Below are 72,089 nucleotides of genomic sequence, written 5' to 3'. Positions count from 1 at the left end.
AGGAGGAATTTCTTTACCAGAGGGTGGTGAATCTGTGGAATACTTTGCCCAGGCAGTTGTGAAGGCCACATCTTTATGTATATTTAAGGCAGAGGTTGATAAGATTCTTGATTGGTCATGCTATGAAGGGATACGTGGAGAAGGCTGGAGATTGGGATTGAGAGGAAAATTGGATCAGCCTGATAAAATGATGGGGCAAACTTGATGGGCCAACTGGCCTACTTCTGCTCCTATATCTTATGGTCTTGTGGTCTTATAAGACAACAGTAGACTTTGACGACTACCTCCAATGTATCCAAAATGCCTTTGTCAAGGCAAATAAGGCCCTGGGTCTTGTTGTAAATATAATAAAGACATTGGTCCTGTTATCAGTCAGCCATTTATCCCGCCCTCCATAAAGTTTGATGATATCACCCTGGAAAATGTAAGCCACTTTCCCTACCTTGGCACCATTCTCTCCTCAAAAGCGGACATCGACTGAGAAATCAACACCTGCCTGAGTAGGGCTAGTGGAGCCTATGCAAGATTGAAGAAAAGGGTCTTTGAAGACCACAACCTACAGGCCCCGACAAAACTTATAGTCTATAGAGCAGTCACCCTTCCTACATAATGTATGAAGCTGAATCATAGACCACCTACAGTAGGCACCTGAAACCTTGGCGCCTGATACCATCAAAAATCCTTACGAATGGCTTTGCGAATCAGCTGGGCAGATAGCCGCACTAACCCCAGTGTACTGGAGAAGGCCAACATGAACAGCATCTCCACCGCAATAAAGCAACACCAACTCTAATGGATACGTCATGTCATTGGATGCCTAGCTCACGGCTCCCCAAGTTGAAGGAAGGTCAGTGAACCCTTGGTGGGCAAACAAAAAACTTCGATGTCAGCTTGAAGGAATCGAGCCTGAAGGAAACACCCTTTCAGTATCTGGTAGGTTTCAATGAGATCTCCCCTCATCTAACTGAACTCCAGCAAGTAAATGCACAGAGACATCAAATGTTCCTCATCTGTTAAGTCTTTCATTCCTGGATTGATCTTAATCTCCTCTGGACCTTCTCTGGAACAAGCACATCCTTCCTTAGATCCGAGGTCCAAAATTGCTCATTTGCATTCCCAGACAGCCATTTTGATGGTTCCTCGTTAAACATTGCATCAAGTTAAACATCTGAGAGGATATTACACAGGGTCTTGTCTTCATGCACTCATCCAATTTTGCCTGATGCTCCTTGCCACTATTTACCTCAGCTTGAGGGAGTGAGGTGAGTTCCACATGCTCACTGCTCTTTGGATGAAGAAGTTTCTGGTGAGTTCCGTTTTGGGGGTATACCGGTTACTTTATTGAAGGTTCTTAATACAAAACAAAGAAAAATTTTATTTTAATCTTGATTATACTTGACGTTATGCAAATTACTTAAAAATCGCTCAGAAACAAATCGCACTGCATGCATATCTAAATATGCAAATGACCTGTTTTAATTATCATACCTCAAAGCATTAATCCAGCAGAATTCTGAGGCATTCACCCAGAGATGCGAGTTTGAACCCCATCACAGAGCTGGAGAATTTAAATTCAAGTAGTGAAATAAAACCAAAATTTAAACTTGTCTCATTAAGAATGAATATAAAACTACCAGACTGCTGAAAAAGAAAAGGCTAGTTCACTGCTCAATGCACCCTGCCCTCGGGCTGGCAGTCACACTTCAATTATTGTAGTAGTGTACCTCTGCGGGGGGGGGGGGGGGGGCACATGAGTGGCAATGGTGTTATTGGCTTTAAGAAAAGTCATTGAATACGTAACACATTGTAAAAGTGAAAGCCCATTGCTCAGTTCATTCTTGTCAATTTTTAAAATTATGAATAAAGTTTAATTTTTCTTATCAATTTAACCTCGTTGCAGACAGTGGATTTGCCAATAGAGTATGGAGAAGGATGCAAGGGTCCTTCTGGCGCATTGCAGGGTGCAGAGGGCTGCACTGAAGCTTGGAGTATTGATATAAAGTCTTTGTGAGGAAGGACCACAGACGAGCTCCTTCTTCTACCGCATGCGGAGGGGCTGAGTCAGGTGGGGAAGCCCGTTGAATGTTGAAATTGTGTATTACTCCAGGGAGCGACATGAATGACATGCTATGACATATTGTTTAGAACAGAGAACGTAGAGCAGTACAGCTCAGTACAGGCCCTTTGGTCTGCAGTGTTGGGCTGACCTTTTTAACTAGTCCGTTATCAGTCTAATTCCTCTCTCCCATGTAGACCCCATTTTTCTTTCACCTGTCTAAGTCTCTGAAATATCGCTAACATATCTGCCCTTACAACCAACAGCAGTAGCATGTTCCATTCACCTGCCACTGTCTGTGTAAAAAACCTACCTCTGACATTCCTCCACACCTTCCTCCAATCACATTATGGTTTGAAAAAAAGTAAGCTGACATTACTGAATGTATTGATCATGACTGTAAATAGTTTTCCTCTGTTTACAGACAGACAGACAGACATACTTTATTGATCCCGAGGGAAATTGGGTTCGTTACTGCCGCACCAACCAAGAATAGTGAAGAAATATAGCAATATAAAACCATAAATAATTAAATAAAAATAAGTTAATCATGCCAAGTGGAAATAAGTCCAGGACCAGCCTATTGGCTCAGGGTGTCTGACACTCCGAGGGAGGAGTTGTAAAGTTTGATGGCCACAGGTAGGAATGACTTCCTATGACGCTCAGTGTTGCATCTCGGTGGAATGAATCTCTGGCTGAATGTACTCCTGTGCCTAACCAGTACATTACGGAGTGGATGGGAGACATTGTCCAAGATGGCATGCAACTTGGACAGCATCCTCTTTTCAGACACCACCGTCAGAGAGTCCAGTTCCACTCCCACAACATCACTGGCCTTAACGAATGAGTTTGTTGATTCTGTTGGTGTCTGCTACCCTCAGCCTGCTGCCCCAGCACACAACAGCAAACATGATAGCACTGGCCACCACAGACTCGTAGAACATCCTCAGCATCGTCCAGCAGATGGTAAAGGACCTCAGTCTCCTCAGGAAATAGAGACGGCTCTGACCCTTCTTGTAGACAGCCTCAGTGTTCTTTGACCAGTCCAGTTTATTGTCCATTCGTATCCCCAGGTATTTGTAATCCTCCACTATGTCTACACTGACCCCTTCGATGGAAACAGGGGTCACCGGTGCCTTAGCCCTCCTCAGGTCCACCACCAGCTCCTTAGTCTTTTTCACATTAAGCTGCAGATGATTCTGCTCACACCATGTGACATATTATTTTATATGTATTTTTATTATATATAAAAAATCTTTGTGACTTCAGGTTTACTAATGTGGTTGGCATTTGGCTTTCCTTGTTTCGTGGTAATTCAGGGTGAACAATAATACATATTGGTTTAGCTAGTAACGCTCACATCCTAGAAATACATAGTTATTTTTATACACAGCCTTTATTGTTCATGTTGTTTGCTTTCAATCTATAACACTTTTTCCTGTCTTAAAATTGTGCTTCCTTCATGTGAGTGACATTTCCTGATCCGAAAAGCTGACTAATACCTTGGTTTCTAGGTGTCAACATTTATGGGAAGTTCTTGGCCATTTTTCCATGGAAAAGTTCTGGTGAGGCTGGAGAGCTGGAGAGAAAAATGCTGTGCTTTCAAACATCGACCACTCATGCTAGCTTTAATGCGGAGGGGGTTGCTCAGGAGGTCAAGCTGATATGCTGTAGTGATTGTTGAATATCATGAAAAGTTTTGATAGAGTAAGTGAGCTGAAAGGTTGGGGAGCAGAGAACACAGAACAAAGGTAAACAAACCGGAATTGACACGTGGAACAGAAAAAGCTACAGAAATTGGTGGATGCTGCCCAGTCCATCACAGGCAAAACCCTCCCCACCATTGAGCACATTTACAGAGGACTGGCACAAGAAAGCGCCGTCCATTATCATGGACCCCCACCACCCAGGCCACGCTCTCACACCATCAGGCTCCTGAACCAGTAAGGATAATTTCATTCACTGGTATTCTGAACTGATTCTATGACTTACACACTCACTTTCAAGGACTCTTTACAATTCTTGTTCTCAGCAATATTTTTATTTGCCCAGTTTGTCGTCTTTTGCAAGTTGGTTGTTTGTCCATCTTTGTTTGTGTGCAGTTTTACATTGATATTGTTGTGCTTCTGTGTACTACAGTGACTGCAAAAGGAAATGAATTTCTGGGTAGTATATGATGACAAACATGTCCTCCGATAATAAATTTACTTTGAACTTTGAAGTCACTTGCTCTGCTAGTCCTGTTTGCTCATATTTCATCCTTGAAGTTTAGAAGGATGAGTTTCAAAAATGTATAAAGATCTCAAGGGGCTTTGGCAGGAGAGATATTGAAATGATTTCACCAGCTGAACTGTTATGAACAAGTTATGAACTGTTATGAACAATAGCTGCATAATTAGAGGGTCAGTCACTTAAAAGTGTGTTGCGCAGAACTTTCTTCTCTCAGATGGAGGAGAACCTCTGGAATTCTCTCCCTTGAGGGTGGTGGGCTACGCCATTTATCTAGAAACAGATAAATATTTGAAAGACTGGGGAATAGGGGGTTTTGGGGAGCTGGCACAGAAGATAATTTGAAGCCATCATCATATTGAATGGTGGAGCTAGAGGGGCTGAGTGGCCTACTCCTACTCCTATTTTCATGTGTTCTTGCATTCAGCAGAGTATCAGGCTAATTCTGCAACTCATCTTCTCAGTATTGTTTGTTTATTTACCCAGTTTGTCTTCTTATCCACGTTGGTTGCTTGTCAGCCAGTCTTTTCCTGACTTCATCTTCCTTCCCTTTCAGTCCTGAAGGAGGGTCTCAGCCCGGAACATCAACTGTTCATACTGCTTGACCTGCTGAGTCACTCCATCAGTCTGTGTGTTGACAGCCTTTGTCTGTGGTTTTTCATCGACTCTATTTTATTTCTTTGTTCTTCTGTGAATGTCTGCAATAAATGAACCTGAGGGTAGTATATAGTGACATATATGTACTTTGAATGTGAACTTTGCTGCTGTGCTCATTCACTGGAGCAGGACCTGGACTACAACTTTCTGACTCAAAGACAAGATTTGCATCTCCCAAGCCGCAGGTGATGGTGATGTCATGAGAAATGTTGATGAGTGAAGCTTTGATGACATTTATGAGAGCTGGTGGTAATATTCATGTTTTTTGCATGAATCTGCCTCAGCCATCGATAAACATCGGTGCCAAATGTTACAGGAAATCTCAGTATTGTTTTGCTGAGCATGTGAGCAGTCAAAAAGAAATACAGACTTTTCTTCCTGTCTTTTCTTCCAAAACAATTATAACAATCCAGTCCCAGAAAGGAGTTTAATAAAATATTTGAATATATTAAAATTGTCAACCAATGTGTGATATGATTCACTTTGGAAGATCAACATGGAGGCAAAGTACAAGGTCAAAGAGAGGACTCTCAGCAGTGTGGAGGAACAGAGGGATCTCGGGACCTATGCCCATAGATCCCTCAAAGTTGCTGTGTAAGTTGATAGAGTGGGGAAGGTGGCGTATAGTGTGTTAGTTAGGGGATTGAGTTCAAGGGCCTTGAGATAATGTCACAGCTTTATAAAATCCTGCTTCGACCACACTTGGAGTATTGTGTTCACTTCTGGTCAGCTCGCTAGAGGAAGGATGTGGAAGCTTTAGAGAAGGTGCAGAGGGGATTCTGTCTGGATTAGAGAGCGTGTCCTGTGAGGACGTTGAGCGAGCAAGGGCTTTTCTCTTTGGTGTGAAGGAGAGTGAGAGGTGACTTGACAGAGCTGTAGAAGATGATAAGAGGCTTAAATAGAATGGGCAGCCAGAGACGTCTTTCCCAGAGTGGCAATGGCTAATACAGGAGGGCATATTGGAAAAAAGTACAGGGGGAGATTTCAGAGGTAGGCTTTTACGTAGAGTGGTAAGTGCATGGAACACCTTGCCAGAGATGGTGAAAAGAGGCAAATACATTAGGGGCATTTAAGAATCTCTTAGACAGGATGAAAGGAAAATGGAGGGCTATGTGGGAGGGAGGTGCTGGATTGATCTTGGACTAGGTTAAAAGATGGGCACGGCACTGGGACGTCGCAGTAATGTAGTGGTCAGTGTGACGCTATTACCATTCAGGGCAATGGAGTTCGAAGTTCAATTCTGATGCCATCTGTAAGAGGTTTGTATGCCTTTACTGTGAGCGAGTAGGTTTCCTCCCACTGTCCAAAGGTGTACCCATTAGTAGGATAATTGGACATTGGAAATTGTCCTGTGATTAGGCTAGGGATAAATAATTGGGTTACTGGGAGGTGCGACTGATTGGCCGGGAATGACTTGTTTTGTACTGTACCTTTAAATAAATAAGTAATTAAAATAAATAAATATTGTGGGCCAAAGGGCCTGTCCTGTGCTGTTCAGTTCCATGTTCTATAAAATGCAGAGAAGTTCTGATCAGGACCTTCATCAGAACCTGATTCTATTCTGACTATCGACTTCTCTCTGAAAAGTGTTTCTGTTTGTACGGATGCTGCCTGACCTGCTGAGTGTTTCCAGCCTTTTTTATTTTGAAATTTGGCAGAGGGTCCTTTCAGAAAGCTAAGATTAACAATGCACCCATTGGAGTTAAGTCTAGGAAATGGCTCCTGAAGAAGGAGTCGTTATCTGGGAGTGGTTGAGTGTTCAAATTGAGCTTATTGGTAACTGATACACATGCTTGTGATGTGATAATGAGTTTTGTACCATCACTCTATGATAGGTTATACAAAGAGGAGTCTGATCGTTGTTGATACTTTGCATGTGAAGACTACTTCCACTGCACCTGCCTAACCCACATCCTCTCACAGCTAGATGGTTCATTAACAACATGGGAATCACCACAGAAACCAGCCTCTTCTCCATGGCTTCTGTACGTATATACTTCTCGCTGTCTTGGTAAAACTGCCAGCCTAATCAAAGTCTCCACCTACCACTGACATTCTTTCTCCCCTCCCTAATGAGCAGAAGACACATAACCCTGAAAGCATGTACCAACGGGCTCAAGGATAATTTCTATCCTGCCATTTTCAGACTTTAAAATGGACCTTTTGTAAGATCAGATGGACTCTCAGCCTCAAAATCTATCCTGTTATGACCTTTCAGTTTACTGATTGCTTGAACTGCACTCTTTCCTGTGGCTTTTACACTTTATTCTGCATTGTTATTGTTTTACTTTGATCTACCTCAATGCACTGTGTAATTATCGCCAGTATGCAGCACAAGATTATCAAAGTTGTTTGGTTTGTGTAACAATACCAAAACCACCTGAAAAGTTACCTTTCTAGCTACACACCCTCCTGACTTGAAAATACATCCCAGATCCTTCACCGTCACTGGGCCAGAAACCTGGAGCTCCTGCCTTCACAGCATTGGAGGTAATTGCACACCTCAAAGACAGTGGCAGTTTGAGAAGGCTGCTCACCACTATCTTCTCAGGAATATCTAGGTATAGCTCAGCTGCAAACCCATGTCCCTTGAATGAATAAGATTAAAATTGGGGATTGTTGATATTTGCTCATTGGCTACATGGATCAGATGCTGCATCATTTTGTCCAGATGCATAATTTCACAATCCTAGAATCACGAGGGACTGTTGGAATATGGAGCACAACATATACTGTTGAAGGAACTCTGTGAGTCAGGCAGCATCTGTAAAGGGAAATGGACTGTTAGCATTTCAGATTGAGACCTTTCATCCAGACTGAAAGAATAGACAGGAGAAGAGGAGGTATCCAGGGCAGGCCCTACCATCGGAAAGCCTGAAGATGGACAATTAATGTTTTAGGAACAGTTTCTTCCCTTCCACCGCCAGATTTCCGAACAGCCCAGGTACACTACCTCACTATTTTGCTCTTTTTTTCATTAATTATTTTTTATATTTCTTATTGTAAGTTATAGTAAAATTTTATGTACTACACTTACTGCTGCAACAAAGCAACAAATTTCATGACTTATGTCACCTGGAAGGACTGTTTGGGGCCCTGAATGGTAGTGAGGGAGGAGGTGTAGGGCAGATATGATACCTGTTCCGCTTGCAAGGGTAAGTACCAGGAGGGAGATCAGTGGGGAGGATGAATGGACAAGGGAGTCATGTAGGGAGTTATCCCGGTGGAAGCAGAAAGTGGGGAGGGAGGGAAAGATGTGCTTGGTAGTGGGTGGGGAGGATGCAGTGAAGGCAGACGTGTGAAATGGAAGAGATGCAGGGTGAGGACAACCATGATGGTGGAGGAAGGAAAGCCCCTTTCTTTGAAGAAGGAGGTAATCTCATTAGCTCTGGAATGAAAAGCCTCAGCCTGAGAGCAGACACAGCAAAGATGGAGGAACTGAGAGAAGGATGGAAGTTGGAATAATATTACTGTCTTGTTCTTAGTTCTTGACTCCCCAACCCTGGGAAGAAGGCTGAGCTCTACCTATGTTCACCATAGACCTCTATCAGAGCCTGTATAACATCGTGGGTGGTGGGGTGTAGATGCATTTCCACCAAAGGGGGTGTAAGGTGCTCCTTCCCTCTGCTAGCCTGTAGGTCAACCTTGGGCAAGGTGTAGCACCTGCTTCGCCCCCTGATCAGGGTCATGTAAAGCCATGGGAGCGGGTGGTGGATGGTCGTATGAGCAGCTGGTGCAGGTCACAAGTCCTGTTTATGTGACCACTGATGCCAGGCAGACAATCACTGAAGAGAAGTGATAATGACCGGGGTCACCCGTCTTGTAAAGACACTGTACAGAAGGTATCAATGGTCACCTTCTGTAGATAAGTTTGCCAAGAACAATCGTGGTCATGGAAAGACCATGATCACCCATGTCATGCAACATGACACATAACGAATGAATGACATATTCTCAGCACTCCAGTGAAAAATGTCCCAACCTGCTCAGTCATAATTCATTCCCTCGAGCCCTGACTAATCCTCATAAATCTCCTCTGCATTATTTCCAGCTTAATGGAATCTTTCCTATAGAGTGACCAGTTACAAAAAATGGTGGACACAGTCCAATCCATCACAGGCAAAGCCCTCCCCAGCATCGAGCACATCTACAAGAAAGCCTCATCCATCATCGCGGACCTCCACCATCTACACAACGTTCTCTTCTTGTTGCTGCCATGGGGCAGGAGTTACAGGAGCCTTCCGTCCCACACCGCCAGGTTCAGGAAGAGTTGTTGTCCTTCAACCATCAAGCTCCTAAATCAGCATGGATAACTTCACTCACCTCAACTCTGAGCTGATCCACAACCCCCAGACTCATTTCCAAGGAGGGTTTACTACTCATGTCCTCAGTTGTCGGCATCCACGTGTCTCCGGAGACAATTGTGTGAAACTCTTCTTGATGGTTCTTGGGGTTGTAGACTTGGGGCTCTTTGCACATTCTGGAGTGGCTGTCCAGCCCCACTCCAGAGCGGCGGTTTCTTTCACAGCGGCTGCAGGTGACGGAGGAAGCTGCTCCATGTGGTGTGGCTCTGGCCTTTCTTCTGGCTCTCTTGTTGATGAGCATGTTGGTCCTTGCTATCTCAGCACTTTGCACACTGCTTCTGACTGCGGTGCTCCACGCTGTCCGGTCTTCAGCTGCTTCCTCCCACGTGTTGAGGTCGAAGTCTGCCAGCTTCACGTCGCGCTCGCAGACATCCCTGAGGCGGTGGCACGGTCCTCCTTGTGGGCGGTAACCCTCACTCAGCTCGCCTTGCAGCATGTCCTTGGGAATGTGTCCCTGGTCAATCCGTCTGACCTGGCCCAAACGCCTGAGCTGTGTGTGCACGCTGGAGGCCCCAGCCCACTGCAGAACCTCAGCGTTGGTGATTCTGTCCTGCCAGGAGATGTGCCTGAGGCAGCGTGGCTGGAATGAGTTTAGCCTCATCCCTTGGCTGATGTATGCCGTCCAAGCCTTGCTGCTGTAGAGCAGGCTGCTGAGCACACATTCCTGGTACACACACAGCTACGTCTTCTTTGTCAGCTGTATGTTGTTGAACACTTTCTTGTTCAGTCTGGCCATGACTGCTGCAACTGTGGCAATCCTGCTGCTCACCTCTGCTTATTTAGTTAATTAAATCTTGAATTATTATTATAATCATTACCAACATCTATTTATTTAATTATTATTATTTTGAAAGATTATTATTGTCATTATCATTATTTATTATTTTTAAAAGTGTACATAGCTTGTCTTCATTTGCACACTGATTGTCAGTGTTTGCTTGTGTGTAGTTTTTCAGGGATTCTATTGTATTTCTCTGTTTTACTGTGAATGCCTGCAAGAAATTGAATCTCAAGGTATTGTTGACATATATGTAATTTGATAATAAGTTTACTTTGGACTTTGAACTTTGAAATAGTCTCAATGTGGATTCGCCAACACCCTGTACAGCTGCAACATAATATTCCAACTCGTATATTCATAAATGCCAAAAGCACAGAAGCACAGCGGCATTGAGTCTTGCCGAAGGGTTTCAGCCCTAAATGTTGACTGTACTCTTTTCCATAGCTGCTGCCTGGCCTGCTGAGTTCCTCCAGCATTTTGTGTGTGTTGCTTGGATTTCCAGCATCTGCAGATTTTCTCTTGTTTGTGTAGCGTTGGGCTTGTGTCAGCGACACGGGTTCAATTCCTGCTGGCGTCTGTAAGGAGTTTGTACGTTCCCCCTGTGACCACATGCGATTTTTCCATGTGCTCCAGTTTCCTTCCACATTCCAAAGACGTACGGTCAGGGTTAGGGTTAGTGAGTTGTGGGCATCCTACACTGGCACTGGAAGCATGGCAACATTTGCAGGCTGTCGCCAGCGCATTCTCGGACTGTGTTTGACATTGATGCATAGTGACACATTTCACTCTATGTTTCGACATGTAAGTGATAAATCCAGCCAATCTCTTTTTAACATTAATGATGTTTACATCAATGATCACAAATTTACTGTCAAGAGTGTGAAGCTTAACTCTGAACCTATGCTGCTCCCGGTTCTAATAACAATAACGGAGGAGTTAAGTTGAAGAGATGTGCAATAAAAAAACAAAAGCAATTATGCTGTCAACACAGAATTTACTACTAATCCTTGGGTGATTGAGTATCAGAGGCTTTGAGTGTGCTACCTAGTTACAGGAATTCTTATTGCACTATGGCAGCTGGGAATTTAAATTGATTTATCTGAAGAAACTGGGATTTTTAAAAAAAGCTTTTATCTTTAAAACCCTTGCCTCTTACTATAAGCCTATGTCCTTTTGTTTTTGAAACTCCTACCATGTTCATGGGGATTAAAATGATAAGGTAGTGCAATTCAATTACAACACCAGCAACCTGGGTCCAATTCCCATTGCTGTTTGTAAGGAGTTTGTACGTTCTCGTGTCCGCAAGGGTTTCCTCCCAGTACCCTGGTTTCCTCCCAGATTCAAAAGACATATGGATTGGTTGATTGTGGTCACATGACTGTAATTGGGTGACTAGAGTTCATTGGGCTGCAAGGGCTCTGTTGCTGTGCCGTATCTCCAAATAATTTTTAAAAAATCCTGGAACACTCTCCCCCAAAAAATAAATTTACAAGGATGTTGTCAGAACTGGGGTGTTTGAGTTAAAAGGAGGGATTGGATAAATAGGGCCTTTTTGTCTGGCAGCAAAGGAGGCTGAAGGGTGACCTAACAGGGGTTTATAAATTTCTGAGAAGTACAGATAAAGTGGTTTGTTACCACCTGTTTCTAATGCTAGTCAAGTTTGAAGCTGGAGGATGCAGGTTTAAAGTCAGAAAGGAAAGATTTAAGGAGGACCAGAGAGGCAAGTTTTTCACACAGAGGGTGATGGGTATGTTATAGAATCATAGAGTCATAGAGCAATACAGCACAGCAACAGGCCATTTGGTCCATCTAGTCAGTGCCAAACTGTTATTCTGCCTACTCCAGTCGACCCACAACTGGATCATAGCCCTCCCTACCCTCTCACCCACGTACTCATCCAAACTTCTCTTAAATGTTGCAATCAAACCTATTCAACCATTCCCTGTAACTCAGGTCCTCAGTTCTCAGCAGCTTACTTGTAAATTTTCTTTTTTTTAATTGATACCTTTTCTATAGGTAGGTGACCAAAACTGCAGACAATGCTCCTCACAACATCTTATACAATTTCACCATAGCATCCCAATGCTTGTTCTCGGTATTCTGATTCACAAAGGCCAATATGCCCAATACTGTCCTTGTGATGGTATTCACTTTCCAGAGTCCAAGAGGCTTATTGCTGACCTCAGCTTTCTGGCACAACAGCATGGCCTTTCCAAAGGGTCAGGGTTGTTGGTGACAAAGTTAAACTTCTAATCAATATTCCTTACTCAGCTAATTGTTGTAAGCAAGTAACCAGTAAGGTTTTGTAGGCCCATGTTTAATCGATGCAAGACAATGGGGTTACGTTAACTGGCATCAAACCAAACCATCCTGGTAAGCTACAAACACAAAAGATTCTGCAGATGCTGGAAATCCAGAGCAACTCACACAAAATTCTGGAGGAACTCAGCTGGTCAGGCAAAATCTATGAAGAGGAATATTTTGGGTCAACATCCTTCATTGGGATTGGAAAGGATGGGGGAAGAAGCCAGAATAAGTACATGGGGACAGGGGAAGGAAATAGAAGGTGATAGATGAAGCTAGGTGGGTGGAGGAGGGGGATGAAGTAAGAAGCTGGGAAGTGATAGGTGGGAAATGTAAAGGGCTGGAGAAAAAGGAATCTAATTGGAGAGTGGACCACGGGAGAAAGGGAAGGAGAGGAGGCACCAGAGGGAGATGATGGGTAGGTGAGGAGAAGAGTAAGATGGGGCCAGAGTGGGGAAATGAAGAAAAGGGGAACAAGAGAAGGAAAATCACTGGAAGTTCCATAAATTTATGTATTGGGTTGGAGGCTACTCAGATGGAATATGAGATGTTTCTCCTCCAACTTGATAGTGGCCTTACTGTGGCAGAAGGGGAGGCCATGGACCAATATGTTGGAATGGGAATGGGGATTAGAATTAAAATGGTTGGCCATTGGGAAATCCTGCTCTTTGCTGATGGAGCAAAGGTACTTGACAACGTGGCTCCCCAGTTTCCATCAGGTCTCACCAATGTAGAGGAGGAAGCATAGGGAGCACCAGATACAACCCTGGCAGATTCCCAGGTGCAGTATTGCCTCACCTGGAAGGTCTGTTTAGGGTCCTGAATGGAGGTGATAGAGGAGGTAAATGATCAGGTGTAGCCCACATGCAGAGATAAATGGTAGGAGGAAGATTAGTGGGGAGGGATGAACAGACAAGGGAATTACGGGGTGGAGTGATCCCTGCAGAAAAATGGAGAGTTGGGGAAGCGGAGGTAAGGATGTATTTGGTGGTAGGGTCCCTTTGAAGATGGTGGAAATTGTGGAGAATGAGATGCTGGAAGCGGAAGCTCATGGGGTGGTAGGGAAGGCCAAGTGAGGACTAGCTAAGTTATTTGCACCATTCTGAGTGAGTTCGGGGAAGTTTACAGTTAGACTGATTTTGTCACTTAGCGAATCAAACAAAGTAACAGGTAGAGTTGATCAATCAGTAGCTGGGATATCTGGGTTCTCAGAGAGTCAGCCCTCACAGCAACCCAGCACCAGTGCATCTTTTTGACCCTATCTGCCATGCCACTTTCAAGGAATTATGGACCTTTTGTTCTACCACACTCCTCAGTGCTCTACCGTTCATTGCGCAAGTCCTACTTTGTGTGTCCTCCTAAAGTGCAACTTCTCACACTTGTCTGCATTAAATTCCATCTGCCATTTTTCCGCCTATTTTTCCAGCTGCTCCATATCTCACTACAAGCTTTGATAGCCTCCCTCATATTCCACTACATCCCCAGTCTTGGTGGCATGGTTGTGTAGTGGTCACTGCAATGGTTAGCGGTGGGAATCGAACCCTGATTGGTAATCGTTGGCACTGTAAAGTGATGGCACTAATTATCTATAGGGAAGTGCAGAGTTGTAGATATAATTGGACTAGTTAACACCGCATTATCGTGTAAAGTAACATCATGAAGGATTCCACTCACTCTGCTCATGGATTGTTTGTCCCACTTCCAGCAAGGGGGAGGCTTTGTAGCATCGACACCAGGACCACCAGGCTCAAACACAGTTACTTTCCCCAAGCAGTAAGGCTGATTAACTCCTCCACCCACTAACTCAACCTTCCACACCCCCAACCACCACTACTTTTTTATTTCCTGCAGTCACCTTATGTACATACAATCAGTCTATATATATATAAGCCATGTTATGCATTTATATTTACTGCATTTTTTTTATTATTGTGTTCTTTATCTTATTGTGTTTATTTTGCATTGCATCAGATCCAGAGTAACAATTATTTTCTTCTTCTTTACACTTGTGTACTGGAAATGACATTAAACAATCTTAATTCTTGAATTGAATGGTGAAGTGGTTTGAGGCATTGAGGAACCTGCTGCTGCTCCCAATTCCTCCCTGTGACTAATATGCGAGATGTTTTAAATCATTACTAACTTCAAAGGTTTCACCTCCATTTGGCCAGAGGCCATATTGCTTGTGGTTAAAATGAGACGTAAATCATATACATCTGGCAATGTTTGGATGATGAAAAAATTCAACTGCTGATTAGAAAATCGAAGGCCTTGAAATATTTTAATATGTTAATAATTCTACATAATTACAAGGTGTGTTGGTACGTGCCAAGACGTGTTCAGCCATTATCCTTGTGTTTGTGAACCAGGAGGCCTTTTGGTCTGGATTGCAACCCAGTTTTAAAATCCTCACCCTGGTTTTCAAACCCAGTTGTCCCTCTGGAATCTTCTCCAGCCTTGTATCCCATCGAGATCTCTGATCTCTTCTAGCCCTGGATGTTTGTGCATCCCTGAATTTAATCACTCCCCCAGCAGTTGTGATTCAGTTACCAATGCTCTGATCTGTGGGGTTCCTTCACTAAAATCTTCCATTTCACCCTAAGCCTCTCCACTCCTCTCCTCCATTAAGCCTTTTTTTAAAACCATAGTTCATAAGACATAGAGGCAGAATTAGGCCATTCAGCCCATAGAGCCTTCTCCTGCTAATTTATTATCCTTCTCAGCCCCATTCTCTTGCCTTCTCTCCTTACTAATCAATAGCCTATCAACTTCCACTTTAAATTTACCCAATCATTGAGCTTCCACAGCCATCTGTGGTAATAAATTCTGCAGATTTACCACCCTCTAGCTAAGGAAATTCCTCCTTATCTCTATTCTAAAGGTAGGTCCTTGTATTCTGACACTGTGTCCTCTGGTCCTAGACTTCTCAACTATACAAAACATCCTCACCAGGTCCAGTCTATCCAGACCCGCCAATATTTGGTAAGACCTACCTCTTTAAGTAAGTGGAGACACAAGAGGCTAGAACCAGGAGCTCTGTGAGTTAGGCAGCAACCGTGAAGGTGCAGTAGAGGATCGCGGAATAGCTCTGTATTAATGGAATAGAGAACAAGAGGGGTGGGGGTGGAGATGGTCTTGTAGCAGAGAGGTAAAAGAGGTTTCTGCAGGGTTGGTACTAGACAGGGATAGCTGGAACTGGTTCAAGACAACTCAAAGTGGACAGCCAGAGAGCTTTTCCCAGTGCAAAAGGCTAATATAACGGGCACTACTTTACGGCCTGTGGAGGAAGGTATAGGGGGCGATGTCAGAGGTACTGTAGGTTTTTTTACACACACACAATGGTAAGTGCTGCCGGAGATGGTGGTCTCATTAGGGGCATTTAAGAAACTCTTAGACAGGCACAGAGCACATGGATGATAGAGAAATGGAGGGCCATATGGGAGGAAAGGGTTAGATTGATCTTAGAGTAGGTTAAAACACAAGATCATGGGCCAAAGGGCCTGTACTGTGCTGTAACGTTCTATGTTGTAAACACAGATTAGAGGAACAGTACCTAACTGACAGGTTATTCTGCTTGGGCCACCTCGAATCTGATGGCATCATTGGCAAATTCTCAAACTTCTGGTAACCGTTCCCCTGTCCCATTTCCCCTCTTTTACCTTCCCTTCTCTCCTTCCTGATCCACACAACCTCCATTGTCCTCTTTCCCTGCCCTTACTCTCTCCATCTTCCCATCACCTAGACATTCCAGCTGCAGATTCCCCTCCCCACCTCCCTCCCTTTACTCTGTGCTCCTCCATCCTCTCCTCAGATTCCCTTGGTCACTTCCCAGCTTCTCTCATTGTTCCCACTCTTTCCCCCCAAAGGCCTATCATTCCCTCACCCGGTTACACCCATCAGCCTCCACCTCTTTATACTGATTATCTCCTCTGCCTCTTGCAGTCCAGATGCAGGGTGTTGGACTGGCCATTTCCCTCCATAGATACTGTCTGACCCATTGAGTTTCTTCACTGCCTTTGTGTGTTGCCCTCCATTTTACTTTCATTCATTTTGCCCTAACCTGGCAATAAAGGAGGCTATCTTGGTTTGGGAATGGGAACTGGAGTTAAATGGCTGGATACTGGGAGATCCGACTGGCAAGGTGGGTGGAGTGAGAGTGTTTGGCAAAGTGGTCCCCAAGTCTGTGTGGCCTCCCCAGCGTGAAGGAAGCTGCATGAAGTGTACTGAATGCAATAAATAAGACTGAGGTATTCACTTGTGCAAGAGCAATCCCATGCTCGGATACCAGCCCAGCAACTATCCCATGCTCGGATACCAGTCTAGCAACTATCCCATAAACTCCAGAGTGGAGTTATCATTGCATATGGAAGGTAAAGAAGGAACTGAACACAGCTCTTGTAGCACATGATGCGCTGAAGCTTAACATAACAAAAGGCTCTCCTCACTCTAGGTAGTCACTGCTGCTGTGGGGTAGAGACAAAGGGAACAACATTTTGGATCAAGGCCCTTCATCAGGACCGGAAAGGAAGAGGGAAGAAGCCCGAATAAAAAGATTGGGGGAGCAAGGAAGGAGTGCAACCTGGAAGGTGATAGATGAAGCCAGGTGAAGGGAGAAGTAGGTGGATAGGAGTATGTTTCTGTAAGAAGGAGAGTCTGGGAAATGGGGCACAGCCTCAGAATTATGAAGTTTCCCTTTACAATTGAGATGACACAGATTTCTTAAGGTAATGGATGATTAATCTGTGGTATTTTGTTGCCACAGGTTATGGTGGAGGGTGTCATTGGTCTATGTATATATAGGTTCTTGATTGGTAAGGAGCTTGAGGTTTATAAGGAGAATGAGGTTGGAAAACTTATCAGCCATGATTGAATGGTGGAGCAGACTAGATGAGCCAAATGGCCTAATTTTACTCCTACATATATCTTATGGGCTTATGGGAGAAAAGAAGATGAGAGTTAGTTTAAGAATAATGGAAACCTTGGATTTGGAATATTCGCTCCAGGACAGGTGACACCTCGTTGATATCAGCTTCCAGTAAGGAATTTGTACTGAAGGTAAATGCCAGACCCCGTGAGAATTCTATCCATCTACAGAGGGAAGCGGGCAGTCAACGTTTCAGCATTGTAGAACCTTCATCAGGGCTTGACCCAAAGCATTGACCGTCCAAATCCGTCTACAGATGCCGTGTGACCCAATGAGTCGTAGAGTGACTTGGCATGGGAGCAGGCCCTTGGGCCCAACTTGTTCAAGCTGCTAATCCCCTTTCCTCACATTTGGCCTATTTCCCTCAAAACTGTCCTGATGCATGTATTTATCCAAATGACTTTTAAATGTTCTTATAGCAGCCGTGACTACTTTCCCTGACAGCTTGTTCCTCCGGAAAGTTTGTTTATTGTTCCTTAAACAACCAATCCTCTGCACTCCTTGTTGCTCAATGTTAAATTCCATTTCACTACATCAAAGGCATTTGTTGTATAAACTTTATAAGTAATCTCCCATGTTTACGTGTTAGGGCAAACGTCAAGTGTAGGTACATCTGGCTTCATCTATCACCTTCCAGGTTGCACTCCTTGCTTCCTGTGCCCAGAAGTGACTCATTTTAAGACTCACCTTAATCATTCCTAATGTGAAACTATGGAATTAAGGAATAGCTTACTCTAACCTTTTAAATTGCTCTATGGAATCGGGAAAGAACTTACAAGGAGAGGGTGGGGAGTGGGACTTGCTAAGTTGCTTTTCTGTAAAGCATGAATGGACTAGATGGGCCAAGTGGCTTTCTTCCTTGCTGTGAGCATTTTGTGAATATATTTTATTCTTATGAAGAGCTCTAGATGCTGTTGTTCAGTGGGTGGAATGCTCACCTCTGACTCATGTTATTTACTGCTTTACTGCATTAGAGGGAGTGCTACTTTGTCCTTCAAAGATGATGGTAAAGCAATGGTCCATCCTCCTGGAAGCAACTTTCCCTCCATAGAGTCTGTCTACACTCCTCACTGCCTTGGTAAAGAAGCCAGCAATCAAAGACCTCGTCCACCCCGGACATTTCATCTTCTCCTTTCTCCCACTGGGCCGAAGATACAGAAGCCCGAAAGCACTTACCATCTGCCTCATGGACAGTATCCATCCCACTTCTATCAAACTCTTGAACAGACCTCCTGTATGATGAGATGGACTCTTGACCTCGTAATCTACCTCATTATGATCTTGCACTTATTGTTCACCTACACTTTATTCTGTATTATTATTATTTTACCTTGTTCTCCCTCAATATCCTGTTTTAATTGTGTTTAATAACAAAGGTCAAAGTAAACTTATTACCAAAGTACATGAATGTCACCACATACTAGCCTGAAATTCACAGCACATACAAAGGAATACAATCGATGAAAACCTACACATAAAGACTAACAAGTAACCATTGTGCAAAAGAAGACAAACTGTGAAAGTAGAAAAACACCTCAATATTAATAGTAACAATAAGTAAACAAATAAGAAAATAAATAATATTGAGAACGTGAGTTTTCATTCTTGATGTCTTCGCCATCCTTGAGAGTGAGTTCACAGCTTGTGGAACCAGTCAGCGTTGTGGTGAGTGGAATTATCCACGCTGTTTCAGGAGCCTGATGGTTGCAGGGAAGAAGCCATTTCAGAACCTGGTGGTGTGGTATCTAAGGCTCCTACCCCTCCTTCCTGATGGCAGCAACAAAAAGAGTGCATGGCCGGGATGGAAGGTGGTGGGGTGCTTGATAATCGGTGGGGCTTTCTTGTGGCAATGGTGGGGAGAACTTTGCCTGTGATGGACTGGGCTGTAACCACTACTTTTTGTAGAATATTTTGATGAGATTCAATATTCAATACTTGGCACTTCTATTCAATGATTTTCCTAAGTATTTGCATCATTTTGGGTAGACTTTGAATATTTCTTCAACTATTTTTTGAATGAAGCATTTTCTACTCCAGAGACATGTAGGTTGGTTGCTTAATTGCCCACAGTGAATTTCCCCTCATGTGGAAGTGGAAGTTGGGGAAAGATGATGGGAATATAGAGAGAGGGAATGTAGAACATACAACATAGAACATTACAGCACAACACTGACCCTTTGGTTAACGATGTTGTACCAAGCTTATAACCTACTCCGGGATTAATCTAACACTTCTCTCCTATATTGCCCTCAATTTATTTATCATCCATGTGCCTATCTCAGAGACTCTTAAATGTCCCTAATGTATCTCCCACCACCAGCATCCCTGGAGGCCTACACCACACACCCACCACTCTCAGTATAAAAAACCTATCTTAGACATCCCCCTATACTTCCCACCAATCAGCTTAAAACGATCCCCTCTCATATTAGGCATTTTTGTCCTTGGAAAATGGAGCTGGCTACCCACTAGGTCTATGCTTTTTTTGTCTCATACACCTCTATCAAGTCATCTCTCATCGATCTTCGCTCCAAAGTAAAATGCCCTCACTCACTCAATCTATCCTCGTAAGACATGCTCTGTAATCCAGGCAACTCCACTGCACCGTCTCTAAAGCTCCTACATCCTTGCTGTAATGGGGTGAAGATTAATAGTGGAGAAGGATTGCTCCTTGAAGCAAGATAAGCACAATAGGCTGAAAAGGCCTTCATCTATGTCGCATGGAGATGGCAGCAGGCAAAGTCCTATTGCCATTCAGGACCCTGCTGTTGTTGATCAGGAAGTTACATCACTAAATGGTGTGTCACGAGGTCAGTGGCAGGACGTCTGTGACTCTGTGAGTCTGGGTCGTGGACTGTGGGTTGGAGGCTTGAGGAGGGCCTGTTCTGGGATTGGAGGCCTGCCTTTGAGTGGGAGGGAGGGAGGAAAGGGCCTGGTTTGCTGTTGTTTTGTTTTGTTGACGTTGTTGTATTATTGTTTGAGTCGTTCTGCTGGACATTGTAGGCATGTTATGTTGAGGCAGGAATGTGTAGTGACATCTGTGGGCTGACCCCAGCACATCCTTAAGTCGTGCTGGTTGTTAATGCAAACGTGTATTTCACTGTATGTTTCAATGTACATGTGGTAAATAAATCTAAAAATCAGCATTTGTCTGTTTTATTTTCTGTTGAGTGTAAACACAGGCCACAACACAGGCTTCCTTTCTAGAGCACTAGAATATAAGAACAAGGATGTAATGTTGAGGCTTTATAAAGCATTGGTCAGACTGCACTTGGAGTATTGGGAGAAATTTTGGGCCCTTATTTATAAAAGGAAATACTGGCATTGGAGAGGGTCCAGAGGAGGTTCATGAGAATGATCCCAGGAATGAAATGGTTAACACAAGAACAGCATTTGATGGCTCTGGGCCTGTACTCACTGAAGTTTAGACAAATGTAGAGGAATCTCAATGAAACCTATCAAACATTGAAAGGCCTAGAAAGAGTGCCGTGGAAAGAACTTTTACAGTAGTGGGGGAGGCCACAGCCTTTCAGAACAGAGATGAGGGGGTGTTTCTTTAGCCAGAGGGTAGTTAATCTCTGGGATTCACTGCCACAGACAGCTGTGAAGCCAAGTTATTCAGCATATTTAAAGCGGAGGTTGATTAGGAAGGGTGTCAAAGGTTACGGGGAGAAGACAAAAGAATGGGGTTGAGCCATGATGGAATGGCAGATCAGACTTGACGGGCCAAATTGCTAAGTTTCGCCCTCACCTCTTCTGGTATTCTGGTCTCATTGTTCTTGGTTGGTGCTTGCTGCCTGAAAATTGGCTGCGGTGGTTCCAGAATTACACAAACAGCTGTGCTTCAGAAGTATTTAAAAGGCTATAGAGCACTGGGAACACTGAAATACGGAATAGCATTGCAATTCTTTCAATTTCACTCTCTGTCTCTGATTGAACTGGAAAGCCACAACAGCAGTTGTCAGAGTCAAGGACAGCAAGCCAGCAAATGATCAATAACTGACTCAGACCGACCTTTCCAGATCACAGCCTGTGCTGACCTACAAAACCGCAGTTGGAATTGTAAAACTGTGTACCCTGTAAATATTAAGGCTTTGATTTGACTGTGACATCATTGTGTGCCTTATTTTTGCCTCAAGTGGCTAAAGATTTGTAACTTTAAACTGTTTTCAACTATTTCATAGACTTATAGTCTTCTGGTCAAGATGGTGCCTGTGCACAGCACTCCTCCGGTCAGCATCTTCTGGATAGATCATGAAACAATATATTTCACTTCTTCTATGACTTATACAGTTGTTTTTCATCTTGAGTGCGATTCTGGAACTGCTGCACCCTGTGATTTGTAGTTTGGAGTCGTTTGGGTGTTTCAGTGCTCTGCAGTCTCCAAGGGGATTCTGGGAAGCAGAGGCAGAGGCAGTGCGTGGGAACCTCATGGCAAGAAGGCTGCGAGTTAGTGTTTGACTCCATTTCACCAATTATAGCCTCCATTGTTTCCCAATAAAGCAATGAGGGGCATTGATACGCCAGCTGCCTGCCTTTCTATCGCTGGGGGATCGCTCTGCTATGGAGAGGGGAGACTGCCTTTCTATCGCTGGGGGATCGCTCTGCTACGGAGAGGGGAGACTGCCTTTCTATCGCTGGGGGATCGCTCTGCTATGGGTTGGAAGAATGTTGCCCAGGTATTCTGCATTTTGGATGTGGACTTGGACTTTTTAGTCTTATGGTTTTTTTGTATTCTGCGTTTTTCGTCCAATCTTTCTCATTTTTTGTGTGGGGGAAGGGAGATTTTGAGGGGGGGGGGGTGTTTGATGTGCCTGTTCGTTTTATTTTGTGTGGGGAGTGGGGTTGGGGGGTTGATGATCATGCTTCTGTTCTTTCCTTTCTTGGTTTTGTGGCTATCTGGAGAAGAAAAATTTCAGAACTGTATACTTTGATAATAAATTAAACTTTGAATCTTATAGTTTATAAAGGAATATAAACCCAGACGCTCAGAGTCGGTCTGGGTGGAAGTCATAAATAGGAAGGGATCAATCACTATGCTGGGAGTAGTCTATATGCCCCCAAATAGCCCTCAGGACACCGAGGAGCAGATAAGTAGGCAGATTTTAGAATGGTGCACAAAATACAGGGTAGTAGTTATGGGTGATTTCAACTTCCCTCATATTGACTGGCACCTCCTGAGTGCAAGGGGGATAGATGGCGCTGAATTTGTCAGGTGTGTTCAAGAAGGATTCCTGACACAGTATGTGGACCGGCCAACGAGAGGAGAGGCGATACTGGATCTAGTTCTGGGTAATGAACCTGGTCAGGTGACGAACCTTTTGGTGGGGGAGCATTTTGGTGAGAATGCCCACAACTCCCTTAGCTTCAGCATAGCTATGGAAAGAGATAAAATCAGATGAAATGGTAAAGTGCTTAACTGGGGAAGGGCTAACTTTGAAAGGATGAGGCAGGAACTAGCGAGAGTAAATTGGAAGCAGATGTTCAAAGGGGAAAGCACAGAAGTAATGTGGGAGAAGTTTAGGGACCACTTGAGCTGGGTTCAGGATAGGTTTGTCCCACTGAGGCAGGGAAAGAATGATAGGAAAAGGGAACCATGGCTGACGAAACATGTGAGGCAACTCGTCAAGAGGAAAAAGGAAGCATATGTTAGATATAAAAAGCAGGAAGTAGGAGGGACTCATGAGAAATATAGGTTAGCCAGGAAGGAGCTAAAGAAAGGACTTAGGAGAGCTCGAAGGGGGCATGAGAAGGCCTTGGCATGTAGGATTAAGGAGAACCCCAAGGCATTCTATGTGTATGTGAAGAACAGGAGGATGATGAGAACGAAGGTGGGACGGCTAAAGGATAAAGAGGGCAACATGTGCCTGGAGGCGGAGGAGGTTGGGGAGGTCCTAAATGAATATTTTGCTTCAGTATTCACCAGTGAAAAGGATCTTGATCAGGGTGAGGTCGAAATAGAGCGGGCCTGTGTGCTGGTCAATGTGGATATTAAGGAAGAAGAAGTGCTGGATCTTCTTAAAAACATCAAGTTTGATAAATCCCCAGGGCCGGATATGTTACACCCCAGGTTGTTGTGGGAATTGAGAGAAGAGATCACTGGAGCATTAGCAATGATCTTTGAATCCTCTTTGGCTGCAGGGGAAGTGCCGGAGGGCTGGAGAATGGCAAATGTACTTCCCTTGTTTAAAAAAAGAAATAGGGAGAAACCTGGGAACTATAGACCGGTGAGTCTTACATCGGTGGTTTGCAAGCTACTGGAAAGGATTCTTAAGGATAGGATCTATGAGCATTTGGAGAAGTACAGTCTACTCATGGGTAGTCAGCATGGCTTTGGGAAGGGAAGATCATGCCTCACGAGCCTGACTGTGTTTTTTGAAGAGGTGACAAAAGAAATTGATGAGGGTAGGGCAGTGGATGTGGTCTACATGGACTTTAGCAAAGCATTTGACAAGGTCCCTCATGAGAGACTCATCCAGAAAGTCATGAGGCATGGGATAAGTGAAACCTTGGCTGTTTGGATAAAAAATTGGCTTAAAGGAAGAAAGCAGAGGGTAGTTGTAGAAGGAAAGTATTCTGCCTGGAGGTCGGTGACTAGTGGAGTGCTGCAGGGATCTGTCCTGGGACCCCTGCTATTTGTGATTTTATAAATGACCTGGATGTAGAGGCGGAAGGATGGGTGAGTAAGTTTGTGGATGACACGAAGATTGGAGGAGTTATGGATGGAGCTGCAGGTTGTCGAAGGTTACGGGAGGATATAGACAGGCTGCAGAGTTGAGCAGAAAAATGGCAGATGGAGTTCAATCCAGATAAGTGTGAGGTGATGCATTTTGGAAGGACAAACCAGAAGACTGAGTACAGGATTAATGGTCAGTTACTTAAGAGTGTGGATGAACAAAGGGACCTTGGGGTTCAAATCCATACATCCCTCAAGGTCGCTGCGCAGGTTGATAGGGTAGTTAAGAAGGCCTATGGGATGCTTGGCTTCATTAACAGGGGGACTGATGTGTTCAATTGTGTTCAATTCTGGTCACCTCATTATAAGAAGGATGTGGAAGCTATGGAGAGGGTGCAGAGGAGATTTACCAGGATGTTGCCTGGATTGGAGAACAAGTCATATGAAGCTAGGTTAGCAGAGCTGGGACTTTTCTCTGGAGCATAGAAGAATGAGAGGGGACTTGATAGAGGTCTACAAGATTATGAGAGGCATAGATAGGGTGGATAGCCAGTACCTGTTTCCCAGGGCACCAATAGCAAACACCAGAGGGCATATGTACAAAATTAAGGGAGGGAAGTTTAGGGGAGACATCAGGGGTAAATTTTTTACACAGAGGGTTGTGAGTGCCTGGAATGACTTTCCAGGGATGGTGGTGGAGGCTAAAACATTAGGGGTATTTAAGAGCCTCTTGGACAGGCACATGGATGAAAGGAAAATGGAGGGTTATGGGGTAGTGTGGGTTTAGTACTTTTTTTTAAAGGATTATATGGGTCAGCACAACATGGAGGGCTGAAGGGCCTGTACTGTGCTGTAGTGTTCTATGGTTCTATGGTTCTATAACATGGATATAGACTTTTTGGTTCAACCAGTTTACGGTGCTCACTCAGCTAGTCTCAGTTTCCTGTGTTTGGTCCATATCTCTCCAACCTACCCCTCCCTGTCCCTGTCCAAGTGCTTCTTAAATTGTATCTACCTGACCCACCTCTGGTAGCTCACTCCATATACTCGCTACCCTGAACACATTACACATCATTTAAATCTTTCCCATTTCATCCTGAATCTATGCTCCATAGTTTTGGACTCCCCTGCCCTGGGAAAAAGACTGTTCCCATCCTCCTTAACCATGCCTCTTGTAATTTTAAACATTTCAATAACATTGTCTCCTCATTCACCTCTGTTCCAAGGGCCAATGAGAGATTTAGTGAAAAATCAATTGGAGATGGGATTGGTTGATTGTTGTCACACGCACCGAGATACAGTGAAAAGCTTGTCTTGCACATTGTTGATACAAAATCAAACTATTACACAATGCATTGAGGTAGAACAAGGTAAAACAATAACACTGTAGTGGAACAGTGTGATCCTCTTCTGCCAGATGCTTTAGCCAAATCTGCTTTTCACATCAGGGTGACCATGTTAGAGTCATAGAGAAAGACAGCATGGATCCAGGCCCTTCTGCCCGATTAGTCCATACTTCCTATGTTTGCCCCCATATCCCTCCAAGCCCTGCCCCGCCCTACCTCTCCAACTGCTTCTTAAATGATATGAGTACGTCCCTCAACCCCTTCCTCTGGCAGTTTGCTCTGTTTACTCACCACCCTCTGCATGAAAAAGTTGCCCCTCAAGTTCCTTTTAAAATCTTTCCCCTCTTACCCTAAATCTATGCCCCCTAGTTCTGGTCTTGCCTGCCTTGGGAAAATACTGTGACCATCCTCCTCATTGATACCTCGTAATTTTAAGGTCATACCTCAGTTTCCTCTGTTCTAAGGATTAAAGACGTCGCCTGGCCAACTTCACTCTATAACTCAGCTCTTCTAATCTTGGCACCATCTTGTAAATCTTCTAGTATGCCTCAGCACAGAAGCAAGCTCTCCAGCCCATTAAGTCTGTGCCAGCCTGACCCATCCACCCGCACCCAGACCATATCGCTCTAAACCCCTCTCATCCATCTACCTATCCAAACTTTTCTTAAAAGGTGCAATCTGGATTTCCAGGGCTATCTCGGTTCATGAATTCTTTAGCTCCCTCACTCTGTACGGGACATTTGCCTTGGCTCTGGATTTTGGCCTTGCTGCTGATGTCATTCTGCCAGGCACAAAAGGCTTTCCTTATCCTGGAGATAAGTTGTTTTACCTCCATGTCATTATCATCAAGCCAATGCTGAAGTTTTCTGGACTTGCACCCAAAGATATTTTTGCAGGTAATGAGGATGGTGGATTGAAGCAGATCCCGTTGTTCTTCAATCTCCCCTGAATATTCCTGTTGGAGATTTTCCCCAAGTGAGGCCTGAAGGTGCTACTTGTTAGCAGTGTCGAGCAGGTTCTCAAATTTTAGCCATGGACTGCTCCACTTCTTATGAACCCTGCTCTTTGTCGTGAGTCTGCTGGACATAGTGGAGCGGGTCAGGCGATGAACTGTCCAGCAGTCATCTGTGCCAATCACGGCCCTTGTGATATTCACATACGCCACAAACATGAGAGTGCATGAACAAAGGCAGCCCTTGTACTTGGCTTTCATGGATTGACAAAGGCACCAAGCTCTCTTACATATGTCTAATAACAATAACAATAATAAGTACTTTATTGATCCCGAGTGGGCAATTCTTTCATTACAGCAGCGACATTTAAAAACACACTTAGCAGTGTGCAGACTTTACTAATAATAAAATACCAGAATAATAATATACACAATAATAATTTATTAATGTGCAATGATAATGTATGAAATAATAAAACAGAGACTATTGTACTGTGATGTATGTTCTCCTGTCGAACAGAGATGAACTGTTGTATCTGCTTATTGCATTTGGTATGGAAGATTTTCTGTAACAATCTTTGTGACAGTGGATCTGAATGAATCTGTTTGAAAGGGTGCTCCACTGCTTATCCTGACGAAGGGTCTCGGCCCAAAACATTGACTGCTCGTTTCCACGGATGCTGCCCGACCTGCTGAGTTCCTCCAGTGTGCTGTGCGTGCTGCTTATTCAGTAGGCCATGGAGAGGATGTGCCAGATTGTCCAGAGTAGATAACAGTTTGTTTAGTGACCTCCTTTCCACCACTAACTCAAAAGAGTCCAGGCAAGATGTGACTGTCCTGACAAGTACTTATGAATACTGAGGCTCCTGCATGATGGCACGTCAGCCACAGTACTCAGCAGTAGTGGGACTGAATCAGACCCCTTCACTGTCAAGACAGGAGTCAGACAAGGCCATATCATTGCGCCAAACCTATTTGTGGATTTTGTCGCTGCCATCCTTCACCTCATTGGCAAAGACCTGCCACGCAGAATCCCAATCGTGTATGTAATGAACAACAGGCTTTTCAACCTCCACGCACAAAATGCTGGAGGAACTTTGCAGACCAGGCAGCAGCTATGGAAAAAAGTACAGTCGACGTTTCGGGCCGGGACCCTTCAGCAGGCATTTCAACCTCAACAGGTTCAAGGCCAAGGAAAAGGTGAGCAGCACCACTCTCATGGAGCTTCAGTATCTGGAAGACAAAGATCACTGATGAAGACCTCCAATGTATCTTGAATGCCTTTGCCAAGACATTTTGAGCCCTGGGTCTTGTTCTGAATGTAGAAAGATACAGGTCCTATATCAGCCACTTATCCAGCCCTCCATAAAAATTAACAGTATCACCCTTGAAAATGTAGACCACTTCCCCTACCTTGGCTGCATTCTCTCCTCAAAAGTAGGCATCAACGTTCTTGATTAGCCAGGGCATCAAAGGGTATGGGTTGAAAGCAGTGGAATGGGGATGACAAGAGGGATTGAATCAGCGCATGATTGAATGGTGGAGCAAGTTCAATGGGCCAAATGGCTTACTTCTGGTCCTATATTTTATGGTCTTATGGATTTCAGAGATCAACATCAGAATATTTCTATGGAGCCTATGCAGGTTTAAGGAAAAGAGTCTTTGAAGACCGTGACCTACAGGCCCAAACAAAACTTGTGGTCTATAGAGCAGTCATTCTTCCTACATTACTGTATGGAGCTGAATCATGGACCACCTACCTGAAAGCCCTGGAACTTTACCAGTGAAAGATTTGAGGATCAGTTGGAAGGACTGATTCACTAACACCCATGTACTGGAGGAAGCCAACGTAAGCAACATTTCCACCACGATAAAGCAACACTAGTTCCGATGGTTAGCTCATGTCATTTGGATGCCTAATTCATGGCTCCCAAGCAGGTCCTCCACTCCCAGTTGAAGAAAGATCAGTGATCTCTTGGTGGGCAAAGAAAACACTTCAAAGGTAACATTAAGATCAGCCTTTAGAAATTCAACCTAACATCTAAAAACTGGGAAGATATTGTACACAGTAGAAACAGCTGGAGGAAATCTGCTCAGGAGGGAGCTGCACTACATGATAGCGACCTCCACTGTGCCAGATAGAACAAGCGGCGCCTGTGAAAGGAGAGAACGAGTGATCAAAAGACCCAGTCACCACTTACACGTGTCCACACTGCACCTGAAGATGCGGATCCCAGCTTGGCCTGTACAGCCACAGATGACCAACTGATACACAACCCCCTAGGACAAGGGTTCCTAACCTTTTTTGTGCAATGGACCACTACCTTTAACTGAGGGCTCTGTACACCCCGGATTGGGGATCTCTGCCTTAGGAGAACATCATACCCAACTTGTGTGATAGCACGCAGTGCAAGACATATAAAAATCACTATAAGTTACAAAAGTAGATACATTCTGCAAAAGACACCATCTCACGGGCTGTGGATGTGGTTAGCAAGGCCAGCCTATGTCCATCTACCCAAGTAAAGAGGAGGTGAGCCATTCCCAGGGTTTGTGTTGAGAAGTTTAACTGACTTGTTGAGGGGAAGCTCTGAATTCTTATACGATGTATACAAAATTATGAGGGGTATTTGGTACATGGAGCTTAGGAAAATAGAGGGCTCTGCGGTACGGAAATTCTAGGCAGTTTCTAGAGTAGGTTACATGGTCGGCACAACACTGTGGGCTGAAGGGCCTGTAATGTGCTGCCGATTTCTGTGTTCTATGTTGTTCTATGGTATAGATAGGGCGACTAATGCAGGCTTTTCCCCCTCAAGTTTGATGTGACTTTAAAGCTAGAGGTCACGGGATGCAGGTGAAAGGTGAAATGTTTAAGGCAAATCAGAGGGAAACATCTGCAGTGTTCAGTCAGAGGGTGGTGCAAGTGTGGATTGAGCTGTCAGTGGAAGTGGTAGCTGCAGGTTCAATTGTAATGCTTAAGAGAAGTTTAGATAGCTAAATGGATGGGAAGGGTTTGGTGGGCTATGATGGAGAGCTTCCCCCCTCATACACAATTCAGTAACTCAAGTACAATCACATGATCCCTTGCACCAATGGCATTTTAAGAAATAGCCCAACTATGTAGTCCATAAAGTTTTTGTCTGGCGATTGAAATAATCAGAAAAAATAGGTTATCCTTCGAATAAACCTTAAACAAGGAGGCAAAGACTTTAATATTGCCATGGGGAAAGAACTGTGACTTTCACTTTAAGGGGAATTATGTTGAAATTGTGCAACTAAGACGTTTCTGACTGGGTTGTTGCTGCTACTGAAGGAAGTAACAAAGGAAGTTTTATATCCTTATGCGGTGCCGTAACAGGCCAGACACACAGAACAATTTTTGCATTGATAAACCTTACACCAGGCCTAATTCCTACCATCGTTCCACTGTTTCTTTGGGTGCCTTACAGCAACACAACAAGCCAAGCTAATGAAATACTGTGGCAGCTGGTGAGTGGCTGGGAAAGCGTAAGTCTCGGCTTTGAACCCTCTCAACTCCAGACCCTATTCAGCGAGCCTGTCTATCAGGCTATTTTTTTGTATAAAGAAGTGGGTGGGAGGGAGTAGAGGGGGCGGGTGACATGCTTATCAGCACTATGTAAGTAAGGGATTGTCAAGTAGTGACAAAGGCACAGAAGAGGCGAAATGTTTCTATTTCTGCTTTTCTGAAAAAAAATTATAACATTAGCTGCTGACCCATGCCAAGAAGATCTTGCAATTCTATGGCGACATTCACAATCTCAAGAATTCCAGCCAAAGAAGAACTTCTTTGAAGTGTAGACGCAGATGTGGTGTATGAATCAGGCATACAGAGGGTACTGCAGCAAGCTCTCAAACCAGCAATGAGATCGGCCGCATCGTGTTTCTTAAAGTGACTTTGTTTGAGAAATAAAACTTGTCGGGGTCCTAACTCTTAAACAATTTCAAGTAACACGCTCCCCCCCCCCCCCCCCCACCCGATCCTTTTCTTTCTCTGCCTCAACACCGTAGGTGTGAGTATTACTGGGCAATAGCCATAGAGGCAGCTCACCCTGCTCTTTTTGGGCACAGGTATGATTATCGCCCTCTTGAAGCAGATGGGAACCTCCGACTGTAGCAGTGAGAGATTGAAGGTGTCCTTGAGCAGGCCCGCCAGCTAATTATCACAGGATATCAGAGCATTACCAGGGACACCATCGTGGTAACGGTTCACTCTCTTGAAAGACGTTCCGACATCGGCCTCCAAGACAAAGATCACAGGGCAAGGATGCTGCAAGCATTTACAGAGATGCAGTTTGATTCTTCCTTTCAAAGCATGCATAAAAGGCATTTAAACAACACACACAAAATGCTGGAAGAATGCAGCAGGCCAGGCAGCACCTATGGAAAAGAGTACAGTTAATGTTTCGGGCCAAGACCCTTCATCAGGACTGGACGAGGAGTCAGAGTTAGAAGGTGGGGGAGGGGAGGAAGAACGACAAGGTGATAGGTGAAGCTGGAAGGAGGAGGGGTGAAGTAAAGAGCTGGGAAGTTGATTGGTGAAAGGGATACAAGGCTAGAGAAGAGGGAATCAAATAGGAGAGGACAGAAGGCCAGGGGAGAAAGAGAAAGGGGAGGAGCACCAGAGGGAGGTGATTGGCAGGTAAGGAGGTAAGGTGAGAGAGGGAAATGGGAATGGGGAATGGTGAAGGAAGGGGAGGGAATAATTTCCCGAAGTTCGAGAGATCAATGTTCATTCCATCATATTGGATTGGGAATGGGAAGTGGAATTGAAATGGGTGACCTCTGGGAGATCCTGCTTTTTCTGGTGGATGGAGCGTAGGTGCTCAGTGAAGTGGTCTCCCAATCTGCATTGGGCCACACTGGGAGCACCGGATACAGTAGATGACCCCAACAGATTCACAGGTGAAGTGTTGCCTCACCTGGAAGGACTGTTTGGGGCCCTGAATGGTGGTGAGAGACAGGTGTAGCATTTGTTGTGCTTGCAAGGATAAGTGCCAGGAGGGAGATCAGCGGGGAGCAATGAATGGACAAGGGAGCCTGCAGAAAGCAGAAAGTGTGGGGGGGCGGGGGAGGAGAGGGGAAGATGTGCTTGGTGGTGGGATCTCACTGCAGATGACAGAAGTTCTGGAGAATTATGTGCTGGATGCAGAGGCTGGTAGGGTGGTAGGTGAGGACAAGCAGATCCCCATCCCTGGTGGGGTGCTGGGATGGGATAAGTACAAACTTGTGCAAAATGGATGAGATGCGGTTGAGGACAGCATTGATGACAGAGGAAGGGGAGATCCTTTGAAGAACGATGACTTCTCCTTAGTTTTGGAATGACGAACCTCATTCTGAGAGCAGATGCTGCAGAGATGGAAGAATTGAGAGAAGGGGATGGCATTTGAGCCCACTTGGGAGTGAAGCATCACAGCCATTCATGATGTTATGTTTTGCTTTGTAGGAAGTAATGGCCTGTAGGCCCTGCCAGAGTTGATGTGCATCCGATTCCATTTCTAACCACAATTGGAATTGTTTTTTAATCTTATGATCACCTTCTGAGGGAATTCTTGTATATTTTTGGATCACCAATCTTGAATGCCACAGACCAGTCCCTTAATGGACCATGAGTTTCCTGGTTCATCCATGGGTTTTGATTTGGGTATGGCTGGTACGTTCTCAAAGGCACACACTCATCCACACAAGGTTTTGATGAAGTTGGTGACAATTGTGGCATATTCATTGAAACTCGAAGATGAATCCCTGAATATTGACCAGTCCACCGAATTAAGGCAGTCTTCTGCCTCCTTTGACCATAAGTTAGTCCTCACCACTGGAGCTGCAGTCTTCAGTCTCTGCCTATACCCTGGGAGTACGTACAGCCAGCTGATCAGACATTCCAAAGTGAGGGCTTGGGATGACACATTAAGCGTTCTTGATGGTGGTATAACAGTGGTCAAGTGTGTTGGCTCCTCTGGTTCCACAGTTGATGTGTTGGTGATAGTTGTTCAGAGACTTCTTCATGTTGGCCTGGTTGAAATTCCCCTACAATTACAGGGAAGGCATCAGAGCCGATGTTTCGGAGCTTAGCTCCTCCGGTGCCTGAGGTACAAAGCACACCGCTACTTGGATAATGGTGGAAAACTCCCTCGTAGATAAAATTTGACATTTGACTGCTAGATGTTCCTGGTCATTTGAGACGAACTAAAACAGAACTGCCACATTGGTGTGCCACGATGAGCTAACTATAAAGCACACTCGACTTCAATACTAAGCTGACTTGTTGTTATGGTGAATGGTAAAGTCATCAAGCTGCAGTGCTGCATATGAAATGGTGGGGGAGGGGGGGGGTAGCCATGGTTCCGTGAAGCAAAGTACACAGCAGTTTCTGATGTCCCTCCGGTACAGCAATCTTGTCCTGAGGTCTTCAATTTTATTTTTCAGAGATTGTACATTCGCCAGCAGGATAGTTCAGAGTGGGAGTGGGGTTCTAAAGCCTTTGCATTTTAATCAGACTTGTAGACTGGCTCACTTAATTTTTCTTAAAGGGAAACTGCACTCGCAACCTGAATCTGCAGTCAGTAGTTGATTTTGAAACGTTTTAAGTCGATCTTGCTTACTGAATTATCCATTATTGTGACTGTAGATTCTGCTGTAGTAGTCCTGAACAGGAATATTTGATGATTCCTTTAGAAGCTGCACATAACGAGTCACCCCTTATCAGTGCCATTTTTAAGTCTTATTGTTATCTTTCCTGTTTCTATCTTATTGATATCTTTCTTGTTGGTTCATTATGTGTCATATGACGTGGTCAATCGTGGTCTTTTGACAATGATTGTTCTTGGCAATTTTTTCTACAGAAGCAGTGTCTTTACAAGATTGGTGACCCCAGTCATTATCAATACTCTTCAGAGATTGTCTGCCTTGCATCAGTGGTCGCATAACCAGGACTTGTGATCTGCACCAGCTGCTCGAATGACCACCCACCACCTGCTCCCATGGCTTCATGTGACCCTGATCGTGGGGCTAAGGAGATGCTACACCTTGTCCAAGGGTGACCTGCAGGCTAGTGGAGGGAAGGAATGCCTTACATATCCTTTGGTAGAGACGTATCTGCATCCTGCCACCCATCTTACTTGTTGGTAGGTGACTGCATAGAATACTTCAAATTAGGCCTCATCAAGTCTATACAACTGCAATAATACATCCCAACTCTTGTACTCAGTACATTGATTTATGAAGGCCAATGTGCCAAAAGCTCTCTTTATGACTTCTCTACCTCTGACGCAACTTTCAAGGAATTATGAGTCTGTATTTCTGGATCCCTCTGTTGTATCACACCCCTCAGTGGCCTACTGCCCATCTCAAACACTTTATCTTCATCACCATCTGCATGTATAAGTTGCCCCTCAGGACACCTATTAATTCTCTCTCCTCTCATATGCCCTTTAGTTTTTGGTTCCCTTTCCCTGGGATACAGATTGAGCGCACTCAGCCAGCCTATGCCCCTCATGATTTTAAATACAGTAGTAGGGTCACCCACCCTTCACTCTCCTAAGGTCCAAGGAATGAGGTCCTATCTGTGGGCCAACCTCTCCTTATAACTCCGGTCTTTCAGTCTTGAGAACATTCTCCTAAATTGGAGTGGCGTGGTAATGTGGTGGTTAGCGGAGCACTTTACAGCGCCAGCGAACATGATCAGTGTTCAATTCCCTCAGTAAGGAGTTTGTATGCTGCCCCTCTGACCACATGGCTTTCCCATGGGTGCTCCACTTTCCTCCCACATTCCAAAGACACGCAGCTAGGGCTAGAGTGTTATGGGCATGCTATGTTGGTGCAGGAAGTGTGGCACCCAGCATCTTTTTAGACTCTGCTGGTGGTTGACACAAATGATGTATTTCATGGGGTGTTTTGATGTTACATTGTACATGTGATAAGTGCAGCTATTTTTAAAATCTTCCTTGTACTTTATTTCTATTCACTTTGAGTGGGTTTGTGATGCTTTTCTAAACCTCTTGGTCAATTTCACATTTTTTGGAAAAAACACTTCATCATTTTTGATGTTTTTAAGGCTCTTAATTGATGGTAAGACACTGTTTCAATGCCAACAGCTTTTATAAGGTCTTTATAATGACAAAATGTTCCAAGATTCTCTGCAAAATTGCTGTCAATAGAGAATGTGGCACTGGGCCAGATAAGAAATTAATTGGAAAGTGAACCAAACACTTGTTGAACGAGATGGCTTTTCAGAAGTGTCTTTGGGAGGAAAGAGTAGTGGAGGTATTGAGGGATTGATTTCCAGTTCAAAGTTCAAAGTAAATTTATTATCAAAATATGTCTATGTCACCATATATTACCTTGAGATTCATTCTCTTGCAGGCATTCACAGCAGATCAATAAAATCAATGAAAAACTACACACAAGGACTGACAAACCATCAATGTGCAAAAGAAGACCAAATGTGCAAATCTAAAAAATGTAAATAAATCATCAACCAGTTCCACTGAGGATGTCTACAAGAAGTACTGTCTCAGGAAAGTAACTTTCATCACCAGTATCCTCACCATCTGGGCCATGCCTTCTTCTCCACACTGCCTTTGGGCAGGAGCTATTGAAGCTTGAAGACCCACACCTCAAAGTTCAGCAACAACTCATTCCCCGCAGCCACTGGGATCTTGAATCAGTCTGAAAAACCCTAATGCTACCTCGGACTGTATTTTTTTCTCTCTTGACCTTACACTAATTTATTTTGTTGTTTATTTGCATGTGTATAATTTATGCATAATCAACGTTAATTCAAATTTATGTTAATTTATGTTTGTCCTTGATTTGTAAAGTACTGTGTTGCTGCTAATTCAAAAGTTCCTTCCCTTTCTCTTATGAACCACACAGCTCTACTATCAAATTCCTTCCTCTCCAGCTCTTGACCTTTCCCACCCACCTGGCTTCACCTAATACCTTCCTCCGACTCACCCTTCCTTTTTTATTCTGGCATCTTTCCCATTCCTTTCTAGTCCCAAAGAAGGGTCTCGGCCTGAAACATCGACTGTTTCAAAGGTTTCAAAGGTACAATTTAATGTCAGAGAAATGTATACAATATACATCCTGAAATTCTTTTTCTTCGTAGAGAGTTCATGTTGCAACTCTACAAATCTCTAGTGAGACCGCACTTAGAGTATTGTGTTCAATTCTGGTCACCTCATTATAGGAAGGATGTGGAAGCTATGGAGAGGGTGCGAAGGAGATTTACCAGGATGTTGCCTGGATTGGAGAACAAGTCATATGAAGCAAGGTTAGCAGAGCTGGGACTTTTCTCTTTGGAGCGTAGAAGAATGAGAGGGGACTTGATAAAAGTCTACAAGATTATGAGAGGCATAGATAGGGTGATAGTCAGTACCTGTTTCCCAGGGCACCAATAGCAAACACCAGAGGACATATGTACAAAATTAAGGGAGGGAAGTTTAGGGGAGACATCAGGAGTAAGTTTTTTACACAGAGGATTGTGAATGCCTGGAATGACTTACCAGGGATGGTGATGGAGGCTAAAACATTAGGGGTATTTAAGAGCCTCTTGGACAGGCACATGGATGAAAGAAAAATGGAGGGTTATGGGGTAGTGTGGGTTTAGTACTTTTTTTAAGGATTATATGCGTCGGCGCAACATGGAGGGCTGAAGGGCCTGTACTGTGCTGTAGTGTTCTATGGTTCTATGGATTCACAACCATCCACGAAAACAGAGGAGTACCCCAAGAATGAACGACAGTTAAATGTTAGAACCCGAAAGACCCCATCCCACTCCCCTCCCTCCCTCACATAAACGGCAGTGAGCAACAAATCCCCTCTCCCTAGTACCTCAGTGTCTGTGTCTTGCATTTGGGTCCATTCCCAACGCCCACCTTATGACAGCTAGGGCTTTTCTCTCTGGAGCAAAGGAGGATGAGAGCGACTTGATAGAGCTATAAAAGGTGAGAAGAGGCATAGACACAATGGATAGCCCAAGACCTTATCCCAGGATGAAAATGACTAATATTTTAAGGTGACTGGAAGAAGGTGTGGGGGAATGTTAGAGGCAAGTTCTTTACACAGAGAGTGGTGGGTGCATGGAAAGCCCTTCTAGGGGTGGTGGTAAAAACAGATACATTAGGAGCATTTAAGAAACTCTTAAGATAGGCACATGGATGATAGAAAAGTAGAAGGAGGGAAAGGTTAGATTGCTCCTGGATTACGTCGTGGCCGAAGTGCTTGTACTGTGCTGTGATGTTCCATGTTCTGTGCTTTATTTTTAAATCTTAGCCCCTTTTGTTCTAAAGAAAACAATATCAGTTTGGCAATCTCTCCAGATAATAAACTCTTTTCCAGTTTTGGTAACATCCTCATGAACTTTCTCATTAACCTGGTGAAGCCTTGATGTATGCAAATCCACATCCTGTTACAACTGAGAGAGACAGGCAACCCTAGGGTCAGATAAATGAGATTGGAACTAAAGTTGATGTCTGTGGAGAGGGCCATTATACATCTTTGTCAGACCCTAAATGAAGTTTGAAAAGACTCAGTGGTAAGCCGTTCTGTCTGCCTGTGTGCATCTCACTGTGTCTCTAATAGTATACTCTAACCTGTCAACTGTATAACCAATGGTCTTGAAATGTTACCTCACAGTGGTAGCAGTGCAATCATTTGAATCAAGTATAATATTCTCCCAAGCAGTTATAATCCCATAATGGAGAATGCCTGTGCGTGACTTTGTTTAAAGTCATCAGCAGCAGCAGCCATCATACAGATAGATTGGGGTCATGGTCCAGTGGCCTGGAATGCAAGATGACTGGGAACCCTTCACTGCTGCAGCCTTCCTCCGCCTTCACTGCCGTTGTGATGTGTCACCATCTTCTGCCAGCTCCACCTTAGAGATTTTGTTTGGGTCGCTGTTTGTCTGGAACTCCCCCATTGACCTTTCCGCCACGGATGACCCTGCCGGGAGCTGAACTCCAGACAGCATCATTGTCGGAGCCTCAGGATGTCACGTGCCTCGCCGCCATGCCGGTCCTCAGAGAAGTACCTCACAGTACTGTGTGAGGGACAGAATGTTAGCATGGCCTTCCAAAGCTACAGAGATGTTTAGTGTGCACATTACAGAAATTGTGGAGTGACCGGGAGATTTATTTTTGTCCATTCGTTAAATCTGACCATATGAAATCATGAGGCGGTCTGGAACTTGAGGATGGAAAAGCTGACTGTTTCAGAATTGAGACTTATTGAGCAGCAACCCCTCAGGTTGCCTGATTCAGCAAGGTGGGTGGAGAGCTACTGGCGGCCGGGTTGTGTTGTCTAGAGCTTGGAAACAAGGAGGAGAACATAAAAGGCTGTGCCAAAGCAAAACTTTGTACAAAGAACGATGCAATGCAAGATAATTCCATGGTGGAGCAAGTGTTCCATTGCCAGGGTAGGGTCATCCCTTTAGGTCTACAGATTTCATGATCTTATGAAGGACATCAGTGGACAGAACTCTCAAGCAAGCTTTAAGTGGACAAAGGTTCATTGCCATGGCTGGAAGCAAGATAGGAGGAGGAGACTCCAAGCCAGCCCGAAACACAGAGGAATGAGACTACCCCCCTCTACCCAGCATCTTGCTAGCAAATATGTAATCTCTGGAGAACAAAATTAAAGACCTGAGGGCCAGATTGCTGTATCAGAGGGAAGTGAGAGATTGTTGTGGTCCATGTTCGACAGAGATTTCGCTTAGAAATATAGAAAACCTACAGCACAATACAAGCCTTTCAGCCCACAAAGCTGTGCCGAACATGTCCCTACCTTAGAACTATCTAGGCTTTACCCATAGCCCTCTATTTTTCTAAGCTCCATGTAGCCATCCAGGAGTCTCTTAAAAGACCCTATCGTTTCTGCCTCTGCCACTGCTGCCGGCTTACTCCCAGCACTCCAGAAATGGTGATTAGACCCAAAGGCTTCATGATCCACAAGATGGACCGAACTGCTGATTCGGAAAAGGCAGAAGATGGAGGTCCAGACACAAACGAGAAAATCGGCAGATACTGGAAATCTAAGTAGCACACACAAAATGCTGGAGGAACTCAGCAGGCCAGGCAGCAGCTATGGGAAAGAGTAAGTAGTTGATGTTTTGCGCTGAGATCCTTCATCAGAACTGGAGAAATAAGATAAGTTAGCGTGAGAAGGTGGGGGAAGGGAGGAAGAAATACAAGGTAGTAGGTGAGAGGTGAAACTAGGAGGGGGGAGGGATGAAGTAAAGAGTTGGGATGTCAAATGGAGAAAGAGATGGGGGCTGGAGAAGGGGGACTGTTAGGAGAGGACAGAAGGCCATGAAAGAAAGGGAAGGGGGAGGAGCACCAAGAGAGGTGATGGACATCTGAGGAGATAAGGTGAGACATGGGAATGGTGAGGGAAAGATCATTACTGGAAGTTTGAGAAATCGGTTCCCTCTCCTCCAGCCGTTTATCTCTTTCACCATTCGACTTCCCAGCTCTCCACTTCACCCGTCCCCCTCTCCTGGTTTTACCCATCACATTCAACCCTGTGGTTCTTCTTCCTCTCCCCCACCTTCTTACGCTGACTTCTCATATTTTTTCTCCAGTCCCAATGAAGAGTCTGGGCCCAAAATGTCGACTGTTTACTCTTTTCCATAGATGCTGCCTGGCCTGCTGAGTTTCTACAGCATTTTGTGTACATTGTAAAAGATGGAGGTGTGTACTTCATGATAAACTCTTGGCGGTGCTCCAATGTGACGGCTTTGTCAAACTTTTGTTCCCCCGATCTTGAACACCTGATGCTGTCCATTCTATTTACCTAGGGAGTTCTCCTCCATAACTCTGTGCAGAGTTTACATTCCACCAGTGGCTGAGTATAATCAAGTGCTTCAGATATTGCATGATGCCATCTCCAAACAAGATTAAGTCATCCGACACATTTCAAATCACAGTCAGTGACTTCAACTGGGCTTGTTTGAAGAAAAGCCTGCCCGATTACCATCTGTTGCATCAGAAGTCCCAACACACTAGCCCATTGTTACACTAAAATGTGGAATGCCTCCCATTCCATGCCCAGACTGTATTTCAGGCAGAGGCTAAGGAGCAAGGATCCAGCGTTCAGGACAACCAAGAGATGGTTGCAAGAGGCTCATGAGAGGCTACGGGATTGCTTTGAGTTGGTGGACTAGGCTGTGTTCAAGAACTCATCTGAGATTCTGAATTACACCATGGTTGTCATGGACTTGGTTAAAACAGTGGTAGATGAGCGTGTCCCCACAAAATCATTCAGAGTCTTCCCCAGCCAGAAGCCCTGGGTGAACCATGAGATCCAAAATCTGCTGAGGTCAGATCAGAGGCATGGCGAACTTCTGTAGATGTGTGGTGGAGAGTACACTGACTGGCTGTATTACAGCCTGGTATGGAAACACCAATGTCCTTGAACGGACAATCCTACAAAAAGTAGTGGATGTGGCCCAGTCCATCACGGGTACAGCCCTCCCCTACACGAAGCATTGTCGCAGGAATGCAGCATCCATCATTAAGGACCCCCGCCGCTCAGATCATGCTCTCTTCTCACAGCTGCCATTAGGAAGATCTTGCAGGAGCCTCAGAACTCACACCACCAGGTTTAAGAACAGTTATTACCCCTAAACCATCAGGCTGTTGAACCAAAGGGGATAACTTCACTCAACTTCACTTGCCCCATTAATGAAACGTTCCAGCAACCTATTGACTCACGTTCAAGGACACTTCATCTCATGTTCTCGATATTTATTGCTTATTTACTTATAATTATTATTTCTTTCTTTTTGTACGTTCACAATTAGTTGTCTTTTGCACACTGGTTGAGTGTCCAAGCTGGTGTGGTCTTTCATTGATTCTATTATGGTCATTATTCTATTATGTATTTGTTGAGAATGCCCATGAGAAAATGAATCTCAGTGGTGACGTATATGTACTTTGATAATAAATTCACTTTGAACTTTGAACATCCTTTCCTGAGGTAGAGCCCTCTGGTCCTCGATTCTCCTATTATTGGAAGCATCCTCTGCACGCCCACTCTATCAAGGCCTTTCAATATTCGATATGTTTCAATGAGATGCCCCCCCACCCCCAATTCTTCTATGTTCCAGCAAATACAGACCAGGACATGCCCTCTTTCATTACTACCACCAGGGAAGATGTACAGGAGCCTGAAGTCACACGCTCAGTGCTTTAGGAACAGCTTCTTCCCCTCTGCCATCAGACGTCTGAATGAACCATGAACACATGCACACCTTTTGCTCTCTTTTTGTCCTATTTGTTTAACTTTTATATAACCTGTACTATATTTCTTATTATATCTTACAGTATTTTTTACATATTGCACGGCACAGCTGCAGCAAAACAGCAGATTTCTCGATACACAGCAATTCAGTGATAATAAACCTGATTCTGAGCCGTCAATCCACTGGTGTTTCCAATAGCTCCTGCCCTGCTAGTGGCAATGACATTACCTTCCTCCTTTCACGCATGGCTGCATCGCTCTGCTCCGATCCCTCTCCTGAGATCTCAATGATATCACTCGCTCTCGAGAGCAGACTCACTCGTCTCATGTGGCAGCAGCCACTCAGGGTTTGACAGCTCAGCACCCGACCTGGCAGGGCCACAAAGCGTCGAGTCACTGGCTCGTTGGCTCAGAACTCCAAGAGTGCCTCTGCGGCACACCACCTCAGAAGGGCCGATGAGACTCGGCATGTCCCTGACGGGCCTAGCTAACTCTATCGGGATAAGCATCCTGTCGGGGTGCATCACAGCTTGGCAAAAGCCCTGGCCGAGACCACGGGTACTTTTAGAGTGTTGTTGACCCAGCTCAGCCCATCGTGCAAAGCCAGCCTCCCGTCTGTTGACTCTGTCTACATTTCCCACTGTCTCAGGGACATCATCCAACATGATCAACAGCCTCCTCCCACCACTCCAGCCGTTTACTCTTCTCCCCGCCACCCACCCATTGGGCAGAAGGTATTAAAGCAACACACAAGATGCAGGAGGAACTCAGCAGGACAGGCCAAAATGAATAAACAGTCGGTGTTTCTGGCTGAGATCCTTCTTCAGGAAATCAAGGAGGGAAGATGCCAGAATAAAAAGGTGGGTGGGGGGAGGGAAGGAGGCTAGCTGGAAGGTGATAGGTGAAGCCAGGCAGATAGGAAAGGTAAAGGACTGGAGACAAAAGAACCTGATAGGAGAGGAGAGACGGAAGGAGGAGAGGACCCGGGGGAGGTGATAGACAGGTGAGAAGAGGTAAGAGGCCAGAGAAGGGGGTGGGAGGGATTTCTTTTACTGGAAGGCGAAATGAATGCCATCAGGTTGGAAGCTACCAGATGAAATATACGGTGTTGCTCTCCCACCCTGAGGGTGGCTTCACCTTGGCACAAGAGGAAGGCGTGGAACCACATGAAAGAATGGGAATGGGAATTTGGCCACTGGGAACTTCCACTTACAGTGGCTGGAGCAGAGGTGCTCAAGGAAGCAGTGGGTCTGACCAACGTAGGGGAGGCCACAGCCGGAGCACCGGACACAATAGACGACCCCAGCAGACTCACAGGTGAAGTGTTGCCTCATCTGGAGGGACTGAGTGGAGATGAGTGGGCAAGTGTAGCATCTAGGCCACATGCAGTGATAAGTGCCGGGAGGGACAAATGGACAAGGGAATCACGGGCCGAGACCCTTCATCCAACTCTTGGTGAAGACTTTTGGGACAAAGGGGCTCGGCCTGAAATATCGACGATGCTCTTTTCCATTGAGGCTGCCTGCCCTGCCGAGTTCCTCTAGCATTTTGTGTGTGTTGCCTGTAGCTACAGTGTCTTGGCGGTGGGGTAAGGGAATGGTCGTGGGCGGGGGTGTCTCTCGAGCAGAATGCTGTACCCTGTACGGTGCTGAGCTTGTTCAGAGAGGGAGAAGCTGCACTCACTCCGGGCCAGTGGAGAGTGATCCATCAGACTTGTAACTTCAGCGCTATAGACGTGGGCAGGCTTTGATGGGTTGGGAGATGAGTTACTCTCTGCAGGATACCCAGCCTCTCACCTGCTCTAGTACCAACGTTGTGTATATAGATACTCCTGTTCAGTCTTTGACCTGGTTCCCCATTTCCTGATCCCGAGTTTCCATAAACTTAAACTTAAATAAACTTTATTTATCATTTAAAAATACACAAATAAGTAATGCAATACCTTTTTACTCTTATAATTGTAGACAATGCATTAACTAGTGTTAGAACATAGAAATTTACAGCACATTACAAGCCCTTCGGCCCACAATGTTGTGCTGACTACATAACCTAGTGTTCTTAAAGCCAATAGCACGGTTTCCACCCATGTGGCTCCCTTTTGTGTGTACACCACTCAGTATGGGAGGGGCTTCCTCACTCAAACTGGCCTCTCCCTGACCGGTAGTGGTTGACCCTAAACAGTGGTCCTCCTCCACCATGGTGTGTGCCCCTCAGTACGTTACTCCTGCAGTCGGTAGCGTTCTCTTATGTGCTGGGAGGCCGATAAGTTTTAACCCTAGTTAGTGGGTTAGCGGAAGGTTCAGACATGGAGTTCTCCTCGTGGGTAGGGAGCGTGAGACAACGCGAATGGTGAGATCAGAGTTTGAGGCCTAGTGTTTGGGGTCCCGTCACTGGCAAGTCTGGAGTTTGAAGTTTTGAGTTTAAAGACCTTGTCCAGAGTGCTTACTCATCGTCATTGGTGTGTCTTGGTTCGGAGCCAAAAGTTTGATTGGAATTCCTAAAGGCAAGGCCCAATTTCTGTGAGCCCTGTTGAAGGGGCTTGGCCTGAAATATCGACTGTACTCTTTTCCATAGATGCTGCCTGGCCTGCTGAGTTCCACCAGCACTTCGTGTGTATTTCTGCAGCGAAAGATGACCTGCCCTGGGGTTGGAGAACAGTGTGTGTGCCTGGGTGGGTGGGAGGGAGGAATGGGGCTTGTTTTGCTGCTGTTGTTAGCTTGCTTGTTGAGTTGAAATCCAATGCTGCTGCTGTAAAGAAACAATGCAATTCACCCTGTTCTCGGTGTGGCAAAGGTTGCAGAGAGTTTTACTGGAGCCGGACTAAATTCTGACCTGTTTGAGTAACGATAATGAGAGGGAAAGCTTGACCGTTAGCAGCAAGAGTAAAAATGAGGGAGAAAGATTTTCCCACAGGGAGGGACTGTGCTTTTTCAGTCAGGATCCGATTTGGGTTTATTATCACTGACATATGGCATGAAATGTGTTGTTCTGCAGCAGCAGTTCAGTGCAAGACAGAAAAACATTAAAAATAAGAACTATATATAAAAAATAAACAAGTAGTGCAGGAAATGAACATGATTTTGAAAGGGTATTGGGAAAATAATCGAAAATATATTAAACATAAGTGATTCTGCAGATGCTGGAAATCTAGAGCAACGCACACACAGTGCTGGAGGAACTCAGCAGGTCTGGCAGCGTCTATGGAGGGAGTAAAGAGTTGACATTTTTGGTCTCACATCCTCATTAGGACTAGTGAAGGGTGTCAGGATGAAGAACCCCTTTGTCCTGTTGCTTTGGAAAGTCTGGCAATGAAACCCTCTCCCACAATAAGCCCCCCTCGTGTCTGGGACTCAGTACCCAGTCTGCTTTGAACTGTACCACTGATTTTCAGAAACTGTGAAGTAAACTGTGGACAGACGCCAAGTTCATGAGGCAGGGGTGGTTCCAGATGGCTCATCATCTGTTAACTGGAGAATGGGCTGGAATGATTAAGAGACCCATCTGAACACAGGGCAAAATACAACACCCTGTAAAAGCAATTAAAATATTATTTGGAGAGGAAAGATACTAGTTTCTGTCCTACACACACACACACACTCACTCACACACACACACACACACACACACACACACACACACACTCACTCACTCACGCACACATACACACACACGCTCACTCATACACACACACACACACACACACTCACGCACACATACACACACACGCTCACTCATACACACACACACACACACACACACACACACACACACACACACACACACACACACCTTGTTGGATAATTACGAGAACTAATTATGTATTCAGCTCTCTTATAAATGGCTGAAAGCATTTTCTGTAATGGGTTGCAGCTCTGTCTCATAAACACAACAAGCATTTGTGAGACCTTCAAACTAGCGCTGAGGATTGTGTGCCCCCCAGGTTAATGGCTGCTGCCAGGGTTGTGATGGAACATGAAGCAGAAAGCTGAAACTATAAAACAGAGTTCTGCTCTTAATGAGTGCAAAGTGCATTTCTGTTCACGGTCAGGTTATCATTGTGCTAAGCCAAACAGCATTAAATCCTTGTCAGCGCAACGATCAAGGATCAAGGATCAACTTTATTCAACAGACACATTTACATGTTTTGGGAATTTGCTGTGGTGTGTGGGCCAGTGCACGATATTGGAGAGGGTCTGGAGAAGGTGCACGGGAATTATCTATGGAATGAAAGGGTTAACGTGTGAGGAGCATTTGAGGAGTGATCTGCACTCACTGGAGTTTAGAAGAATGAGGAAGGATCTTACTGAAACCTATCAAATATTGAAAGGCCTACATAAAGGGGATGTTTTATCTAATGGGGGAGTCAACACAGTCTCAGAATAGAAGGACTTCTCTCTAAAACAGAGATGAGGAGGAATTTCTTTAGTCAGAGGGTGTTGAATTTGTGGAATTCATTGCCACAATTGCCTTTGGTTTTATCAAGCTGAGGTTGTTAGTTTCTTGGTGAGTAAAGGTGTCAGAGGTTAGGGGAGAAGGCAGGAGAATGAGGCTGAGAGGCAAAATTAATCAACCCTGATGGAATGGCGGAGCAGACTTGATGGGCCGAATGGCCTAATTCTGCTCCCATGTCTTGAGGTCTTATAGTCTTATGGATACGCAACAGCAAAACAAAATTCAACTATGATGAAGAATAAAGAATTGTATAACATTAAAAATAAAGTTATAACTTAAAGTATGAAGTTGGAAAAAACATGTGCATGTACCAGAATATATTTACAATGTAAATAGCATTATTATAAAAAAGTGTTTTAAAGTTAGCTTTCAGAGGCTCCCACCCTTTTTTACTCCATGCACCAATACCAATAAGTAAGGGGTCCATGGACCTCATGTTGGGAACCTCTAAATTAAGTTATGTAACTTTTCTGTAAGAAACTTTGGAAATCACAAATATTTGGAAACTTTGAACTCATTAACCAATCACCATATATCACGGATATATTTCACCTGCTGGCCCTTTGAAAGGACGATCATTTTCTATCACATTCACAAAAAAGCATAGAAACATAGAAAACCTACAGGACAATACAGGCCCTTCAGCCCACAAAGTTGTGCCGAACATATCCCTACCTAGGCTTTACCCATAGCCCTCTATTTTTCTAAGCTCCATGTAGCCATCCAGGAGTCTCTTAAAAGACCCTATCATTTCTGCCTCCACCACCGTTGCCGGCAGCCCATTCCACGTACTCACCACTCTCTGAGTAAAAAACTTACCCTTGACATCTCCTCTCGACTTCCTTTTCCCAGGTTCTTGTAAGGATGACATACACAGGACTGAAGGTGTTATATTTGAATGCGCACAGTATATGGAATAAGGTAGATGATGTTGCAGCATATTTAGAGAGTGGCAGGTAAGATGCTGAAGATGTGACTGAGTCATCGCTGAAAGATCAGAGTTGGGATCTTAACATCTAAGGATGCACATTGTTTTGAAAGTACAGGCAGGTAGGCAGAGGGGGTGGGGTGGCTCTGTTCATCGAAAATGAAAACAAATCCTTAGAAAGAGGAAACATAGGATCAGAAGATGTACAAATCTTGTGGGTCGAGTTAAGAAAGTACAAGGGTAAAGAAAACCTTAATGGGAGTTATTTACAGGTCTCCAAATAGTTGCCAGGATGTGGGATGTAAATTGCAATGTGAAATGTAAAAGGCACATCAAAAGGACAATGTTACAACAGTCGGGGAGGATTTGAATATACAGGTAGATTGAGAAAATCGGGTTGCCGCTGGGTCCTATGAGAGAGGATTTGTAGAATGCCTTTGAGATGGTCTTTTAGAGCAGCTTGTGGTTGAGCACACTAGGGGAAAGGCTATTCTGGGTAGGATGTTGTGTAATGAACTGGATTTGATTAAGGAGCTTAAGGTAAAGGAGCACCCAGAAAGCAACAATTGTAATATGATAGACTTCACCCTGCAATTTCAGAGGAAGAAGCTAAAGTTAGATGTGTTAGTATTTCAGTGAAGTAAAGGGAATGACTCCCTTTAATGTGGAAGACAGGAGTATGCCATCTGTTTGAGTGTCAGGAAGCAGACATGAATACAATTGCTATTACTAGGTAGAGGGTGCTTGGGATCCTGAAAGGTCTGAAGGTAGGTAAGTCACTTAAAGGATGGACTACACCCCAGGGTTCTGAAAGGGGTGCTGGGAAGACTGTGGAGGCATTGGCAATTATCTTCCAAGAATCACTAGATTCTGGCATGATTCCGGAGGACTGGAAAATTGCAAATGTCACACCACTCTTCAAGAGGGAGGAAGGCAGAAGAAAGGAAATTATAGTCTGACCTCAGTGGTTGGAAAGATGTTGGAGTTGATTGTTAAGGGTGAGGTCAGAGGGTATTTGAAGGCACATAAAGGGAAAGTCAGCAAGGCTTCCATAAAGGTAAATCTTGCCTGACAAATCATTTGGAATTCTTTGAGAAAATAACAAGCAGGATAGACAAAAGAAAATTGGTGGATGTTGTGTACTTGGATTTTCAGAAAGCCTTTGACGAGGTGCTGCACATGATGCTGCTTAACAAGATAAGAGCCATGTATTACAGGAAAGATACTAGCATGGATAGACCATTGGCTGACTGGCAGGAGGCAAAGAGTGGGAATAAAAGAAACCTTTTTTGCTTGGCTGCCGGTGACTGCTGGTGTTCCATAGGGTTCGGTGTTGGGAATGCTTCTTTTTACGTTATATGTCAATGATTTGAATGCCGGAAGTGATAGCTTTGTGATCAATTTGTGGATGATACGAAGATAGGTGGAGGGTCAGGTAGTGTTGAGGAAGGAGGGAGAAGACAAATGAGAAGAACGGCAGAGAAGTGGCCGATTCAATGCTGGAAAGTGTATGGTCATGTGCTTTGGTAGTAGGAGCAAAAGAAACTGTTTTCTAAACAGGTAGAAAATTCAAAAATCTGACAGAGTCCTTGTGCAGGATTCCCCAAAGGTTAACTTGCAGGTTGAGTCGGGGGGGTGGGGGGGAAAGCTAAATACAATGTTAGCATTCATTTTGAGAGAACTACAACATGAAAGCACGAGTGTAATGCTGAGGCTTTATAAGGAACCTGTGAGGCCTCGCAGAGTATTGTGAGCAGTTTTGGACTACTTATCTAAGATAGATAGATAGATAGATAGATAGATAGATACTTTATTCATCCCCATGGGGAAATTCAACATTTTTTCCAATGTCCCATACACTTGTTGTAGCAAAAACTCCTTACATACAATACTTAACTCAGTAATAATATAATATGCATCTAAATCACTAACTCAAAAAGCATTAATAATAGCTTTAAAAAAAAAAAAAAAAAGTTCTTAAGTCCTGGCAGTTGAATTGTAAAGCCTAATGGCATTGGGGAGTATTGACCTCTTCATCCTGTCTGAGGAGCATTGCATCGACAGTAACCTGTCGCTGAAACTGCTTCTCTGTCTCTGGATGGTGCTATGTAGAGGATGTTCAGGGTTTTCCATAATTGACTGTAGCCTACTCAGCGCCCTTCGCTCAGCTACCGATGTTAAACTCTCCAGTACTTTGCCCACGACAGAGCCCGCCTTCCTTATCAGCTTATTAAGACGTGAGGCGTCCTTCTTCTTAATGCTTCCTCCCTAACACGCCACCACAAAGAAGAGGGCGCTCTCAACAACTGACCTATAGAACATCATCAGCATCTCACTGCAGACATTGAATGACGCCAACCTTCTAAGGAAGTACAGTCGACTCTGTGCCTTCCTGCACAAGGCATCTGTGTTGGCAGTCCAGTCTAGCTTCTCGTCCAACTGTACTCCCAGATACTTGTAGGTCTTAACCTGCTCCACACATTCTCCATGTGGATGTGCTGACATTGGAGAGGGTTCAGAGAAGGTTCTTGAGAATGATTCTGGGAATGAAAGGGTTATCGTATAAGGAGCATTTGATAGCTCAAGGTCTGTACTCAGTGGAATTTAGCAGAATGAGTGGCGATCTCATTGAACCTATTGAAAGGCTTAGACAGAGTGGGTGTGGAAGGAGATGGTTCCTATAGTGAGGGAATCTGGAATCACGGGACACAGTGTCAGAAAGGAGGGTCGTCCACTTAGAACAGTGATGAGGAGGAACTTCTTTCATCAGAAGGTGGTGAACCTGTGGAGCTCATTGCCACAAGTGGGTGTGGAGGTCAGGTTATTTAAAGCGGAGGTCGATAGATTCTTGATTAGTCAGGGAATGAAAGGTTACAAGCAGAAGGCAGGAGAATCGAGTTGAGAGGGAAAATGAATCAGCCATGATGAAATGGCAGAGCAGTCTCAATGGGCTGAATGGCCCAATTCTCTTCCTATATCTTATGGTTTTATATTCTTTATCTCCATAGATGCTGCCTTACCTGTTGTGTTCCTCCAGCAATGATAGTAAATTGACTACAGATCAACACATAGGATTGTCCTTTGAAACACAACAGATGACTATGGGTGCAGTGTAATGGGCTTCACTCATAGCCATTCACTTTATTCCATTGAATATTAGCCCATATTTTCTAAACATTAATTCTGAGCTCTTCAACTATTGCAGGGCTGTAACTGTGGGCCTGTCATAAGATCTGGGATTGACTTATAGATAAGGGTAACATGGAGACAGAGTTAAATATTAATGTATTATCAATTTCTATTGAAGTTGACGTGGAACAGAGGCAGTCTCCAACATGAGGACTTTCCCAGTAACAATAATGGTAAAAGACTGTAAATCTCTATTGCTTTCTGTAATCTTCTAAAATCACAGGCTATTTTGCAGCAAGTATGTTATTTTTCAGTTTTCAGCCGAATTCTGATCCTGTGTCTTATGATCTTACTTACAGGGTGAAGGCAGGAGGTTGGGGCTGAGAGGGAGGTGGATCAGCCAGGATGGAATGGTGGAGCAGACTTGATGGGCTGAATGGCCTAACTCTGCTCCTATATCTTAAGGTCTAATTAGCACCACGTCTTGCTCAAACATTACCTTGATATCAAAAGCAATTGGAATTAGAAGACTACAGCACAAAGCAGGCCATTTGGCCCACAAAGCTTGTGCCAACCACACGATGCCACTGTACAATATCCCTCCATTCTCCGCCCATCCGTGTGTCTGCCTAAATCAGGGGTTCCCAACCTGGGGTCCACAGACCCCTTGCTTAATGGTGTTGGTCCATGGCATAATAAAAGTTGGGAACCCCTGGTCTAAATGTTCCTGAATTGAAGCTACTGTGCCTGCTTCCACCTCTACCCCCGGCAGCACGTGGGTTTCCTCTGTGCGCTCCAGTTTCCTCCCATGTTTCAGAGGTGTACGGATTAGGGTTCATGAGTTCAGGGCATGCTATATAGGCGCCAGAGGCATGGTGCACCTACAGCACGCTATTTCCTGATCTGATGGGAGGCAAATGATGCATTTCACTGTACGTTTCGATGTTTTTATGTACGTGTGACAAATAACGCTCTCTGCTTTAAAAGACACTACAGAAAGGCATTAAACCAAGTTCCTGTCCAATCTCTTGACTAGACGTGAAAGATCTCATTGGATCATCCAAAGAAAAGCAGGACAACTGTCCGAGCTGCCACTTCTCTATCAGCCAGGTTCCAACACTGGAACCGATTTCAAACCGTGAGAGAAGAGATTTGGACAGATGTCCATATGATAGGTCAACAACGTAGGCAAAAAGGTCCTTCTGAAAAGGAGGGAATAAAGGTTTAAAATGGAAGTTCTGGACTTAGGGTCCTGACAGCTGAAACTATGGTTCACAAAAAAAGGCAAAAATAAATTTATTATCAAAGTGTGTATATGTCACCATATACTACCCTGAGATTCATTTTCCTGTGGGCATCTACAGAAAAATTTAAAAAATTACTATAGAATTTATGAAAAACTGTACATAAACAAGGACTGACAAACAACTAACGTGCAAAAGAAGATTAATCATGTAAACAATAAAAAAAGTAAATAAATAATATTGAGAAGATGAGTTGCAGAGTCTTTGAAAGTGAGTCTGTAGATTTTGGAATCAGTTCAGAGTTGAAGTGAGTGAAGTTATCCACACTGGTTCAGGAGCCTGATGGTTAAGGGGTAGTAACTATTCCTGGACCTGGTGGTGTGGGATCGAAGGCTCCTGTACCTCCTGCCTGATGGTTAAGGGGTATTAACTATTCCTGGACCTGGTGGTGTGGGATCGAAGGCTCCTGTACCTCCTGCCTGATGGTTAAGGGGTAGTAACTATTCCTGGACCTGGTGGTGTGGGATCGAAGGCTCCTGTACCTCCTGCCTGATGGTTAAGGGGTATTAACTATTCCTGGACCTGGTGGTGTGGGATCGAAGGCTCCTGTACCTCCTGCCTGATGGTTAAGGGGTATTAACTATTCCTGGACCTGGTGGTGTGGGATCGAAGGCTCCTGTACCTCCTGCCTGATGGTTAAGGGGTATTAACTATTCCTGGACCTGGTGGTGTGGGATCAAAGGCTCCTGTACCTCCTGCCTGATGGTCGTACTGATGGAGTGATAACAATTGGGGACATTCATGGAAGTAGAAAAGAATGGAGATCTCAGAAAGTTGTAGAGCTGGAATGGTTACGGAGGGAGGAAGTGCACGGACACGGAGACTTGTAACAGAAAGAATAAGAATTCATATTCTCACTAGCCATAGCAGTAGGATCATTCTAATTCCATTCTTTCTTTCAAATGACACCATGGCCTGGCCCTTCCTCCCTTTGTAAATATTCCACTGTAACCATCCCCTCCACTGTCAGATTTCAGAACGATCCATGAACCTTACTATTTTGCTCCCTTTTTGCACTATTTATTATTTTAAAGTATATTTCTTATTGTAGCTTAAAATATAATATTTTATGTATTGCACTATTCTGCTGTCACAAAACAAATTTCATGACATATTTTACAACATACCTGATCCTGGTTCTTTTTTTCTCAGTATAAGATGCTGCTGGTATTGAGTAACATAGCTTTAAGTTAATGTTTGATGATTGACATAATTCACTGGCAATTTAATAATTTAAAGAGCTATCCAGAGGAATAGTTATATCCAGACATGACAAAAATGAGTATCAACTGCTCTGAGATGGAGGAAGCATTAAATAATGTTTTGGAGATAGGTGCGTTTGTGTTGTAAGTGAGGTTTGAAGCTCGTCTTGGAGTCAAATGTAACATTAAAGACGTAAGAGTTCTGGATCAGACTAAAACAATGCTACGACCATCAGGCAGGAGGTACAGGAGCCTTAGGTCCCACACCACCAGGTCCAGGAACAGTTATTACCCCTTAACCATCAAGCAGGAGGTACAGGAGCCTCAGGTCCCACACCACCAGGTCCAGGAACAGTTATTACCCTACAACCATCGGGCTCCTGAACCGTCATGGATAACTTCACTCACCACAACTCTGAACTGATTCCACAACCTATAGACTCACTTTCAAGCACTTTTTACAACTCATATCCTCAATATTATTTATTTATTTTTTATTTGTTCAGTTCATTTTCTTTTGCACACTGGTTGTTTGTCAGTCCTTGCGTATAGATTTTCACTGATTCTATTGTAATTCTCTGTTTTACTGTGAATGCCCGCAAGAACATAAATCTCCGGGTTATATATGGTGATGTATATGCACTTTGATAATAAATTTACTTTAAACTTTGAATTTACTTCAGATGCGGACTTACCAATGTTTTGTACAGTTGCAATTTAACTTTCCAACTCCTATATTTTTAGATGAAGACTAGCATGCACAAAGCACAAAAGCACAGAGTTTTATATATATTTGCATAATTTATCTTTTTTGCACGTTGGTCGTTTGCCAGTATTTACTTATGTGCAGTTTTTCATAAATTCTGTTGTATTTCTTTATTTTCCTGTAAGTGCCTGCAAGGAAATGAATCTCAGAATGGTATATGGTGATAACAAATTTGCTTTGACTTTGACTTTTGGGACAGTTGGGACAGGGTTGGTGCTTAGATAACAGAGATGGTGAGGAGGACAGAAGCCAGCAGCTGGATGTCAGGCGAACAGTGTGACAGGGATCCAGGCCTTCAGAAGGGAGACACCTGATTAACATACCTCAGCCTTTGGGGCTGGTTATGGTTGCTTCAGACATAAGCCAACAGTCACACTGACACTGATGGGTCTTCTAATGAAGGGAAGTCCTGAATTAATTGGAAAGGAAATTAGTACATTAATATTTAAAGATGAGCTTTATTTGTAACATTTCCAGTTTAACGGCATCTTCCCCACAGCATGATGACCAAAACTGAACACAGTTGTACAAATGTGGCCCCACCACATCTTATACAGCCGCAGTTCGGTAAAGATAAGGATTAGCTTTATTTGTCACATGTGCATTGAAACATCAAAACATGCAGTGAAGTGCATTGCTTGCATCAAATCAAATCAGTGAGGATTGTGCTGGATAATCCAGCGAGTTTTGCCATGCTCCTGGCAGCAACGCAGCATGCCCATGACCCTAACCCATACACCTTTGGAATGAAGGAGAAAACCGGAGTACCCGGGGGGAACTCACTAGGTCACAGGGAGAACATCCAAACCACTTGCAGACAGCGGTGGCAATTGAACCCAGCCGGTGCTCTAAAGCGATGCACTAACTGGTCACAAATAAACCCTTAGTTTGAGAAGTTTATGATGAGGGCTTGTTGTAAACCCTGCAGATAGTAGGATATCTCAGTTGTGTTGTGGTATCAGCGAAGAAGAGGTTGAATTTAATGGCTGTGCAGGCCATATCATTAGGCCAAAGGTCATTTAAGGTGGTGTCAAAGGTTACAGGGAGAAGGCAGGAGAATGGGGTTGAGAGGGATGATAAATCAGCCATAATGAAATGGTGGAACAACCCTGAGATTTATTTTCTTGCAGGCATTCACAGTAAAACAGAGAATTACAGGAGAATCAATGAAAAACTATAGACAAGGACTGACTAACAACCAGCGTGCAAAAGAATGGCTGAATGGCCTAATTCTGCTCCTATGTCTTTTGGTCTTCTTTATGGTCTAAGAGATGTGAACGTGGGCTGAAGGGAGTTGGAGATAAAAGGATGAAACTGTTTTGATGAGTGAGGATGGCAGGTGGAGAGTGAGATTAGTCACCTTGTTGGGAATTGCTGAAAACTAGGATGTTTTAAACAGTGGGAGACTAACAGATGTGGGTGTTCAAAGGGATCAGAGCATGTTGGTTCATGAGGCACGACATGTGAACTAACATGCATTTTTTATTTGCTTCATTGACACGTAATTTTATTATCAAAGTAGGTCTATTTTACCATGCACTACCCTGAGATTCAGTTTCTTGTCGTCACTTACAGGAAGAAAAAGATGTACAAGAGTGAAAGATCTATGTGAGTGAAGTTATCCACAATAGTTCAGGCTCCTGGACTGACATAGAAAACTTCACCCACCTCAACTCCAAACCTATCGCACAACTTACAATTGCACTTTCAAGGACTCTACAATTCATCTTCTCAGCTTCTGTCTATCTATCTATCTATCTATCTATCTATCTATCTATCTATCTATCTATTTGTCTGTTTGTTTGTTTATTTATTTATCTATCTGTTTGTTTATTTATTTATTTTACTTTTGTTTAAGCTTAGTTTGTCCTATTTTGCACATTAGTTGCCAGTCTTTGAGTGTAATGTTTCTAATATATATTTCTGTGAATTCTTGCAAGAAAATGAATCTCAAGGTAGTATATGGTGACATGCACTTTGATTGTTATTTCCCTTGAACTTTGAAAAGGAAAACCAATAGAACCGAAAAGAAACCGTACATAAACTAAGAGAGACAGTAAAGTGTAAAAGAATGTGTAAAATTGTAAAAAAAGGTGAAATGTGTGACAGAACTGTGCAAATAGAAAATAATACTGAGAAGATGGGTTGTGAGGAGACCTTGAGAGTGTGTCGGTAGTTTGCAGAGTCAGTTTGGAGGAGTGGTGAGTGAAGTTATCCACACCGGCTCAGAAGCCTGATGGTTAATAGGTAATGACTGCTCCTGAACCTGGTAATGTGGTTGTGAGGTGCCTGTACCTATTTCCTGATGGCAGCAGTGAGAAGGGTGCGTGGCCTAGATGGTCAGGGTCCTTGACGATGGATGCTGTTTTCCTGCAACAACGCTCCTTGTAGATGTGCTATTCGATGGGGCTGGGCTGTTTCCACCACTTTATGCAGGCTTTTCTATTCCTGGGCATTTCCACACCAGGCTGTGATACAACTAGTTAGGACACACTTGCCACTGTGCATCTACGGGAGTTTGTCAAAATTCTAGGTGACATTTCAAATCTACACAAACACTGAGGAAAGCAGAGATGCTGTTGTGACTTCTTTGTGATGACTGAGGAGACTGAGGTCCTTTAACATCTGCCGGATGATACTGAGGATGTTCTACGAGTCTGTGGTGGCCAGTGCTATCATGTTTGCTGTTGTGTGCTGGGGCAGCAGGCTGAGGGTAGCAGACACTAACAGAATCAACAAACTCATTCGTAAAGCCAGTGATGTTGTGGGGGTGGAACTAGACTCTCTCTCGGTGGTGTCTGAAAAGAGGATGCTGTCCAATTTGCATGCCATCTTGGATAATGACTTCCATCCACTCCATAATGTACTGGTTAGGCACAGGAGAACATTCAGCCAGAGACTCATTCCACCGAGATGTAACACTGAGCGTCATAGGAAGTCATTCCTACCTCTGGCCATCAAACTTTACAACTCCTCCCTCGGAGTGTCAGACACCCTGAGCCAATAGGCTAGTCCTGGACTTATTTCCACTTGGAATAATTTACTTATTATTATTTATGGTTTTATATTGCTATATTTCTACACTATTCTTGGTTGGTGTGACTGTAACAAAACCCAATTTCCCTCGGGATCAATAAAGTATGTCCGTCTGTCTGTCTGTCTGTTTATGTGCTGGTCCCATGGCAGACCCTCTGATAGGATAATGCCAAGGAACTTAAAACTTCTGTCCATCTCCACCTCGGTTCCCCGAATGGACCTCTGGACTCTTCCTCCTGCAGTCAAAATGTAGCCTTTATTCCAAGTGTAACTGAGTGCAAAAATAAGGAAACCTTGCACAGAAGGCTTTATTTTTAGTCTTTACTGAAGGAGACTATTCTGCCTTTCAGGTCCATGATAGCTTCCAGCTGTCCAATTCCCACTTTCCATATTTACCTGCTTCCCATTAGCTTTTTCTCTGCCATGTGTCGGCCTACACTAGGGATAATTTATAGTGGCCGGTTGAGGTGCCCACACATCTTCGGGATGGAGTGGGTGGCGGGAAACACAGTGAGAATGTGCAAACTCCACACCCACAGCACCAAAGTCTGGATGGAACTTGGCCTCTGGAGCTGTGAATCAGAACCAGGTCCATTATCACTGACATTATGTTGTTTTGGGCCAGCAGCGCAGTGCAATACATAAAAATAACTCTCTGTAAGTTACAATAAGAAATATTAAAAGATAGATAAGTAGTGTTGAAAAAGAGAATTATACATGGAGGTAGTGTTCATGTACCATTCATAAACCAGGGGAAGAAGCTGTTCCTAAAAGGTTGAGTGTCGGCTTTCAGGCTCCTGTTCCTCCTCTCATTTCACTGCTCAACTCTTCCCCTCTCCCCTTCCTGTCAGTTATTTCACTGGGGCTGGAGATTTAGCCTGCAAGCCACTTTTCCCTTTCCATCAACACAACAGACTCTGCAGATGTTGGACATCTTGAGCAGCACACACAAAATGCTGGAGGAACTCAGCAAGTCAGGCAGCATCCATGGAGGAACATAGCAGATGTCTCAGGTCGACACCCCTCATCTGGACTGAAAGACTGAGGGAAGATTGGAGGAATGGGGAGGAGCAAGAGCTGGGAGGCGATTGGTGGATCCAATGAGGAGGGGTGGCTGGCGGGTGGGGGAGGGGAGAATGACAATAATTTCAGAGGCTGGAGGTGATTGGTGGATCCAGTGAAGCGGAGTGATAGGCAGATGGGGGAGGGGAGAGTGAAAATAAGGACAGAGGCTGGGAGGAGGTACCAGACAGACTGCAGATGTTTGAAATCTGGAGCAACACACACAAAGTGTAGGAGGACTTCAGCAGGTCAGGCAGCATCTATAAAGGGCAATGATTTGGGCCAGGACTGGAAAGGAAGAAGTCTTTAGAATATGTGAGGAAACCGAACCACCCAGTGGAAACCCACACGGTCACGGGGGGAAACATGCAAATTCCTTACAGACAGCAGTGGAACTGAACCCAGGTTGCTGGCACTGTAATTGTGATATGCCTGCTGCCCAAAATTAAACAGGCCGGCAACAGAGGACTCCAGGTGGCCATGGTGAATGGAGCACAGATGCACGATGAGACGGTGACCTGCTCACACTGATGCAGAAGAGGCCACATCCGGGCCATCGGATGCAATCAAAGGCCAGAGGATTTCTGTGTGGAAGTCTGCCTTACCTGGAAGGGTTGTTCAAGGCCCTGGATGGTGGTGAGAGGGATTGGACAGCTTCCTGGGCTTCCTATCTGTAAAATAGGAGAGAGATGATGGGTTTAGAAAATGAGGAACAGTGTCAGCACAGCCTTTCTTTCGTAAAGGAAAAGTTTTGATTGGCCTGCTCCTGGTTTAATTCCATGTAGTCATGTGGTAATAGAGTCATAGAGCACGACAGCACAGAAACAGGCCCTTTGGCCCATCTAGCCGAACTATTATTCTGCCTAGTCCCATCAACCTGCACCTGGACCTTAGCCCTCCATATCCCTCCCATCCGTGTACCTATCCAAATTTCTCTTACATGTTGGACATGAATCTGCATCCATCACTTCCACTGGCAGCTCGTTCCATCCTCTGAGCGAAAAGTTTCCCCTCATGTCTCCTTAAATATTTCACCTTTCACCTTTAACCTTTGACTTCTAGTTCTAGTCTCACCCAACCTCGGTAGAAAAAGCCTGCTTGCATTTGCCCTATAAACACCCCTCACCATTTTGTATAGCCCTATCAAATCTCCCCTGTTTCCCTCAAGCTCTTGTGAGAGAGAGAGTTGGTAACATAGAACATAAAGCATTACGGCACAGTGCAAGTTCTTCAGCCAACAATCTTGTGCCAACCTTTTAACCTTCTCCACGATCAATCTAACCCTTCCCTCCCACATAACCCTCCATTTTTCTATCATTATGTGCCTATCTATTCTTAAATGTCCTAATATAGCAGCCTCTACCCTCAACCCTGGCAGGACTTTCCACACAACTACCACTCTCTGTGTAAAGAACTTGCCTCTGATAACTGCCTTGTACAGTACTTTCCTCCAATCACCTTAAAATTATGCCCCTTTGTATTAGTTTTTTCCACCAGAGAAAAAGGCACCGACTGTCCACTCAATCTATACCTCATATCAAGTTGTCTCTCATTCTCCTTTAAAATGACAAAGTCATAAAATGGTGTAAGAAAAGTAAGTTTTTGTTAAAGATGCATGCAGAACCGGTAGAAAGGCTGCAAAAGGGATTGTAAAGTTGATTTATGACAGTAGTTAATGATGGATCTGTTGCTGTAGAATTCTGATGTATCTGGGCACTTGGGACGAGAGAATGGGTGATGATGGTGACATCTGATGAGTACGCAATCGATCTGTGGTTAGAATTGATCCGCGGACCAATTAATCAATCAATACGCCCAAATCACGTGGATCTCACATTTCCTATCGGTGTTCTGGAACCCACAGAGTCGGCGATGTAAATGGAGCAAACTGGTCACCCGCTGGTCAGGCAGGATTGGACTTTAGCATCCAGCAGGCAGCCTCCCTGTTCTATCAATTTTAAATGAGGACTAAGTACTGGGTTTAAAGAATAAATAATTCACTGGGAGATTCTCAGATGTCAGATGGGTTGAGGGATGAGCAATGTAGTCAGGCACAGACCATGAAACTGGAGTTAAAGGAAAGGAAATGCATTTTTGGAACAGTTCCCGTGATACTTGGTTCTAACGTTGCGCTTGGTGATCTAAGCCTCACTCGTCTGACCTGATGCCCCTTATCGTGGACTTCAGGAAGGTGCAGATGAGCCACCCCCCTCTGCAAATCATCTCATCCCTACAGATAACTTAGTGCACCAAGTTCCTAGGAGTTCACATCATAAATGACCTCCCCTGGTCCCTTAATATCGCCTTCCTGAACAAGAAGGCCCAGCAGCACCTCCACTTCCTAAGGAGACTGAGGCAAGCGAGGCTCCCCCTCCGCCACCTCCATCTTAACTGCATTTTGCAGGAGCAGCACTGAGTGGCCTGACAAGTTGCATCTCCATCTGGTATGGATGCAGTCAAGCTTCGGACTGGAAGTCCCCACAAAGGACTGTGAGAACAGCAGAGAGGATCACAGGGTGTCTCCCTAGCATCCATTGTGGACACTTATCAGGAGTGCTGCGTACGCAGGGTTGGTGTTATTAAGGATCCCACGCATCACCGTCCAGCATCCTCTTTAACTTTCTACCATCAGGAAGGAGACTCCAATGCATAAAAACAGGAATGGTCAGGATGGGAAACAGCAACAGGCACAAGATGCTAGAGGAACTCAGCAGGTCAGGCAGCATCTCTGGGAAAAAGTCCAATTGACGTTTTGGGCCGAGACCCTTCAACACGACTGGAGGAAAAAGATGAAGAGTAGACTTAAAAGGTGGGGGGGGGGGAGGGTGAGAAACACGAGTAATAAGTGAAAGCAGGAAGAGAAGGGATGAAGTAAATAGCTGGGAAATTGACTGGTGAACAAGATACAGGGCTGGAGAAGGGGGAGTCTGATAGGAGAGGACAGAAGGCCATGGAAGAAAGAAAAAGCGGGAGTAACACCAGAGGGAGGCGATGGGCAGGCAACAAGATAAAGTGAGAATGCGAAACAGGGGTTGGAGAATGGTGACAGGGAGGGGGTTGAGAAATCGATGTTCATGCCATCAGGTTGGAGGCTACTCAGACAGAATATAGGGTGTGGCTCCTCCTACCTGAGTGAGGCCTCATCACGACAGTGGAGAAGACCATGGATAGACATCAGAATGGGAATGGGAAGTGAATTTAAAATGGGTGGCCACTGGAATATCCCATTTTTACTGGCAGACAGATCCTAGATGCTCGGCAAAGCAGTCTCCCAATCTACATCAGGTTTCACCGATATAAAGGAGACCACTCTAGAAGCACTGGACAACGTATATGACCCCAACAGACTCACAGGTGAAGTGTCACCTCATCTGGAAGGACTGTTTGGGGCCCTGAATGGTAGTGAGGGAGGAGGTGTAGGGGCAGGTGTAGCACTTGTTCTGCTTGCAAGGGTAAGTGCCAGGAGGGAGACTGCTTCGCTGAGCATCTACGCTCTGTCCGTCAGAAGAAACGAGATCTCCCAGTGGCCACCCATTTTAATTCCACTTCCCAGTCCCATTCCGTTATGTCTATCCATGGCCTCCACTACTGCCGTGATGAGGCCATACTCAGGTTGGAGGAACAACATCTTATATTACATCTGGGTAACTTCCAACCTGATGGCATGAACATCGATTTCTCAAACTTCTGGTAATGCTTCCCCCCCTTCACCATTCCCCATCCCCTTTTCCCTTTCTCACTTTATCTCCATGTTCACCCATTGCCTCCCTCTCATTCTCCTCCCCTGCTTTTCTTTCTTCTGTGACCTTCTGTCCTCTCCTATCAGACTTCCCCTTCTCCAGCCTTGTATCTCTTTCACCTATTGACTTCCCAGCTCTTTACTTCATCCCTTCCCCTCCCGGTTTCACCCATCGCCTGGTGTTTCTCTCTCTCTCCTCCCTCCACCTTTTAATTCGACTCCTCATCTTTTTTTCTCCACTCCTACCAAAGGGTCTTGGCCCGAAATGTCGACTGTACTTTTGCATGTAGATGCTGCCTGACCTGCTGAGTTCCTCCAGCATTTTGTGCGTGTTGCTCGGATTTCCAGCATCTGCAGATGTTCTCTTGTTTGTGATAGGATGGGAAGCAGTTCTTTCCCTCAGTCCGTTGGCTTCTTAACTTCTTGCTGTATTGCATTCAAAGTGTCACTGGTTAATCCGTTCCGTACCTTACAATATTTAATTTATGCATTTTAGTTTATTATTTATGTGTGATTCATCTGTAGATTTTATCCTTTTCCCTTTATAAGTTAACATGTGTTACATGTGCTATGTGTACTACTGTGCTTTATGCCCTGGTTTGGAGAAGTGTCTCATCCTATACACATTATATGGTTATATACATTATATGCATGTATATAGTTAAAAGACAATAAACGTGAATTGACTTATTTCCCTTTCTTAAGCATAAAAATTGCAATATCGGAGCCCATTCACTTCCTCCCTCAGCTCCATTGGAGGGCCCCAAACAAAGTTCAAAGCTCAAAGTAAATTTGCGATTAAAATACATTATGTCACCATATACAGCTCTGAGTTTCACTTTCTTGCAAGCACACTAATAACCACAATAGAATCAATGAAAGTTCACACCATTAGGGCGGATACCCAGTGTGCAAAAGACAATAAACTGTGCAAATACAAAAGGAAAAAAGAATACTAATAGTAAATAAGTAAGCAATAAATATCGAGAACATGAGATGAAGAGCCTTTGAAAATGAGTCCATAGGTTGTGGGAGCAATTCAGTGATGGGGCAGGCGAAGTTGAGTGACGTTATCACGTCTGGTTTGGGACCCTGATAGTTGAGGGGGTAATAACTGTTCCTGAACCTGGTGGTGTGAGTCCTGAGGCTCCTGTACCTTCTTCCTGATGACAGCAGTGAGAAGAGAGGATGACCAGGGTGGTGGAGGTCCCTGATGATAAATACTGCTTTCCTGTGACAACGTTTCGTGTAGATGTGCTCAAGATGGGGAGGGCTGTGCCCATGAAGAGGGTGGAACATGGGAGAAAGGGAAAGAGGAGGGTTGTATCCACAATATTTTGCAGGATTTTCCATTAAGGCATTGGTGTTTCCATACCAGGCTGTGATGCATCCAGTCAGTATGTTCACCACACATCTGTGGAAATTAGTCAAAGTTATAGACGTCATGCTGAAACTCTGCAACCTCCTAGGGAAGTAGCGGCACTGCCATGCTTTCTTTATAATTGCATTTACGTGCTGTGCACAGGACAGTTCATCTGAAATAGTAATTTAAAGTTGCGGACCCTCTTCATCTCTGATCCCCTACTTTTGAGGGCTGGCTCATAGACATCCTGAAAGTTAATAATCAGCTCCTTGATGTTGCTGACATGGAGTAAGAAATCGTTGTTAAGGTACCAGTCAGCAGATTTTCAGTCTCCCTCCTATATGCTGATTCATCGCACGTTTGATTTGGCCAATGACAGTGGTGTCATCAGCAAATTTAAATATGATTGGAGCTGTGCATAGCTATACAGTCATTAGTGTAAAGTAAGTAGAGCAAGGGGCCCAAGCATCCAGCCTTGTGGTGCATCTGTGCATTGAGGACAAAGTCTTGGAGCTTATTGGCTAGTTTTAAGGGGAAGATGGTGTTGAATGATAAGCGGTCCTTCCAGGTGAGGCAACACTTCACCTGCAAATCTGCTGGGGCTGTCTACTGTATCTGATACTCCGGATGCAACCTCTTCTACAGTGGAGAATCTTTCCCTGTGAAGATCTGGGGACTACTTTGTCAAGCACCTTTGCTCCATCTGAAACAAGCAGGACTTCCTCACGATGAGGCTTCTCCCAGGTTGAGGAGCAACACCTCATATTCCATTTGGGTAGCTTCCAACCTGATGACATGAGCCTCAATATCTCTAATCGTTGGTAATTTCCCCCCACTCCTCCTTCCCTCTTCTTCCATTTCCCACCCTGGCTCCCCTCTTACCTCTTCCCTTCTTCTCACCTGCCTATCACATCCCCCCCCCCCCCCCCCGGTGTCCCTCCTCTTTCCCTTTCTCCCATGTTTCACTCTCTTCTCCTATCAAATACCTTCTTCTTCAACCTTTTACCTTTTCCACCTATCACCTCCCAGATTCTTACTTAGTCCCCTTTCCCCTGCCAACCTGGTTTCACCTATCACGTGTCAGCTTGTACTCATTCCCATCCCCCCGCTTGGCTTCTGCCCCCTTCCTTTCCAGCCCTGAAGAAGGATCTCGACCTGAAACGTCGACTGTTTATCCATTTCCACAGATGCTGCCTGACTTGCTGAGTTCCTCCTGCGTTTTTTCTGTTTATCAACTGCAGTTCCCTGTACTAAAATCCCACTGCTATCCTCATGCAACACCACTGCTTTGTGGTGTCTGGATAGGGACAAACTTGCATTGATATGTCCCTTTCCTGATTCCAGGATGTTGCCAAGTCCTTAACAGTCAGCCAAGTATAGCTGACTGATGAAACGTCTCGGCCTGAATCCCACGCCACCAGGTTCAGGAACAGTTATTACCCTTCAACCTTTACACTCCTGAACCAGCGCTGGTACCTTCACTCACCACAACAGTGAACTGATTCCACAACCTATGGACTCACTTTCAGGAATCTCTGACTCATATTCTCAGTATTGTCTGTCTATCCACTATCTATCCATTTGTTGACTTTTGCACATTGTTTGTTTGTCTGTCTTTGTGTGGAGTTTTTCCTTGCTTCAGTTGCATTGTTTTGTTATTTGCAAAGAAAATGAATCTCAGGGGAATATATGAAGGTGTGTACATACTTTGATAATATATTTACTTTGAACTTTGAAACATTGATTATTTATTCTTCTCCATAGGTGCTGCCCGAGATCCTCCAGCAGTTTGTGCATATTGCTCAAGATTTCCAGCGTTCGTAGAATCAAAGGTTCAAAGGTTCAATTTAATGTCAGAGAAATGTGTACAATATACATCCTGAAATGCTTTTTCTTCGCAAAACACCTACGAAAACAGAGAAGTGCCCCAAAGAATGAATGGCAGTTAAATGTGAGGATCCCAAAGTCCCCCCACCCAAGATCCCCTCTCCTGCGCATAAGCAGTGGCGAACAATAATCCCCCTCCCCCCACTGGCAAAACAGAAAGCGCAGCCGCTAAGCACAAGCGTGAGCTAAGCGATGGCAAAGACACAGACCTTGCAGTTACCCCAAAGTCTATTGCAATTGATCCAGCATTCGACATACCACAGGTTCTCTCTCTCCCTAATAAGGGAGAAGGAGGTGTAACCCATTTTCACAGCGAGCGAGAGACATAACAACAACCCGCTGGTTTACAATGTTAAAAAGTCCGTTTTGTCACTTCTTTACGAGCTCTGTGCCTGAAGATTGCAAAGATCTCGGGTCTTTGCGCCCACAGCGAAAGATTTTCCGGCCTTCCTAATGACACATGAGTCTCCTGCCGTGGCACTGACCCTCGATCTGCCCGTCTCCAGAGCCCCCAGGTCTGAGGCTTCCACACACTAGGCTGCCTCTCCAGTGCCTTTGGAGAATACTGGTGACCAGTGAGCACAGCTTTAAGGTGAGGGGGAAATGTTTTAAGCTTTTTTCAGGGAAGTTGCTTTTACACAGAGGATGATTGGTGCCAGCAACATGCCAGCAGGAGAAGTGCTGGAAACAGATACGGGAGAGATAAAGGTTCACTTTAGTTGTCACACGTAGAGGACATTGAAACATCCAGTGAAATGCACTGTTTGTATCAATAATCAGCTCAGTCTGAGGGTGTGCGGGGGGCAGCCTCCAGGTATCCCCGTGCCTCCGGCACCAGCATAGCAAGCCTGCAAACTTACCTCATCTTTGCAGGAAACCCAAAGTTCAAAGTCCCCAAAGTCCTGCGGAGAAGGTACAAACTCCTTACAGGCAGCGGCAGGAATTTGACCCCCAATCAGTGATCTCTGGTGTTGTAAAGTCTTGCACTAACCACTACCCTACCACACCGATGGACACATGAACAGGCAGGGAGTAGCATGTGCAGACTGTGGCGCAGTTAAAGTTGGCACTACGATCACCAAAGATTTGATGGACAGAAGGGCCTGGTCTGTCTGTTCTGTGCTCTATATGGGTAGCAGACACACTTGAATGTCAGCATCCTGACTTGGAATCCCTTCGTCACTGCTGGGTTAAAATAGAACAACGACCTGCCCAGTGTCACAGTGGGAGCACCATCGCCAGAGGCTGTGCAGGGTCTGCACCCTTCTTAATGAGCTTAATCAGATTCCTTCTTCTTCACCCTAGCAAGGATAGTGTGGTGCAGCAGTGTAGCAGTTAGGGTAACGAGTTACTGCACCAGCGATCGGAGTTCTATTCTCACTGCTCTCTGCCAGAAGTTTGTATGTTCCCCCTGTGACTGTCGGGTTTCCTCCACGTACTCCGGTTTCCTCCCACGTTCCAAAGATGTGCGAGTCAGAGGAAGGAACCTACGGGCACGCGATGTTGGCACTAGAAACATGGTGACAATTGCAGGCTGCCCCCCGCACATCTTGGACTGTGTTTGTCCTTGATGCAAGCAGCACCTTTCACTGTGTGTTTCAATGTACTTGTGACAAGTAAAGCAAATCTTTTCTGAATTCTTGGATTTATGCTGGGGCCTGTATCTGGCTCCCCCATGGTTCCTGATTAAAGATTAGAACCAGGCTTCCATATGGCATTAGGACGGTTTGCCATCTTCAGCTGTGTTGACTGAGCAAGCCTTGCAAACACGTACGAAGCAGGCCAGCTGCCGAGCTCACCTTCCTGAGCTGCAAGCTGCCGACTGCCGACATCACAACACACCACAGGAAGTTCTCAGGAGTGCCATCTGAGAACTGCTTTGCTGACAGGGCGAAGTGAGGCTAACTTTGGCAGTGTGTAGAAGGGAATTTTAGTGTCATGGGTTACTGCTTTCGAGAATTCACAACTCAGTGTCAGATTCTATCCTAACCCTCAACTCATGTTCTCAGTACTATTTAGAAACATAGAAAACCTACAGCACAATACAGGCCCTTCGACCCACAGCCCTTCGTGCTGAACATGTCCGTACCTTAGAAATTACCAGGCTTACCCACAGCCCTCTATTTTACTAAGCTCCATGTACCTATCTAAAAGTCTCTTAAAAGACCCTATCGTATCCGCCTCCACCACCGTTGCCGGTAGCCCATTCCACACACTCATCACTCTCTAAGTAAAAAAACTTAACCCTGACATCTCCTCTGTACCTACTCCCCAGCACCTTAAACCTGTGTCCTCTTGTGGCAACCATTTCAGCCCTGGGAAAAAGCCTCTGACTATCCACACGATCAATGCCTCTCATCATCTTATACATCTCTATCAGGTCACCTCTCATCCTCCGTCACTCCAAGGAGAAAAGGCTAAGTTTAACTCAACCTATTCTCATAAGGCATGCTCCCCAATCCAGGCAACATCCTTGTAAATCTCCTCTGCACCCTTTCTATGGCTTCCACATCCTTCCTGTAGTGAGGTGACCAGAACTGAGCACAGTACTCCCAGTGGGGTCTGACCAGGGTCCTATATAGCTGCAACATTACCTCTCGGCTCCTAAATTCAATACCACGATTGATGAATGCCAATGCACCATATGCCTTCTTAACCACAGAGTCAACCTGCACAGCTGCTTTGAGCACAGCTGCTTTTATTTTCTATTTTTGTTCGGTATTGCAGTTTGTCTTGTTTTTTACACTAGTTGTTTGTTAGTCATTGTGTGTAGTTCTTCACTGTTTCACCATATTCCTTTGTTTTGCTGTCTATGCCCACAGAAAGATGAATCTCAGGGTTGTATATAGTGACATGCATGTACTTTGACAGTAAATTAACTTTCAGCTTTCTGATGCTGCATGCAAGGGGAAGGTGTAATCAGTGGAGACGTCCTTAAAGAAAGAAATACAACTTATACATGGCACTGTGAAGGGTCCCAAGACCTTTGAGGCATTTTCATAAATTGTGTCCACTATCGCAGTGGGTTGAAGTACAAGAACGAACTGCCCGGTGTCACAGTGGGAGCACCTTCGCCAGATGTCCACCACTTCTTCATGAGCTTCATGAGTGATGGGCCTTGCCAGCGAGACCCACATCCCAGACGGTGTGGCACACTGGCGTAGCCATTAATGTAACGCTTTATAGAGCCAGTAATCGGAGTTCAATTCCCGCTGCTGTCTGCAAGAAGTTTGTATGTTCTCCCTGTGATCGCATGGGTTTCCTGTTTCCTCCCACATTCCAAAGACGTAGGAGCAAGTTGTGGGCATGTACTATCTACTATGTATTGTATGACTTTGCACAAAGATTGTTCAAAAGATTGTGAGACAATGATTGGGTAATCTATTTTATTTCAGTGACATTGGTCAAGAGTTATCTCACAAAATCACCCTTCCAGCATCACTACTTTATCATTTCCTGTAGGAGTCACCTTATGTACAGACATTCCTGTACCTTGTGTCACCTCATGGGCATATAATCAATCCACATATATAAACTCACTTATGTATTTATATTTATTGTGTGTGTTTTTTTTTACTTATTGTGTTCTTTACCTTATTGTGTTTTTTTGGGGACTGCAAAAGATTCAGAGTAACAATTATTTGTTCTTCGCACTTGTGTGCTGCAAAAGACATTGAAGAATCTTGAATCTCACTAAGAGTCACTGTGATACATCTGTAGAATCATAGAAAAGTGTAAGTGTGAGAGTGGAAATCGAAAACAAAAGCAGCTAATGTTGGGAACACTTGGCTGAAGCTCTGGGAAGAGAAATTGAGGCAACGTTTCAGGTCGTGGTCCCCTTGTGAGGGACACGAGGTTGTACATGTGCCTTAAGCTAAATGCCAGTTTTGTTATTTGTTAATTTATTTGAGATAATATTACTGTATGTGTTGTGTGTGAATTATATGTACTGTGTTGTGCGCCTTTGTCCGGAGGAATGTCGTGGTGTACATATGTCTGGTTGAGTGACGATAAACTTGACCTTGAACCTGAACTTGTACAGCACAGAAACAGGCCCTTTGGCTCACCACATCCCATGTCCATCTACCCTATTCCCAGTTGTCTCCTTTAGGTCCATATCCGTCTGTGCTTTACCTGCAGGAGTGCCTGTTTCAATCGGAATCGGATTTATCATCATTGACTTGTATGATGCAATGTCTGTTGTTTTGCGCAGCGTTACTGTGCAAAGATATAAAAGTTATGAAGAGTTACCAAAGTAAAGAACAATGAAGTGGTATTTATGCGAAATCTGATGGTGGAGGGGAGGAAGCTGTCTCTAAATCATTGGATGTGTGTCTCCAGGCTCCTGTACCTCCTCCCTGATGGTAGGAATGAGAAGAGGGCCTGTGCCAGATAGTGAGGGATCTTCATGATGGATGTTGCCTTGTTGAGGCACCACCTCTTGAAGATGTCCTCGATGGTGGGGAGGTTGTGTCTGTGATGGAGCTGATTGAGTCTGCAATCCTCCGCAGCCTCTTACAATCATGTACTTTGGAGCCTCTATCCTCAGTAGCGATACAACCAATCAGAAAGTTCTCCACTGTACATCTGTAGCAATTTGTAATAGTCTCTGGTTAATTTGTAAATGTTAAAATCCCACCTAAATGTAGTGACTGTATCTGATGGAGGCACTTTTGGAGGCATAGTGGGAACGTTGGTCTCTTCCTACTTATCTCGGTGGAAACTTCTCTATGCATCGGTCAGAGTGTGGCGGACTAAGGGTTAAAGTCTCATCGCTGATCGCGCGGCACTCCCTCACCGCCCTGGGAGTGTCTGTCTGGATTGCTGTACGGGTGTGTGGGATGAGCCTCTGCGGTTTATCTGATTGTAAGCTTACATTGAGTAGCGTCTGGCATGTTTTAAAGCGTTGTTGCACCAGGATCTGCTCAGAGCCAGGTGTGAAGGAAAGCATCCAGCGATGGAAACCTTTTCCAGCTACATCAATCAGAATCCCGTCACACCTCTCAAACCACACACTCTGTTCCAAAACACAGCTTTCTTTCTAATATATGTTAGAGTAAATCAGAACAGCCGGCATTGCTGGTAGAAATGTTGCATCATTGCTCCAGTGACCTGGGTTCGATCCTGACCTTGGCACTCCGTGTGTGGACTCTCACGCTCTCTGTATTTACTTAAAAATGAATTTTATTTATAAAAATATATGTAGAAAACACAATATAATCAGTATATGCCTGTATTTACTTTCAAACTGTTATCAAATCAACACTCCCATTGTGCAATCAAACTAACACATTCTGTGTTGAATACTGAAGTCGGTGAGTCCAGAGGTAGAGAAGGTGCCCCTGGGTTGGCATGTTTGAAGGTCAGAAGCCCGATATCTTTGAGTCTGAGAGCCTGGGTCAGGGATAGGAAGTTGGAGGGCAGATGTCTGGGAGTGGCCGAACCTAAAGCCCAAGGGCTGTAGGTCTGGTGCTGGAGGTCGGCCTGTGTACGAAGTTGGGAAGGTAGAGAGTGGCCTGATCTTTCAAGCATCGATAGATTTTGGCCTGATCTTTCAAGCATCGATAGATTTTGGCATTGTACTGGATGCACAACACAGACTACTAGGTCATTATAATGCAGTCCACATGGTCATTATAACACAGGCTACCTGGTTATTAAAAACACATTCTACATGGTCATTAGAACACAGTCTTAGTAGTTATTATAACAGTCAACATGGTTATTATAACAGTCTACATGGTCACTAGAATGCAGTCTACGTAGTCATTATAACACAGTCTACACAGTCATTATAACACAGTCTACGTAGTCATTATAACACAGTCTACACAGTCATTATAACAGTCAACATGGTCATTATAACACAGACTACGTGGTCATTATAACAGAGTCTCACGGTCATAAGAACAGACCCTATGGTCATTATAACACAGTCTATACAATCATTATAAAAGACTACATGGTCATTATAACACAGACAACACATTCATTATAACACAGTCTACATGATCACTATAACAGACTACATGGTCATTATAAAATAGTCCATGCAGTCATTATAACAAAGTCTACACGTTCATTATAGCAAAGTCTACACAGTCATTATAACACAGTCTACACTATGATTATAACACACTCGACACAATCATTATAACCCAGTCTACACAGTCGTTATAACCGTCTACACGGTCATTATAACAGTCTACCCGGTCATTATAACACAGTGTGCACGATCAATATAACACACTGTATGTGGTCATTATAACACAGTCTACGCGATGAGTAAAACACAGTCTACACAGTCATTATAACAAGATCACAAGACAAAGGAGCAGAAGTAGGCCATTTGGCCCATCGAGTCTGCTCTGCCACTCCACACACAGTCTACATGGTCATTATACCAGATAAAATTGCCATTATAACACAGTCTACATGGTCATTATAACAGTCTACACGATCATTTTTACTCAGTCTACACGATCATTATAACGCAGTCTACATGGTCCTTATTACATAGTTTACACGGTCATTATAACACAGTCTACACGGTTATTATTACACAGTCTATGTGGTCAATATAACCCAGTGTACGCGGTCATAAGAACAGACCCCATGGTCATTATAACACAGTCTACATGGTCATTATAACACAGACCCCATGGTCATTATAAAACAGTCTACACAGTTGTTTTAATATAATCTACATGGTCATTATAACACAGTCTACATGTTTATTATAATAGAGTAGGCATAGTTATTATAACATAGTTTACACAGACATTATAGCACAGTCTACACGGTCATTATTACACAGTCTACGAGGTCAATATAACACGGTCTACACGGTCATAAGAACAGACTCCATGGTCACTATAACATACTTGATACGGACATTATAACAGACTACATAGTCATTATAAAATAGTCTACGCGGTCATTATAACAAAGTCTACACTGTCATTATAACACAACAATAAATATACCGACAAGCACAACGGACTGCTGCAGAGTTTTGTGTCATCTGAAGTAGTGGAAAAGAAACACTAATGGTCAATCACGGGATAACAAAAGGAGATAGAATTAATAGTCCAAGGACTTGGCAGCACCACTGGAAAAGGGGGTGTGAAGGAGGTGATTGGTTTAGAAGTCTGATCGCACTGGGGAAGAAGCTGTTCTTAAGTCTGGAAGTGCAGGCTTTCAAGCTCCTGTATCTTCTCCCAGAACTTAGAAGAGGGGAAAAGGGAGTGACAAGATGGCAGACAGCCTTCACCGTACTGCCAACCTTTCTGAAGTAATGCACCGTGAAGGTAAACTGGATGGAAGAACGAGCAGAGCCCGTGATGGACTGTTCATTTCCTGCAGGTTCTGTTGGTCCACAATAAACAGTCCCAAACCAGGTTGAGATGCAATCTATCAATAAGTGCACTACGTAGACTGAGAAGAGAGTCAGAAGCCGTACATTGTTCCCAGTGGAAGCTGGAGCAAATTAGAGGAAAATTACAGGGAAAATTAGTGGGTGAATGGGATTTATCTGTGAGCCAACATAGATTCGATGGACTGACTGGCCTCTTTCTATGTCGTGTGCAACAATCAAACAGATCTCTATTCACTGTGGTCATCCTCTCCCCAGATACGCTGCTGCATTATTGAACCTCTCCCTCACTGCAATTTCACTTCCAGCAAGGAGCTCTGAATTCAAACGCTGGGCCAAAAATACTGAAATGCATTTCATCAAGGAGAGTGTTTCTGGCCAACATCTCTTTGTCCTTGCTCACTCTTCACCGGGTCTTACTGTGATGGGAATTTTGACTTAGATGCTTTCAATGATCATGTAATCTCAAAGATATTCGGAGATATACAGTAATTCACATCTGAAGCTCTCTGTTCAAATAGTCTAATTTGGTACTTCTTTCCTGGACTGAATTGCGGGTTTTCCTTGGGAAGAACAGTGGATACAGTACACATTTAGAATGCACACAATATGAGTATCGATACACCACAGCAACATTCTGTCTGAATGCATAATGGCTTGGTATGGTGACTACCCTGCCTGTGACCGCAGAAAACCATAACAGATGTGGACATAGTTCAGTACATCACAGGAACTAGCCTCCCCTCTAAACACTGTCTACAGCTCTGGGTGCCTCAGTAAAGCAGTCAGCATAATCAAAGACCCCACCTATTGCGGACATTTTCTCCTCTTCCATCAGCTGGGAGATATAAAATCCAGAAAGCGCGTACTGTCGATCTTCTATCCCACTGTTAACAGACTTCTGAATGGACCTCTTGTACAATAAGATGAACTCTGGACCTATGAACTCTTCTTGGGGCTTCCAGCCGGGTACAGGTACCGATTATAACTGACGTTTCGATGACAAACTCCGCCATCTTCTTCAGGGGTGATGCCTTGGTAAGTCTAGTCCAATAGTATTTATATCCCCATAGTCTACACCTCCTAAATGGTTAGTCCTCATCCAATCAGCTTTCCGCTTACAACTGAATTCCAGTTCTTACTTAATGTGAGACCTTCGTCTCTGTTAAAATCCTTTTCCTCTAGTTTTATTTCAATAGCTTCTTTTACCAGGCAGTCCCAAAAGCACTAGATCCCTTTTTGACTCTTGACCTCACAATCTACCTCTTGATGATCTTGCACTTTATTGTTTACCT

The 72,089-nt window shown here is 44.4% G+C and overlaps 1 long non-coding RNA gene across 1 annotated transcript; it reads left to right on the top strand.

Moving 5' to 3' along the window:
* The first annotated feature begins 29,640 nt into the window (after positions 1–29,640).
* On the top strand, positions 29,641–38,443 carry LOC140734628 (uncharacterized). Its single transcript, XR_012100577.1, has 3 exons — positions 29,641–29,778; positions 33,150–33,431; positions 34,669–38,443. It is a non-coding gene; the product is annotated as an uncharacterized lncRNA (long non-coding RNA).
* Positions 38,444–72,089: the final 33,646 nt, after the last annotated feature.

The sequence above is a fragment of the Hemitrygon akajei genome, chromosome 10 (genome assembly GCF_048418815.1).
Source record: "Hemitrygon akajei chromosome 10, sHemAka1.3, whole genome shotgun sequence".
In the NCBI taxonomy this organism is placed as follows: Eukaryota; Metazoa; Chordata; class Chondrichthyes; order Myliobatiformes; family Dasyatidae; genus Hemitrygon; species Hemitrygon akajei.
The sequence above is the reverse complement of the archived record's forward strand: the minus strand, read 5'-3'. Positions and strand labels throughout refer to the sequence as shown.